This window comes from Mustela nivalis (genome assembly GCF_964662115.1).
Source record: "Mustela nivalis genome assembly, chromosome: 9".
NCBI lineage: Eukaryota > Metazoa > Chordata > Mammalia > Carnivora > Mustelidae > Mustela > Mustela nivalis.
In genome coordinates this window covers 65,943,064-66,004,618 of record NC_139028.1, presented here as the reverse complement: position 1 = coordinate 66,004,618, position 61,555 = coordinate 65,943,064, and the positions used below count along the sequence as shown (strand labels likewise).

At 37.3% G+C, this 61,555-nt stretch overlaps 6 protein-coding genes across 6 annotated transcripts in view; 2 read left to right on the top strand and 4 right to left on the bottom strand.

Moving 5' to 3' along the window:
- Positions 1-7,595: 7,595 nt before the first annotated feature.
- On the bottom strand, positions 7,596-8,534 carry LOC309840193 (olfactory receptor 51A7; the record flags this gene model as incomplete). The annotated part of the gene is made up of 1 exon (XM_082682266.1): positions 7,596-8,534. One exon carries the CDS (start codon positions 8,532-8,534, stop codon positions 7,596-7,598), a length of 939 nt encoding a protein of 312 aa, XP_082538392.1.
- A 14,029-nt stretch (positions 8,535-22,563) lies between these two features.
- LOC309840214 (olfactory receptor 51A7-like) lies at positions 22,564-23,490 on the top strand (the record flags this gene model as incomplete). The annotated part of the gene is made up of 1 exon (XM_082682286.1): positions 22,564-23,490. The coding sequence occupies one exon, from the start codon at positions 22,564-22,566 to the stop codon at positions 23,488-23,490; it is 927 nt and encodes a 308-aa protein (XP_082538412.1).
- Positions 23,491-29,940: 6,450 nt separating this feature from the next.
- OR51T1 (olfactory receptor family 51 subfamily T member 1) lies at positions 29,941-30,936 on the bottom strand (the record flags this gene model as incomplete). Its single annotated transcript, XM_082682341.1, has 1 exon — positions 29,941-30,936. Exon 1 carries the CDS (start codon positions 30,916-30,918, stop codon positions 29,941-29,943), a length of 978 nt encoding a protein of 325 aa, XP_082538467.1. The 5' UTR covers positions 30,919-30,936.
- An 8,414-nt stretch (positions 30,937-39,350) lies between these two features.
- LOC309840293 (olfactory receptor 51H1-like) lies at positions 39,351-41,051 on the bottom strand (the record flags this gene model as incomplete). Its single annotated transcript, XM_082682370.1, has 2 exons — positions 39,351-40,319; positions 40,968-41,051. 2 exons carry the CDS (start codon positions 41,049-41,051, stop codon positions 39,351-39,353), a joined length of 1,053 nt encoding a protein of 350 aa, XP_082538496.1.
- A 12,164-nt stretch (positions 41,052-53,215) lies between these two features.
- Positions 53,216-54,163, top strand: LOC309840148 (olfactory receptor 51H1-like; the record flags this gene model as incomplete). The annotated part of the gene is made up of 1 exon (XM_082682222.1): positions 53,216-54,163. One exon carries the CDS (start codon positions 53,216-53,218, stop codon positions 54,161-54,163), a length of 948 nt encoding a protein of 315 aa, XP_082538348.1.
- Positions 54,164-60,287: 6,124 nt separating this feature from the next.
- LOC309840115 (olfactory receptor 51H1-like) overlaps positions 60,288-61,555 on the bottom strand; it is a 3,087-nt gene continuing 1,819 nt past the window's right edge. Inside the window, exon 2 of the mRNA XM_082682184.1 lies at positions 60,288-61,384. Coding sequence (XP_082538310.1) covers positions 60,370-61,326 — 957 coding nt within the window. The 5' untranslated portion in view covers positions 61,327-61,384 and the 3' untranslated portion in view covers positions 60,288-60,369. The remainder of the gene's footprint in view (positions 61,385-61,555) is intronic.

Sequence of the window (61,555 nt, the reverse complement as noted above, 5' to 3'; positions counted from 1 at the left end):
TGTGGAGTCTGCTGAAGATTCTCTCTCTTCCTCTCCTTCTGCCACTACTCCGTCTTGTGCATGCTCTTTTCTCTGTCTCTAAATAAATAAAGAAAATCTTTAAAAAAAAGATCAGCTCTCTTGGCAAATGTTAAGTATACAAAACAGTACTATTAACTTATAGTCACCATGCCATATACTATATTTCAAGAAAGGAAGGGATGAAGATTACTTCCTGGTTTGAGTTTTGAAAAATTAAGTATATGAGAGTTCTACTTAGTGAGATAAAGAATACTTTCTGAGGAACAGGCCTAAAGAGAAGAATTAATTTATTGCATTTTGAAGATACTGAGCATCAGCTGTCTATGCAACACAGAGAGTGTGTAGTGGCTAAGAACTCAAGCTCAGGAATAAATAGGCTTGAGAAGAATCCAGATTACATCACTTACTGGCTGTGTGTCCAGGAAAGTTTTCTTACTCTTATAAGCTCCTACTTTCTCATCTGCCAAACAGGGATAGATAATAATACCTCCTAATGGGTTAATAGCGAATAAATGTAATAAGATGCCATATACTATGTAAAGCATTTGGTATAATATATGGTACTTAGTTTACTAAGTCAATAATTGTGAAGTATTATTATTATCATTATTCTCATTAAAAAGTAGAGTCAATTAAGCATTTGGATCTATGGCCCTGGCTCCTAGAAGAGAAGGCCATGGTACAGAAATAAATTCATGACCTGGAATCATATTAAACCTATAATAAGGCAAGACTACTCTCTCATTTACCACTCTCAAAGAAAATTTAGAGCTGGGAACATAAACTCAAATCCCTTTGAAGGCCACCAAGTAAGGTAAATGAGTGAAGAAAAATTCTGGAAGACAAATAGCAAGTGGTAGGTTATGATCTCTGGCAAAGGGACTTAACGATCCCTTAAGACAGGACTTAATGATCTCTGTCTTAAGGGACTTAACTACTCAGCTCCAGAATGCTGGGCTGATAGTAATAGATGCGCTGATTTTAAAAAAGAAAATAAAAATCAGGTCTTCTGCCCATTTTAAAATCAGATTTTCAGGGGTTTTTCTTGATGCTGAGCTGTAGAAATTCTTTATTGATTTTGGATATTAATCTCTTATCAGACATGCCATTTGTAAGTGTCTTCTCCCATTCAGCAGGTTGCCTTTGGCTTTGTTTATGGTTTCCTTCATTGTGTAAAAGCTTTTTATTTTGATGTAGTCCCAATAGTTTATTTTTGCTTTTGCTTCGAGAAGACATCTAGAAAAATGTTTCTATAGCCAATGTCAAAGAAATTTCTGTCTGTGTTTTCTTTTAGGAGTTTTATGGTTTCAGGTCTATCCTTTAGGTCTCTAATCCATTTTAAAATTATTTTAGTGTATGGTGTTAGAATGTGGCCCAGTTTCATTTTTCTGCATTTAGCTGTCCAGTTTTCCCAGCACTATTTATTGAAAAGACTGCCTTTTCCCCACTGTATATTCTTGTCTCCTTTGTCACAGATTAATTGGCCGTAAGTCACTATGTTGTATACCTGAGACTAATATAATGTTGTGGGTCAACTATACTAAAAAAGGTTAGATAATTAGAAATAATAAAGTATATTATTGTATATGAATAGCACAAAGTCAAAAAGTTGCGTTGAAAAAATACTTGATAAAATATGAAATACATTCTTTAAAATGTAGCATAGAAAATGCCCAGGTTCTTATGTAAAATTTCATGATTTTTGTAAAGGTTGAGAACTAGTTCAATTTTTAAATAATTCACAGTTTTATGAATGAAACAAAGCCTTATTCTGCAAGCTTCGTCCTGTGGACCACCACTTTGCACATCTGGCCTATCATTATTCCCTGAACAGCCAATTCTTACATTTTTTTCTGTTTTGCTTATATTCTGGAAGATGGCATAACATAAAACTTTAGAACAAGGGCAAGTGGCCCCAAAGAGACCTGAGTTCAGTCCTCAGGCCTTAAATTTTAATAATCACTTAATTTCTCAAAGTCATAAATTTTGGACAAGGGTAACATCTACTTCAGATATTTACCACAAAGATTAAATAAGATACTGTGCATAATGTATTTGGGACAGTATGGAACAAAACATATATCATTAATCAAGTGTATGTACTATATTTGCCTCTCAGATATCTGGCCTAATTTCTCCAGAACATGAAATTAACCCATCCAAGATCTTATTCCCTCCTAAAAATCTGACCACACATGAAGGAGGGTGAAATCTTAGCACCTTCTTTCCTTCATTTTTCATGGTTTCAATTCTTCCACCTACCACACCCAGAACCAACCCTACAGTGCCCTCACTTTTGGAAGGTCTAGAATAAATTAGGTCTGACATGTTCTTTAACTCAAAAAAAGTAATTCTCCTTTCTTCCAATTTCTCCCTTCTTTTACCCCATTGGATTTTTTTTTTCAGAAGTTTTTGGGACTTATAATATCTACTTTAATAAGTTGAAGTTAAGCATCAAAACAAATGACTATATGGAAATACTCTGAAATTCACTTATAACCATTTCAGTTATCATTTGTTGTGTGGCCTTAAGAAAGGCATTGCATTTTTCTGGGCTCTGGTTCTTTATTTGCAAATCAAAAATTCATTGTACTCAATGAATTACATGGCTCCTTCCCATTTGTACCTCTTTGTTCTCAAGCTGTTGTCTATTTATCCTAGCCTGAGTTTTCATGGTGTCCACAGCAAAGAGGTCCAGGTATTTTCAGCCTCTTGACCCAAAGTAAGGTAGAAAAAGACACAGCAGCCAGATCATGGCTCGGGCCAGTGGGGGATGGGAGGGGTGGTTTTTTAGTACCATAGACTGTTCTTTACCCCAATTGTAGTAAGAGAAAATAAAAGTGTTTTAAGTAAGTGGATAATGTAAGTTGTTTACAAAAGGTCACTCTGGCTGCAAAGTAGAGAGCAAATTAGAGAGTAAGATTGAAGGAAGAGTCCAAATTGAGACCTGATAAAAACGTTCTTGAATGGGAGGATGGTGATCTGGATAAGGATTATGGCAGAAGAAATAGATCAGGAAAAATTGATAGATGGTTGGGAGAACAACGTCTATAGAATTTCATGTCAGACTGATCAGAATACTACCACAGAGGCCAGGGACGACACAATCTCTGCTCTGAGAATTATTGAGAGCTCTGTAATCTCCACATTCTGTTCCCAAGGTGCATCCAGAAGCTTGGGACTGCTTGCATCTGGAGGCTGCTGTAACACTGTCTCAACTTCCTGGATGTCAGGTGGCAGTTCTTCTTGCAAAGTCATGGAGAAAGTCACTAAACCTACAATAAAGTGACTTACAATGCAACTGGCAAATGGTCGAGGCCATTCCATGGGCTCTGTATGCCTGAAGACATCACCTGTATGGTCAGCTTCACTTAAGACTTTTTAGGCTTCATTGGAAGAACAGATGGATACAACCAACATTTGATACTCAGCAAAATTTTGTCACCAAATGACAATAACCTGCATGCTGTTTTTTTAAGTACAGAGACTGATTGGAGGTCATCTGAGGACTCTGAAAATCTTTGGAAAAAATCTCCAATGGGAGAGGTTAACAATGAGGATAATAATGAAGGCCAGGGATCAACAAATCTGTTTCTTCTGCTGGGCTTCCAATGGGCAAGTGAGCTTTACCAATGGATCTTGAAGAAATAACTCCGTCACAAAGGTTAATTCTGAATTTCTAGGCATACACTCATTTCCCTTAAGGATTGTCTCCCTTTGGGAACACAGACTGAAAGTAGAAGTCTGGAAGAATCTGCACCAAACCCAACATTTGAGTACGTCCCCCTTAAGCATAAAGGGGAAACTGAGGAAGAGCACTGAAGGAGGCAGGCTAACTAGCTTCTTGGTCTACCATGCATGATCGTTAAGTCTGAGCAAGTCATCGACTTGGGGTGTCCATTTCCTCCCTTACAGAGTGAAAAAGCTGGACTAATTACCTCTAACTTATTTTCTTGGAATCTAAATTATAATGATGATCAGTGAAGCTAATTATTTTTCTGAGGCTATCAATTATACATTTAGATCTCTAAGAAGGAAATAGAGAAAAGCACATTACAGATCTTGTTTTTGGCATTATTTTCTTGATTTCTTACAACTGTTCTGGTACACCATGTTTAATTAGTACTTTTATTTACTATAATTAAAATTTCTAGTATATCATAAAATCCACAGGCAAACAACACTAAGAATATTCCTACATGAAACAAAAACATCTAGTTTATTAATTAAAACAAATTATATGGCACTGTGTAAAATAAAACCAATAAGCCTACAGTTTGATTTTCCATCCAAAAAAAAAAAAAAAAAGAATTTCATGTCAGTTTGGATATGGAAAATAAAGTGAGATAGTGCACACTGTCGTAAGAATAGATTTGAGTTGAGAGAAATAACAGGGGAGACAGTTCTTGGCTTTTCGCAAAGCAGACAGCAAAGTTCTGGTGGACTTTACAGACTTTCCCTTGGGCTTGGCATGACTGCAGGACAGGAGCTGCTTGAGGAAGTCATGACATGCTCTAATCTGTGGTGATTAACACAGTATAATTTCAGGCCTCTGTCCACAGAGATGCTCAGGATTTTTTTTTTTAAGAATTTATTTATTTATTTTAGAGAGAGAGAAACATGCATATAGGGAGGGGCGAGGGGAGACAGAAACTTCAACAGACTCCTCACTAAGCTTAGCTGGGTGCAGGGTTTGATCTCAGGACCCTGAGATATTGACCTGCTGAAAAGAAGAGTCAGATGCCTAACCAACTACACCACCCAGGGGCCCCAAAATGCTCAGGGTTTTAAGCTTCGGAAATGAGCAGCGATTTTATTCAATGATGGTTGGTGATGAATTCACAAACTTATCAACAAATATTGAATCCTTTTTTGTCCAAGTATGTGTTAAACAAGAGGGATGCAAAAATAAGTAATATGTACAGACATTTGTAGATCATAGGATTTACACTTTGGCAAAAGCAAACAAATTTAAACAATTAAGAGTTAATATTTGTTGAAATTGCATTGTAGAAATCAGTACACCATGAAAGGGAACAAAATTTAGGTATGAATTTATTATGCTTGGAGTGCCAGCCAGTAGTATTAGAGGAAGTATATTCCTACTGAATTGTTAAATGGGAGAAATCTCAAGGAATTGAAGAAATGCATTTTTCTTAGCAGAATAATATTCCCCCAAAAATGTTAATCCCTGAAATTTATGAATATATTACCATATCTGGCAAAAAAACACTCTGTGGATGTAATTAAGGTTAGATACCTTGAGATGGGGAGAGTATCCTAGATTATCCAGGTGGGCCCCAATTAACTACATAAATCCTCAGAAGCAGAGAGCCTTTCCTAGTTATGGTCATGGGGAGATGCGACAATGGACGAAAGGCACAGGAGATATAATTTTGCTGGCTTTGTGGATGAAGAAAGAGAGACTTGAATCAAAAAATGCAGGTGGCCTAAGAAGCTAGAAAAACTCCATAAAGGAATTCAGGCTTGCCAAAACCTTGACCTCAGCCCCGTAAAACTCATGTCTGACCTCTAATTTATAGAATTGTAAGATAATAAATTTATGTTGTTTCAAGCCATTATTTTTATGATAATGTGTTATGCAGTAATAAAAAACCAATACAGCATTCCTGATATATAATACCCCATAAGCAAAGGATTAGGTATAAGTAATAATGTAAAGTATTTATATTACACCATCGAAGCACAAGGCAGAGTATTAACAAATAAAGTAGTAGACAAACACAGGCATTGAAAAATGGAAAGCTCTTGTGTGAACATGGAGTCTTACCATTATCTGGTAACATATCGGACATCTATTGAAGGATTTTAAGTGTGGTGGCATTTATACTTTAAAAACATGCTTCAGGGGCGCCTGGGTGGCTCAGTGGGTTAAAACCTCTCCCTTGAGCTCAGATCATGATCCCAGGATTCTGGGATGAGCCCCACATTGGGCTTTCCACTCAGCGGGGAGGGGAGCCTACTTCTCCCTCTCCCTCTGCCTGCCTCTCTGCCTACTTGTGATCTCTGTCTGTCAAATAAATAAATAAATAAAATCTTAAAAAAAGATCCTTCAAACAGTTTATCTCGATTTAAGGGATGAAAGGATAAACCTGGGGAATTTTAAATCTGAACTAAAACAGCTGCAGGAGGAAATCAGTGAGTGAAAAAAAATATTTGAGATAGCTTCATAAGGGAGGATCTTCACAGTTTGATGATTGAAGCTTGTTTAAAATATTTTACTCCCCTGTCTACAACTAAATATTATTGTCTTGCAAATGAGGCCAATGCTACCTTTCCAGCTGTGACAAATAAGCAGTATGCCAGCCTCCTCTTTCAGCATGTCTGTCTGAATATTCAGTCACTTATGTCTGTACACTCATTGTTTAGTGGAACTTGTGAATTTCTTATAAATTATGTTCGTTGTATAGCAACAACAAAAGCAACAACAAAAAGCAACCTAAATGATTTTATTCTGTCTCTGCCCGTTCCCAGAATCACGCCATGGTGGGATTGTTGCTGCAGCCTCCTGTCAGTGCCCTCTTCCTCTCTCTCAGTAGAATCCTTCTTGCTCCTGCTTTCAGACATGCTTTCCGTAACATGTGATTCATCGTGTTAGCCATCTGCTGTAGTTATTAAATTGCCTACCCAGTACTTCCTGTATTTAGTCTGTTCGAGGCTTTTCTAGGTACTCCAAAATCTAGTTCACTCACACTAGTCAAAATTATCCCTCACGATTTGCCAAATTATACTCTTATTCCAGCCAGACTAACAGCCTTCATGGCTTCTATATGCCTTACTAGTTCATTTCTCCTTGATAGCATAGTGGGTGTACATTGTAAATATATAAATTCAATAAATGCTGCTTGAGTAATAATCTCAATCTGTCCAATTTTATCCATTATTTAGGAGATGACTCAAACCCAACTGCTCCATTATATAGTGTTTTGTTTCAACTACTCAAAATATGGGTTAATCTTCTGTGAATCATATCATCTATCACTTGATCATTTCATCCTTCCCATTCAATAATGTATTCTTGACTTTATTGTAAATTCCTTTCACTCTCCCACAGTCCTCCACTAGATAGTGACCACCGTGGTACTGAAATAGGTGCCAATTCATATTTTTTTTTAAGATTTTATTTATTTATTTGACAGAGAGAGTTCACAGTAGACAGATAGGCAGGCAGAGAGAGAGAGAGGGAAGCAGGCTCCCTGCTGAGCAGAGATCCCGATGCGGAACTCGATCCCAGGATCCTGAGATCATGACCTGAGCTGAAGGCAGCGGCTTAACCCACTGAGCCACCCAGGCGCCCCGGTGCCAATTCATATTTACTGGTTGATAATTTAACTTCCGTATTTGAATTTTTATCTCCTACATATGTTTTTTTTTTTTTTAATTTATGTATTTGACAGACAGAGATCACAAGTAGGCAGAGAGGCAGACAGAGAGAGAGAGGGAAAAAGCTCCCTGCCTAGCAGAGACCCTGATTTAGGACTTGATCCCAGGACCCTGAGATCATGACCTGAGCTGAAGTCAGAGGTTTAACCGACTGAGCCACCCAGGCACCTCTATCTCCTACATATGTTAAACAACTTTCCCAAGACCTTTTCCCGGATTTGCTGAGTTTTTGCACAATACACAATGGGGTTCATTAGGGGTGGCAACAACAAGAATATATCTGCAATAAGGATTATAACTAGTGGGCTTTTGTGCCTGGCAAAGCGATGCATGGCAGCCAGGGTGATGATGGGTACATAGAAAGTGAGCACAGCACACATGTGGGAGACACAGGTATTGAGGGCCCTGAGCCTCTCTGCCAGAGAGGCAATGCTGAGTACTGTCTTCAGGATCAGCATATATGACAGAAAAATTAATGCCAAGTCCAGCATAGTACAGAGAGCAACAAAGAAGCCATAGATAACATTGATCCTGTTGTCAGAGCAGGCCAGCTTCATGGTGTCCTGATGCAGACAGTATGAGTGAGAAAGGAGATTCTTCTGACAATATTTTAGTCTCCTGAGAGTGAATGGGAATGGAAGCACTAAAAGAATGCTCCTGATGGCTATAGTCAATCCCATTTTAGCAACTCTGCGGCTAGTGAGGAGAGAACTGTATCTCAGGGGATTATGAATGGCAAGAAAGCGATCCAAAGACATAACTAGAAGCACTGAGGATTCCATGACAGTGAATCCATGGATGAAGAATTCTTGAGCAAAGCAGGCATTGGGTGAAATTCCCATGGAATTGAACAAGAAGATTCTCAGCATGGTAGGAAGGGAGGAGAAGGACAGGCCCAGGTCAGAGATGGCCAACAGGGCAAGGAAATAATACATGGGCTCATGAAGCGAAGGTTCTGTCTTAATGATAAGGAGGATGGTGCTGTTGCCTATGATGGCAACCAGGTAAATGAGGCAAATAGGAATGGAGATCCAGATGTGGGCATGTTCCAGTCCTGGGATTCCAATCAGAAGAAAAAGCTGGACCTCAGAATTATTGAAAGCAGACATGAATGGGAATAGGAACTTTTTAGCCAAATCTAAAATCACATAAATAAAAAGCAGTCACACTTCTGGATCAGTGTTGTGGAGATAAGCAGCTCTCTTACATGCTATGCTCAGAAGCATATTTGGCATAATAGTAATAAAATGCAATTTTCAACACTTATCAAAAGTCCTTAAACATGTTTATGTTCTCCAACACGGGAATTTCACTTGTAACAATTTATCCTATGGCTGTGGTTTTCCAACACTTTTAGCCAAATATGAACTCATCATATCAAAACAGAACTGCTTTGCTTGCGTCGGTGATAGGCATGCAGAATCTTTCTCACTGTTCTCCGCATGATCTTTAGTAGTTGTCTCATTGGCTTTATAACAAGATCCTGACTTTATGTAAAAAGTTAAAAATAACATTTTAAGAAAATAATCAAAGATCCCTGAGAATATGTACACTATGGTAAATGTTAAATGCTAGAAAGTAAATTTATAGACTAATCTGAAATGAAAGAGTTCCTACTTCAAGCAGCTGTGCACCACACTTCAGGTATATGTTATTATTCCAAGGAAAGTATTGATGCCATATAGTAGCATCAGCTGTATGTTCACCATATCTTTCCTGATCAAATTATCTTCTATTCTATATTCATGACTGAATTAGTCAAAGAAATTCTAAATGAAAAACATCCCATCATTCAGTTTCCCTTTGTAAAAATTATAAATCCACCTACATATTAAAATAAACCTCGTTTTATTTTTAGGGTCCCTATTAAAAAGTTCACAAATTATATTTTCCAAGGAAAAATATATAGTCTTTCAACTGACTATGAATTTATTTTCATCTATCTGTTATCAACATAGTTTCTGGAACATAAAAGGCTCTCAGCAAAAGTACAAAAACTAAATGTGAGTGGAAAAAATGTAAAACATGTAGAATAATTTCTTTTATTCTTTTTTTAAGATTTTGCTTATTTATTTGGGGGGGGGTAGATAGTGAGAGAGAACTGGCAGAGGGGAGAGGGAGAAACAGGCTCCCAGCTGAGCAGAGAACCTGATATGGGCCTCAGTACCAGGACTCTGGGATCATGACCTGATCTGAAGGCAGATGTTTAACTGACTGAGCCACCCAGGCACCCCTGCAATCATTTCTTAATGTCTTCTCCTTTTTATCTGTACTAATAACTAAGGGATATTTATGCTCACTCTGCTCACCTACATCCTTAATGGTAAACTTGTTCTTATTCAGACTATTCTTTTGGACATGCAGTATGAACTTTAGCAGAAATGAGCCATGAAAGTAGGCGAGATCACCCAAGAAAAATGTATAAAATAGAAATTTTAAATCTCAGAACCCGGAAGAGAAACAAGATTGTTGAGAGGATCTTGTCCAAGAATATCTAGATATCTGGGAGAAAAACTAGCAGAATGGGATATAGTGGATATCAAAGGAAGACCATTTTTCAAGGATGACAGTCATTGTATCAAACATTGCTCAGACCTCTTAGAATTTCCATCGTTAAGGTACAAAATAAGCCCTCAGATCTGATGCAGTAGTCTCCAGATATGTATTCAGCTTGGCAACTTGCTATCTGTGTGAATCTGGGTAAGCTGCTTAGGTTTCCAAATAGATGTATATACTCTTCCATTAAATATTAGAAACACAGTATCTATACACAACTAATGAATCATTGAACACTACATCAAAAACTAATGATGTACTATATAGTGGATAACTGAACATAATAAAAAAACACAATATCTATCTAAAATAGTTATTATGTAACTATTAAAACCATGTATATAAAGTAGTCTAATACAATCTTTAACATATGAAGATAATCAATAAATACCAACTACTAATAATTATTTCACCAAAATTTCCTAACCAACCATTTCACACATCAAGTCCTAGACTGACTGAGGAGGACTATTTCTATCTTAATTGACAATACAGTTTACTTTGATTTGTGATATTATCAGTAAATGGGACCTTCTTAATACTAGCATTAATAAAATCTTTCCTAAATTTCAGGCCACGTACTCCCATTCACACTCCATTTACATACACAGAACACACACACACACACACACATACATACACACACTAAACCACTTCCTTTTCCTTCCCATAATCATTTCTTCAAAAACAAATGGATTTTCATTTAATTGCACTTACCAAAACTGGATGCTCAATAGGTCCCTGAAAATAAAAGTAAGAACTTTCAACTTTGACTTTCATTTTATCTAGATGTACCTACTTCTACTTCCCTCTGGGATAGGGACCTTTGGGAGGAATAGAAAAACAGCCTGAGTGATTTTGTGTGTGTGTGTGTGTGTGTGTGTGTGTGTGTGTGTGTGTGTGTGTGAATTTACTTACAGGAAAACAGGTGGGCCTAGTACATTAACTCTTTGATGCCCAAGAACTACAACCTGAGCTAGAGAGAAATTATGAGGCAAAACAGTTGGAGAACTACTCAAGTCAGAGGTAAATGCTAGAAATCACACTGATAGGGGAAGCTTGGTATGTAGCATTCATGGCAATTGGGCAATACAGTTAAAAGAACAAATTATTTGTAATCAAAATACTTTAGTTGACCATACCACTTTGCTTTTTTCATTTGAGTTTAATCATCCACAAAATGGAGACAAGTATCAAGTATTTATGAAAGCACTTTACAAGCTATAAAATGACTTATCAGTTATTCCATTTATTTTTTTGATCCATTTTTGGCAAATGTCATTAGATAAAGATTGAAATAGGCATTTCCTGCCATGCCTGTTAGATTTCCAACCAGGTATCCACAAATTACATGCCTCCTACATTATATCTTGCATTCAGTAGAACTATTTGAAAGCTATCTCCTGTAATTTATTCATATCTTTCTAATTTTTATGGACGTCCTATAGTGGTTTAATTCCTAAATTGAATAGTAGTTACTCAAGCTTATGAAGCAGTATGAAAATTTGATAATTTAATTATAAAAAAGATATATATATATATATGTATATATATATATATATATGATAACTAACATACATGTATCTGGGAACAAAGGTGTAGAAAGTTAAGAGTAGCCCCATTTACATAACTTTCAGTCACGTATTTGGGAATTTTGCTTCTCATTCTTGTAGTTTACTTTCTGTTGGGCAGGAGGCTCTGATTCCCAGAGTGGGGGATACAGCAAGGGTACAATTAAAATTTAAATTATAGCTCCTGCCTACTAACTTTTATCTTCTCAAGTCCAAAGACCAGCAGACACAAAAAGAAGTCCCTAACCTGGCAGGGGCAATTAATCCCTAATCAGGAAAAAACAAGGATGCTGCTAAACAATGGGAGGATGGAAGAAAATGTTCAGTACTCAGATGGCTGGCTGGTTATCTCTTCATACTTTCCTGACAAATTTTGATGATGAATGAAAAAGGCCAGCAGCCATACCCTGAGAAGAGCATGGTATCTAGAGGTTCATACATTTTGGCAATAAGGGTCTGGGTCACTCCACCATGAAATACACCTAGACCATAAAGGTTCTAGGTGAGGGGAATTTAGAAAGGGTAGTAGAGGTGGAAAATAATGAGTTGAGGCTTCAAGAATACTGAAGTGAGTGGTGTCTGTTGTATTTGATTCTCTAACCTTCAATATTTATGTTCCTTCAGGCAAAGAACCAACCCAAACACTGGATGGGCTATTCCAGACTGGATGAATTTACTAGATGAAGCAGTTGGATATGAACTGTGCTATGGCAGACTCTTATAAATGCAGTCAATAGTACTGTGGAACTGAGACACCACTTCCCCAGCTTCCAGGAATATTGGCAGCTATTGGAATATAACTGAATTCTACTGGAATTTTTCTGATCAAAATGAAGCTGCCTCACCCAAGTTCCTTGCTGGTGGAACAGACTTCATTCAGTGATTGGTTGATACAGAAGTTCATAAATCTTTTTTTTTTTTTTAAGATTTTATTTATTTATTTGACAGAGAGAAATCACAAGTAGATGGAGAGGCAGGCAGAGAGAGAGAGAGGGAAGCAGGCTCCCTGCTGAGCAGAGAGCCCGATGCGGGACTCGATCCCAGGACCCTGAGATCATGACCTGAGCCGAAGGCAGCGGCTTAACCCACCGAGCCACCCAGGCGTCCCAGAAGTTCATAAATCTTACCTTTTTGTCTCAAAGGCTATTCCAATGCACAGTTCTCTGTAGGATTGACAAAGCCACCCAGTACAACTGCCTCGATTATCAAATTATCCTTCTAACCAATCAAGATTCTTCCACATTCCTATAGGCATTTTTACTGAAAGTCTACACACACACACACAGGGAGAGAGACAGAGACAGAAAGACAAAGAAAGAGAGACAAAGAACAAAAAAGATACCCTTCCTGCTAATCTTCACCTAATCACCTATTCTTGAATGAACCATACCTTAAATAGAATCAAACCAATAATTCTGGAAGAGATGGATTTTATTGAGTTTCTTTTTGACAGAGAGGTAAGTAAACATATTTTATCTGTTAAATAACATTCCCAAGGACATTTTTGAGACAGATAAATAATGTTAATATAAATCTATTGTCTCTTGTTAAAATGTCTATATTATCCAAAGCAATCTACACATTTAATGGAATCTCTATCAAAATACCACCAACATTTTTCACACAGCTAGAACAAACAATCCAAAAATTTGTATGGAACCACAAAAGACTCTGAATAGCCAAAGCAAGCTTGAAAAAGAAAACCAAAGCTGGAGGCATCACAATTCTGGACTTAAAGCTACATACAAAACTATAGTGACCAAAACAGTATGGTACTGTCACAAAAATAGACACATAGATCAATAGAACAGAATAGAAAACTCAGAAACGGACCCTCAAGTATATGATCAGCTAATCTTTGACAAAGCAGGAAAGAATATACAATGGAAAAATTATAGTCTCTTCAACAAATGATGTTGGGAAAATGGGACAATTATATGCAGAATAATGAAACTGGACCACTTTCTTATACCATACACAAAAATAAATTCAAAATGTTGAAAGACCTAAATGTGGGATAGGAAATCATCAAAATCCCAGAGAAGAACGTAGGCAGTAACCACTTTGACACTGACCATGGCATCTTCTTAGTAGACCTGTCTCCTAAGGCTAAGGAAATAAAAACAAAAATAAACTATTGGAACTTCATCAAAATAAAAAACTACTGCACAGTGAAGGAAACAATCAACAAAACTAAGGGCAACCTACAGAATGGGAGAAGATATTCACAAATGACACAGCTAATAAAGGGTTAGTATCCAAAATATATAAATAAATAAAACAACACATGAAAAACAAATAATCCACTTAAAAAATGAGCAGAAGACATGAATAGACATTTTCCCAAAGAAGACATACAGATAAATGGCCAATCAGCACATGAAAATATACTTACCTTCACTCATCATCAGGGAAATAAGGATAAATACCACAAAAATATATCACCTGTACCCCTGGGGATAAAAATATATGTTTATAAAAAATAAAAAATTATATTAAAAAAAAAAAGAAAAAATATATCACCTAACACCAGTCAAAATGGCTAAAATTAACAATACAGGAAATGACAAGTGTTGGCAAGGTTGCAAAGAAAGGGGACTCCTCTTATACTGTCAATGGAAATAGCCACTCTGAAATCCAGAAATGCAGGTACCTCAGAAAGTTAAAAATAGAAACTCCCTACAACCCAGAAATTGCACTACTAGGTATTTACCCAAAAAACACAAAAACACTAATTCAAAGGGATATATACACCCCGATGTTTAGTAGCATTAGCAACAATAGTCAAATTATGGAAAGAGCCCAAATACACAACAGATGAATGGATAAAAAATAGGTGGCATATATACATATGTATATGTACACACAATGGAATATTACACACACACACACACACACACACACACACACAGCAATGGAATATTACTTGGTCATAAAAAATAGTGAAATCTTGCCATTAGCAATGACAGAGATGGAGCTAAAGAGTATTATGCTATGCAAAATAGATCAGCCAGAGAAAGACAAATACCATGTGGTTTCACCCACATGTGAAATTTAAGAAACAAAACAAATGATCATGGGGAAAAAAGAGAGAAAACCAAGAAACAGACTCTCAACTAGAGAGAACAAACTGATAGTTATTAGAGGGAAGGTGGGTAGGAGATGGGTTAAATAGGTAATGGGGATTAAGAAGTGTACTTGTTGTAATGAGCACCAGGTGTTATATGTTAAGTGTTGAATCACTAAGTTGTATACCTATAAATAATATTACACTGTATGTTAACTAACTGGAATTTAAATTAGAAAAAGAAATCTATTTTCTTATTTTTAATAATATAATTCAGAAATTTATTTGTCCCTAATTAGAATGTGGAAAAGTTTTTAATACATTAATTTATGAAAAAAATGAGACTGTCTAAATAAACTGAAATTCAGACACATCACAACCAAATCCTGAAGAAAAAGAGAGACATGTTAAAAGCAGAAAAGAAAAAGATAATACAAAGAGAGAAACAATGGTAAAGAATGCTGAGATGGAAGACAATAGCATTGCATTTTGAAAGTAGTGAAAGAAAAATCTATCAACCTAGAATTCAATATTTGCCAAACTTATCTTTCAAAAAGAAAGCCAGTTGTATACAGTTACAAACAAAACCTTAGAAAATTCATAGCCATGAGAACTGCATGCAATAAATGCTAAAGAAAGTTTCTATGTAAGCTAAGTAAAGTAAAGCTAAAGTAAAATAACATAAGATGGAAATTCAGATAAATAGAAAATAATGAGGAATGCCCAAAAGAATAAATATGTGAGAAAACAAAATATTTTGTCTTTTCTTAATTTCTGGATATGATAATTTACTTTTTAAAATAAAAGAATTACAATATACTGAGAGATTTGTAACACAGGTAGAAATATGTACGTGACAGTAATTGCTTACAATTTTAAAATGAGATAAATGGAAGTATACTGTTAAAGGTTTCTTAAATTAATACAATCTTTAAAAGGGGTAGGGGGCTCAGTCAGTTAAGCATCTGGCTTTGGCTCAGGTCATGATCCCAGGGTCCTGGGATTGAGCCCTGCATTGTGCTCCCTGCTCAGTGGGGAGTCTGCTTCTCCCTCTTTCTCTTTCCTATGCTATGCTCACTCTCTTCCTTTTTCTCTCTCTCTCTATCAAATGAATAAAAATCTTTTTAAAAAGTTTTTTTGCGTTACCTATGTGGAAGTATAATAGCAACTTAAGATGGACACTGGAAATTAAGGTTGTATTCCATAATCAAAGGAGCAATTACAAAAAATAAAACCCAGAAAGTATAGCCAAAACCCAGCTGAGGAAATAAAATAGAATACTGAAACATACCTGAATTGATTTGATTTAAAGATTTCTTAAAAAGTAAGTAAAGCTATATAACAGAGAAGAGAAAATAGATGGGACAATGAGGCAACAAATAAAACAATGATAAACATAAAATTGAATGTATTAATAATTACATGAAATATAATGGGCTAAAGACCCCAATTAGAAAACTAGAACTAGTCGAACTGGATTAAAAAACACGCCATTTATAAAAGTTGGCTATGAACTCACAGATAAGTTAAGAGGAAGAAGATAGAAAAGATGTATCACCCATACCAATATATATGGTGAAAGGCCAAATTATCAGAGCATATGGAATTTAAAGCAAGACATAGCATCAAGAAAAAAAGGGGACATTTTGCAATCATAAAAAGGGTGAATTCATAAAGTCATAACAACTTGAAGTTTATACATCTAATAGGAAAGCTTCAAAATACACAAAGAAAAAGTAACAACTAAAAAGAGAAATTCATAATCAGATTTGGAGATTTTAGCGCATCCTTCATTGTTATGTAAGGACCTATTTTATATTTTTATTTTAGCCAGAGGCTTCCATTGAGGTTATACAATAACTTTATTCTTTAACCCTTAAACTGTCCCTGCTCCCCTTCCCCCATGGGACTTAAAAACAAGTCCTGGAAACCAGCTCCAGGTGTGGAGGCCAAGGAAAACAAGGCTGTACCCACCTTGAGTCTAGCCCTGACATAAATACAGCCATCTTGGCAAAGCAAAAGCTGGCACCTTGCACTGTAAGAGTGGGTTAGCATAAGAATGACCATCCTGAAGGCTGGGAAGCCATTTTAACTGACTGTCCCTAACCAGCCCACAGGGTGCATGTAACTTGAGATAAGAGAAAGTAGCTAAAACCTAAGAAACAACTTAATCATATACCACCAGGGCCATTAGGTGATGGCACCAGGGGGACCAGTTAACTTGCAGAGATCACAATCCTGCAAGACAGGAGTCTCCCTTGGTTTGCAAATGTCCTGGTGATTTACAACAAAAAGGGCTATGTCCTTAATGGCCCAATTTCCAGAGACAAAGGGTTCAGTTTCTCAAGGCCTAAGGTCGACCTCCCACCATAAAACTGAAGGAGGCTGAGGCAGAAGGAAATGTAAATAAAGTTAAATTTCTTCTAAACCTAAATCTCACTTAACTGCCAGGATGGCTCCAGGGTGATGCTGGAGTGGCAAAAGTTTAAACAAAGTTAAACTGTCAAAGTGGGACATAAGATATGTATGTAGCCATGAAGAAGTGCCTTGAAAATGCTATATAAATCCTTGGCTTTGAGTGCTCGAGGTCCTTGTTGAAACCCGCTGCGCCGGGCAGATACTTGGACCCCAGCTAGCTGGAAATAAACCTCGCTGTGTGACTTGCATTATCGAGAGTGTTCTCTGTCTAACTGAGGGGTGGTCGACTCCGTACCCTAACAGTTACTTGGTACCATATGTAGGTAAAAATCAGAAATCTGTGTCTTTCTATATGTAAATTATTTTTCAATAATAAAAACAGGAAAAAACACTTTCACTGATGATAAGAAGAAACAAAGAAATGGTGAACCAAAAATAATATATCAATTAATTTGGAATTAAATGATTTCTTGGAGCCTCAAGTACTTTCCCTCATTTCTGGGGCAGTCTCTCCTTGATATATGCAGGTATCCGAAATCTGTGAGACATCCAAGCCTGACCTTTTCGTGGTCTTGTGGGAACCAGTGAATTAAAACTATGGTCCTGGACCAAGCTCTCTTCCAGGATTTTCTAGGAAATTTCTCAGGGAAATCATTTGTTTACTGAGGGTAGCAGAGCTGGAGGAATTGTTGTCCCAAGAGTGCAAAAGTCAGAGGACAGCTCAAAGAGTTCTGGGATTTATAGATAAAAGTCTTAGTCAATAGTTGTGGTACACTGAGATGAGAAGCCTGTAACCTAAAGTCATTTCTGTTTCACTATGTGGTGAAATGGTAAGTGCAAAGGGGACCTAACATAATTGTCATTTGTATCCTGAATGGCTTTGTATCCTGAAATGTGTCTGAAAGGTGAGTACTCAAAAAATTGGGTACTGCACATAAAGGAACTGTGAACGAGAGGTACCGCATGGAAGCTGATATAAGGAGCACTATGAAGTGGAAAATAAATAAATAAAGAAAGAAAGATTCCAAAGGGGAGAAGGGAATGGAGGAAGCTTTTCTCAGAGCAATGTTTGCCACACAAGAGGAGAGTTCAACTTAAATTTGGAGAAGAAGCTATGAAAATCAAAAATGCACTGAATTTTCTTTTAGCCATCCAATGGCACTGTTCACTTCACCCATCCATGGTTCATCTTAGATAGCATCCAGTTGTTCACGCAGTTAGACAAAAGGCTGGACAAAGTGAGAGAGGGACTGGGAAATAGGAAAACCAATCTGTTTAAAGAATAAAATTTATCTGGCTAGATAAAAACAGAGAGGGAGGCAAACCTAAGAGACTCTTCACTATAGAGAACAAACATACTGATGGTTGCTGGAGAGGAAGCGGGTGAGGGATGGGCTAGATGGGCGATGGGTATTGAGAAGGGCACTTATGAGCACATATAATGGGTGTTATATGTAAGTGATGAATCACTAAATTCTACGCTTGTAAACCAATACAACACTATTATCTTAACTAACTTGAATTTAAATTAAAAAAAAAAAAATTACCTGCCTAAGCAAAGAACGGGAAGGCAGATATCCCAGGTTGAGTCAGGCCATGGGTAACAGGGTCTCAGCTATTAGACTAGAATCACGAAAGGGCTTTAGTCTTGGCAGAAACAGCAGCTGAGATGACACTATGGTTTCAGTTAATGGAAGAACTTTGGAACAGGGACCAGAGGACAAACAAGTTAAATAAGATGAGTCACAGGAGATTGGAAAGGAAGTAATTAATATAAGTAGCAGTAGAAAGTTGAAAGTAGAAAGTAGAAAGTAGTGCTTGGCATCTGGCAGGAAAATAAGACATACTTAGGTTTGAATTCCAGTCTTACCACTTACTAGCTGTTTCTTTGCTTCCTAATTCATAAAACAGATAATAACAGTACTTGCCTTATAGGGTTGCTCTGAAAATTAAATAATGTACATAAAGAGTTTAAGATACCATTTGTCTAAGAGGAAATATTTCTGAATGTTAGTTCTTATTAGTAATAACATTTAGGACTTTCTCTCAAGACAGTTAATTTACTGAGGAAATATTTTAGTAACATCTCTACATGAGGCACTGTACTTGACAAACAAATGTACTGGGCTCCTTTTGACAAGCATGGAGAGGTAAACCACTTCGAAGCATGAAGAGGTAAATGAGACAAAGTGTGGTGGGCAGCAAAGCAAAGTTTACTGAACAATAGTACAAAATTCCCAAAGAGGGAGGGGACCTGAGAGCGTTGTCCTAGGCGTTTCTAAGTGTAGGGCTTTTTATGAGCTCTTTTGCAGAACTGTTTTAAGTAGTCAGGGTGTGCTGAGTGGTGCCAATCAGAGCTTTGGTCACGTATCTATCTGTCTACCTATTAGGTTACTGTCCATGTGCTCATGGTCTTTTTATGGCTGACATCTGGGGGCTTATGTCTTAATTGTCCCTTGCCCATGATACTGACAGATGCTTTTTGGTTAATTGTCTTATTTTAGGACATCTTGTAAAAGTCATTTCTGCTAAGCTGAAGTTTTGGGGAACCTGGCTAAGTTAGAGAAAGTTTGGGGAAGTTAGGGCATAAGGTGGTGCAGGAGTACTTAGAAAACATACCCATGCATGCACCTTGTCTTGAGTCAATGAAGCTTGTGCTTCTTTTAGGGCAGAGACTTTCACATTATAATGAAGTGGAGGAAGTTGGGAGAAGGAGAGGATAAGGGCAATGGGGGAACCCTGAGAGACTGTGGACTCTGAGAAGCAAACTGTGTGTTTGGGAGGGGAGACAGGTGGGGAGCTGGGTGAGCCTGGTATTAAGGAGGGCATGGATTTCATGGAGCACTGGGTGTGATGCATAAACAATGAATCTTGAACACTGAAAAAATAAAATACCGTTTAAAAAAAATAATGAAGTGGAGGTTAAAGGTCAGAAGACAGGAAGGGCCTAGGGGCATCCTATAAGAGCAGGTATAAAGTGATTGTGCTTCTTATCTTGGGTGAGGAAGTCAGGCCTTGCTCTGTTTTGAAATAGCACTACTGAGTTTTATCACTGGCAGATCCTCTCTGGTATGGTCAGTCTATTTCCTGGCCTCAGAGAGCCTGTTGGTTTTTATATTATTCCCTTTGTTCCCTTAAAGTCCTTAACTACTGAGGTTTTTGCATTTCTTTGTAATTCTGACAAGAAGTGTGCTTGGGCAGTTGGGGTGTAGATCTCTAAAATAGGTGGGGGCCTAAAATGATTTCTCCAGTGTCCTGAAAGACACATCTTGTCTTTTTGTGTGTACCAACAACTCTTTCTGCTTAGAGTTTGAATCAATGTCATTTGAATCAAGCTTTTTCATTTATTCCATGCTTCCTATCTCATGTTAAGAAGTTTAAAAACTGAATACATCACAAAGAAATTGCATTCTGATGGAAGACATATAAATATTAGTGTTGGGAATAAGTAATATAAATGGCAAGTAAGGTTGAAGCCTTGAATTTTATTGCATCCCAGTTCTAGTGCCCCGTAGAATTACCCCAGAGCTATGTTAATCAACGTAAGTCATTTCGATTTCATTTCTGACAAAATTGCATCAGATGAGAAATAAAAGGCCAACAGAGATTGTTGATAGCAAAAATCCAGCAAGAAGAACCAACTGTAAAACAGTAAAGGCAAAAGCAGGATATTTAACAGAAAAAAATAGTTAGGGGCATAAGTGCTTTATGAGTGAAAGGAATTGGTCACTGTAATATTGTGATTTATAATAAATATATGGTCTTCATGCAGGTTTTTGGCACTGATTTTCCTTGGAATTTGCTGTGTGATGAGAGGGATAAAGTTGTTTTTTTCTCATGTTAATGTAACTTCTGCACCTCACCTAAGACTGGGGGCTGTTGTCTGGAGAATCAACCAGGTGATAGGAGGGTTGAAACTTTTAGTCCCATCCCCTGACCTCCTGGGAGAAGAGAGGAAGATGAACTAAATGAAAAGCTTGTGTTTCTGATTCCTAATAGATGAGAATGCTCTGACAAAGCCCAGGCTTCTCAATAAAACCCTCCCTTCTCTAGGCAAAGGGGTAGAAACCATATGCTCTATGTGCCTTGGAATCCCATTGTCCCAGATTTACCTAATTCCTTAAAGAAAGAGAAAACTCTCAAAGGTACATATATAGTGGGCTCAGTTGTCTATTAGAACAAACAAGCTACAGTTGGAAAATATCTATTTACCTTATGGTGTCAGAAAAAAAAAAAAAAAAAAGGATCCAGAGAGAACCAGTCTCCCTCATCACCAACATTCTGTGTCTCTCACCTTGCCACCCACCATGGTTGGCTTATAGTCCAGTTGGCTGAGTCACTTTGTGTTTATGAGAGTATATGTTGGCCTATAAAGTCTAAGAATCTCTCTCTACTCCCGTGTACATGGATGAAGAGCACTGATATGGATTACTCATGTCCTTTTTTTTAAGATTTTATTTATTTATTTGACAAACAGAGATCACAAGTAGGCAGAGAGGCAGGCAGAGAGAGAGGGAGGAAGCAGGCTCTCTGCTGAGCAGAAAGCCAGATCATGACCTGAGCAGAAGGCAGAGGCTTAATCCACTGAGCCACTCAGGTGCCCCTGGATTACTCATTTTAAAGAACATTCTAGGGGCACCTGGGTAGCTCAGTTTCTAAGTTTCTGCCTTTGGCTCAAGTCATGATCCCAGGATCCTGAGATGGAGCCCCGCATGGGTCTCCCTACTCAGCCCTCTCCCAGTCCTTCTGCTTGTGTTTTCCCTCTCACTGTGTCTCTCCCCATCAAATAAATAAAATAAATAAAATCTTCAAAGAAAGAAAGAAAAAGCAAACATTCTGCTTCCATGCAAGAAAATGGGATTTTTCACTATACTATAAGAGAAGGGTAACAATCAAGCACACACAACCTATTTTCTGTCCTTTCTTTGTACCTCCTCTGGGGGAGAGCTTGTGATTAATGTCAGCTTTAGAAGCTCAAGTCCCTGGCCTGAAAAATATTTGGAAGAAAGGACTATAGAAATTGGAGAAACCACTTAATATCTGTTCTCTTAAAATCTACTTCCAGCTGTTTCCAGCTTTTTTTTTTTTTTTTTTTTTTAATTCTAGGCTCATTCTGGGCCAAGCTAAAAGTGTTATCCTATGGTTCGGCCTAAGAATATAAAATTTTTCATTGACTTGGGTTGGGGAGGTGCAAATCCTAATAGAAAAGGGAGAATTTGTTTGCAGGTCACTGCTCCTTATGTGGGTATTTTTGTTTGTTTGTTTTGAGGACTTTATGGAGAAACGTGATTGGTCAAGATAGTTCCTATATTCCTGCTTCTCCTTACCAATTAACATTATCTGACTCTATTATCAATAGCTTGTTCAGAAGAAAGACTTCATTCTTACATTTCTTGATATGAGTTTCAAAATTGCATTTCTTTGTGTCTCAGACAAAAGTGCTGAAAGGAGGGAAATGAGAATAATAGACTTATGTTGATAGTATCATTTCAGGTCTGGGAATAAATACTTTCCAACTGATTCATCATGCACACTCTCAATTCCTCTAAAATTGAGATCACCACATTCTTCCTGATTGGAATCCCAGGACTAGAGCATGTTCACATTTGGATCTCTGTCCCCATTTGCCTCATGTACCTAGTGGCCATCCTTGGCAATTGCACCATCCTCTTTGTTATCAGGACAGAGCCTTCACTCCATGCCCCCATGTACTACTTCCTCTCCATGCTAGCTGTCTCTGACCTGGGCCTCTCCCTCTCATCTCTCCCTACTATGCTGAGGATCTTTGTTTTCAACGCTACAGGAATTTCCCCAAATGCCTGCTTTGCTCAAGAATTCTTTATCCATGGATTCACAGATAAGGAGTCCTCAGTGCTCTTGGTCATGTCTTTTGACCGTTTTTTGGCCATACGCAACCCTCTGAGATACAGCTCCATCCTCACCAATGCCAAAATGGGCCTGATGTTTCTCGTTAAAAGTGTGCTCTTAGTGCTCCCATTTCCTTTCACTCTCAAGAAACTGACATATTGTAGGAAAAACCTACTTTCTCACTCTTACTGTCTGCACCAGGATGTCATGAAGCTGGCCTGCTCTGACAACACGGTCAACTTTTTCTATGGCTTCTTTGTTGCCCTCTGTATGATGACAGACAGTGCGTTCATTGCCGTGTCCTACATATTCATCCTGAAGACTGTGATGGGCATTGGATCTCATAAGGAGAGGCTCAAGGCCCTCAACACCTGTGTCTCTCACATCTGTGCTGTGCTTATCTTCTATGTGCCCATCATTGCTTTGGCCTCCATGCACCGTTTTGGCAAGCACAAGTCCCCAGTGGCCATGATCCTCATTGCTGACATTTTCTTGCTAGTACCACCTCTGATGAACCCCATTGTATACTGTGTGAAGACACGACAAATCCGTGAGAAGGTTTGGGGAAAACTAGGTCTAAAATGAAGGTATGGGAAAAGGTAAGAAAAGGTCAGCCAAGATAGGAGAATAAAATATTTCTAAGCAAAGTATTATGGATATTTATTCTTACCTTCCTTGATCATTCATATAATCACTACAACATATAGGCTGGGCACTGGGATCTATAAGCCTGGGACTCACATGGGCATTAACAGGTAAATATGGAATAAATTTTGCAATACTATATTTTAAGGATTTTTACTTATTTATTTGACAGAGAAAAGTTTTACAATATTATTGAAATCATGAATCAATATACTGATTTGGGATTTTAGTTACACTATTTATTACAGCACCAAGATAAATACACAAGGGAGTAGAGCTTGTGCTCTCTTACAGAAAATGTATACTAGATGAAGTGGAAGTTAAAGGATGTTAGCCCAATCCATTTACAAATTTTCTTTCAGGCAGCCTTCAGAAATATATTTGTTGAGGGGTCTTCAGTCTATTTAATGCAAATTCTTGATTTCCCATTTAAGGAAAGAAGTGTATTGTCAAGTGCAAATTGGTTAAAAATTTCCTCTCTTTGCTCTTTTTTAGTAATCAAATAGGGACAACCAGTGATTCTCTTTTATGTTAGAGCTTCAATAGCCTTGAAATAAGACAGTGAGTGGCGCCTGGATGGCTCAGTCGTTAAGCAGTTGCCTTCTGCTCAGGTCATGATCCCAGGGTCCTGGGATAGAGCTCCATACCGGGATCCTTGTTCAGCAGGGAGCCTGCTTCTCCCTCTCCCATTCCCCCTTCTTGCATTCCAACTTTCACTGTGTCTATCTTTGTCAAGTAAATAAATAAAATCTTAAAAAAAAGAGAAATATGACAATAAGATCTCTCATAAACATTCTTTAAGACAGACCAGATTTTTTCTCCATATTTCAATAGGTTTCCAAGAAATTATAGTTACTAAAAGGAGAACAGAGAGATCATTCTGCTCTTGGTAGGAGACAGACAAGCTGGTAGTTCAGTCATTTTTAAAACACTGATATTCTTTACTACTTTAAAAAAATGGCTCTCATGCTTGTTTAAGAACTTGGTATTTTGAACTATGATATATGCAATAACACTAAAGAAGCTAGAAATAATTTTAAACTAGCAGAAAATGACCATATATTAAACAATATAAAATTATATTTATACATATATGGTTTCATTTTTTTTTAAATAGTCAACTAAAGTAGATTGACTATCTCAGTATACTCTGTAAAATTTATTTGTTTCCTGTTTGTCTTTTATTGGTGAGTACTTCATAGAAGACAAATATTTAAAACATAAAACTTAGAATAAGTCAACCAAAACCCTTTAAAAGTTTGTACTCGGAATTGGGGAAAAAACTATTGGTAATCAATTTCAATATTTTATTGCCTCAGTTGAACTAAAAAATTAATTAGTATTATTTGTTCCAAAGAACCATTTTGAAGAAGATGTTCTCTGATGAATAAATATTCATATATATTTTATGTCCCCAGGTGAGTTTACCTGAGTTCTTACTGTTCAATAGCTGACCCTGTCCAGATGCCCATAGCTTAGTCAAGACAAAGTTCTGAGCTTCCTCCCAGGTTGTTTCCAGTTATGTTATTAGTTCATCTGTTTTTCTTTCTTACTTATATTTTGTTTCCTTAAAGAAACTGCATACATCACATTTGTTGGCATATCTCCAGAGTTGTACACTGTGTATAAATGACATCTGGATAATAGTCTGACACATCTCCCAACTTGTTTAGATAAAAAGAACACACAGGCACACATACCAAAAAAAACAAAAAACAAAAAACAAACAAACAAAAACCTTTGACAACTCAGAATATGATAATAAATTACAAGCACACAGAACATCTAGAATGATAAAAAACAAAACACAACAAACAAACAAACTGTTGCAAAAATCAGTCAGGAGCAACTATAAATTTTAAATCAAAGATGCTCACCTGAGAAATGGTTCATATCCTGTTTAGCGATGAGAAAATGCAAATAGGTGGTCATAAGAGAATCAAGAAGAATATTTATCCTCCATTCCTTAGTATTTGCTCTCAACACAGAAATTTGGATCTTTACAAGACAGAAACTGCTCAAGTCATAAGTGGTGGGCACCTGGGTAGCTCAGTCGTTAAGCATCTGCCTTCCACTCAGGTCATGATCCCAGGGTCCTGGGATCAAACCCCATGTTGGGTTTCCGACTTGGTGGAAGGCCTATTTCTCCCTCTCCCACTCTTCTTCCTTGTATTCCCTCTCTTGCTTTGTCTCTCTCCATCAAATAAATAAATAAAATCTTTAAAAAAATGTTTTTCTGGATAAGAGTGAATAGGCTACAATCTGTTTTCCTCAATTATAAGAGAGGTTTAATGCATTTCCAACCATGGTTCCAGTGACATTTCATTTAGAATGTACCAAAATATTTCTAAGAAGAGATTTTTAAGTGTCAACTGGGAATATAAAAAAAAAAAAAATGGCAACTGTAAAAAAGTTTCCTAAGAGAGCAAAATTTATTAACCAGCTCTAAAATTGTAGGGGTGCCTGCTTGGCTCAGTGGGTTAAGCCTCTGACTTGGGCTCAAGTCATGACCTCAGGGTCCTAGGACTGAGATTGGGCTCTCTGCTCAGCAGGGAGACTGCTTCCCCTCTCTCTCTGCCTGCCTACCTCTCTGCCTACTTGTAATCACCCTCTTTGTCAAATAAATAAATAAAATGTTAAAAAATAAAATAGTGTGTAGTTTGCTCAACAAATCAATAGGAAGAACAAAGAAGAATAAACACACTGCAATATACTCTAAATGATACGAAAATAGTATATAATTAAGTAATATCAAAACCTTATCAAAAATAGATTCAAATAATAGTGGCAGAAAAAATTACAACCTACTTTAGATACCATATTTGTGTGTGATCTTTTATTACACACAAAAATAAACTAAGATAAATTAAGAATTAAGTACAAAGATAATTTTTTCAAGTTTTTATTTAAATTCCAGTTAATTAACATACTGTATAATCTGACATTCACTAGGTACCAGACATACTTATTTGTATAAACTCAGTTAACTTTTGCAAGAACATGGGAAGTTAGATTTTGTTACTTCCTCCTGTTTCATGTATTAAGAAGCTAAAGCTCTGAGAAGTGAAACAATTTTTCCAAAAACACAGAACTATAAAGTGTTAAAAGCTTGAATCTAAACCTAGACAGTACATTTCCAGAGCCTACAATCTTACACAGTACACCAGATCAATTATTATTTTGCTTCTTTCTAAATTTAATAATTCACATTCCAGGAATCTAAGAACAGAATCAGAGGTGTGATCAAATATTTATTCATAATGTATATCAAGGACTATTTTCTATGATAAAAATGTAAACTACTGAAATATTAAGTAATAAATAACATAAACCATGATATACAAATAATATTAAATATTATTCACCTATGCACCATAGCATCAACAACTAAGTGGCATTTGCTAAGTGTTATATTAGATATTAAGGATGAAATGAAACTTAACTTTAGACGTGCTATTAAGGGGTTTACCATCCGGTGGTGGGGAGACCAAGTAAATAATTAAATTCACTGAGTAACATATGGTAAGCTTAAGTACACATATAATAAAGCAAGTAAAAGACTGGTAACTTGTCTATTTTAGTGAAGAATTAAAGGAGAGTGCTTCCTAATGGAAGTAAAGTCTAATATAAAATTTGATATATTATTAACAGAAAATGATAAATAATATCAAGCACATAAGATATACATTTGAGTATATACTTCTATCCTAGCTTAAAATGTATGTGTATGCAGGGATGCCTTGGTGGCTCACTTGAGCAGTCAACTATTGATTTCAGCTCAGTTCATGATCTCAGGGTCCTGGGATTAAGCCCTGAGTTGGACTCCATGCTCAATGGGAGTCTGCTTGAGGATTCCATCTTCTCCTCCCTCTGCCCCTGCCCCCTGTATATGCTGTCTCTCAAATAAATAAATAAATCTTTTTTTAAAAGTATGTCTGTGCACATATGCTGGTTATTAAAAAAAGATTCAGTTATATATCATAAAATCTCTCACAATATTATGAGTGATTTTTCTTATCATCACAAAATTTTAATTATATATTATATATAGGTGTGTAGAATTTTATATTTATAATTAGACATTATAATCAGACATGACATTTATAATCAGAACAACCTCTAAATATATTAAATACATTCCTTGACAAATTCATGTCCTATTAACAATTGTTATGGGGACGAAGAACACTGATAAAAGTGTTTTTGGTATGGAGCAGGTGAGTTGCCTTTTGAGTCAGATGTGAAAAGTGCTTTTGGAATAATAAAAGATGAACATACATGCAGTAGACTGCCTTAAATATTGACCATCATAAAACTGGAAGAATGCTTACACATTTCTACAACAGTGCAGCTAAAACTCTTGGAATTTATAATTTTCTATACTCTAAAAAGGCCCTTTATCCCTGGAGGCATTACCCTATATTCAAGCACAGTTATATTTCTGAAGTGAAATGTGCAGATGTTCACCCAATGTGTAATAAATAATGACCATAAATACATTCAAATCAGTTTATGTTACCTTTCGCTGCCAATAAGTTTTGGCCCCAAATTTAGGAATAAAAAAGAAAGTTTTTCCAGATGCTTTTAAATTCATGAATTATAAATGGAGTTATTATCTTTTAGAAAGGTCTTCAAAGAAGCAATTGAAGAGCTATTGGTGTTGGTAAGAACTTCCGAGGAAAAGTCTGGATGGTTAGAGTAGGGGGTGGTCCTGCATGTCTACCCTGCCACAGGTTGATTCCAGGGTCAGAGACTGGTATTTCTTGGTTTGAGCAAAGTCAAGTCACAAAATTGTCAGTGCTTGAGCTGAACAGAAGGCAGAGCAAAAACAGCAGAGTTTGGAAGTGGTATTCCCTGTCTGCCAGGAGTAAGAAGTTGATACGCGAAGAGGAGACAAGTGGCTTAGATCAGAATATGGGCTTGGTCTTCTGTGCTCAGATAGGAATTATCCTGAGTGGAACAAAGTTTCATAACTCCATGTGAAAGAAAGCGGGAAAATTCCCCAACATCCCATCAACTCTATACTGAGGTTACTTCTTGACAAAGAAAATACTGTTAAGAAAGGTAATCCAAAGATTTCCTACAAAGAAACACCAAAGTCACTGTGCAATTCTACAATGACAAGTACACCAAAAGGTTGAGAAGCCCAATAGCTAGGTAAAAAATTAACTACCCAAGAAACAACGGCAAATAGAAAAAAAAAAAAAAAAAAAAAAGTGCTGTCCTGAGGCAAAGGTGACACAAACGAGGGACTGTAGAATCAGAATCAGAACTAGGCATACAATTAGACTAACTAGGCAATAGGAAAAATAACGAAAGGCAATATGTGACTTTTTAGCTATTGGACTCACTGGACATATAACAAGTAGCAATTCGTTCTGTGACAGTTTGATGTTTGCTAAGGAGAAAAAGAGTTCAAGAAAGGATAGAGGTTCAGGGGATGCATCTGCCAGGAGATGGGCTCCCTGGAGGTGACTTCAGGAACTGAAACTAGTGTGCAAGAATTTCCTAGAGTTTTAAATTACAAATTGCAATGTGCCTGTCTTTGCACACACATAACTCTTTCATTTACCAGCTTAAGAAAAAAAAAAAATCTGGGATGTCCCCTGGAAATTTAACCAGAAATAAATAAATAAATAAATAAATAAATAAACAAAATTTTTTTGTCTTCTGAATGTAGACATACACCTATAAAATGACTATTAAAAAACTATAAATGACTATAAAACTGTAGCCGTTTATTTTTGGTCTAAGAATTACCATTTTATCACTTATTTGTGGAGCATAACAAATAGCATGGAGGACATGGGGAGTTAGAGAGGAGAAGGGAGTTGGGGGAAATTGGAAGGGGAGGTGAACCATGAGAGACTATGGACTCTGAAAAACAATCTGAGGGTTTTGAAGGGGTGGGGGGTGGGTGGTTGGGGTACTAGGTGGTGGGTATTATAAAGGGCACGAATTGCATGGAGCACTGTGTGTGGTGAAAAATAATGAATACTGTTATGCTGAAAATAAAAAATAAATTAAAAAAAAAAAAAGAGTTGCCTAAAAAAAAAAAAAAAAAAAGAAGATAATTAAATTATTCAACTAGAATAAAATGATCTTACCATGTTTTTAAGGTGCACAGGAGTTCCATGTAATTGTTTTAAATGTTTGAGGGGCACACACAATTAATTTGGTTTTGAACTGTAGTGTTTTTGTTAGTTTAGCTTTTGTTTTTATTTTTGTTTTTGTTTTTGTTTTTAACTCTTCAATAAGTTTAGGGGAAATGTATTCTCCTCTTTCTGCTCCAATGATTTAATCGAAACTACCTTAGTAACCAAAATGCCTGAGGATGGCACAGACCCAAATCCCTTTCCTGCTTAAATATAATTTATCTCCCCTTCAATCTCACCGTCCTCTAAGACCCCTCACTCTAGGGCCCCATGAGCCCTTAAACTGGAGCAGCTGGAGGATAGCCTGGCGGATCGTCTTGGTCTTCAAGCTATAAATGATAGGGTTCAGTACAGGTGGTAAGAGCAAGTAAACATTGGCAAGAATGCTACAGACCACTCTTGGGGTGGAGCTGAGAAGGCGGTGTGTAAAGGACAGGCTGATCATTGGCACATAGAAAACAGTGACAGCACAGATGTGACAGACACAAGTGCTGAGAGCTTTTTGTTGCTTCTTAGGGGCCACAATGCTCAAGACGGTTCGAAGAATCAGAATGTAGGAAAAAAGAATGAATAGTAAGTCAGTGCCAGTCAGATAGAGCTGCAGAAACATGCCCCAAAAATTGCTGATCCAGGGGTTGGAATATGTGTACTTGATCATAGCTGGGTGGTAGCAGAATGGGTGGGAAAGCTCTTTGCCTGCATGGAAAGATACGTTCTTCAAGGCTAGAACCATGGGAAAGGTGAAAACAACTTTCCGCAGGCAGATGACCAGTCCAATCAGCAAGATTATCATGTCTGTGAAGACAATGGCATACTTCAGTGGGTTACAGATAGCCATAAAGCGGTCAAAGGCCATGGCTACCAGCACTGAGGACTCCAGGATGGAGAAGCTGTGCACAAAGAACATTTGAATGAGGCAAGCTTTCAAGCTAATCTCCCGAGTATGAAACCAGAGAACCCCAAGCACAGTGGGAAGAGTTGAGATGGTCAGACAGAGATCAACGGTTGACAGCATGGAGAGGAAATAGTACATAGGCTTGTGGAGACTCTTCTCAATGATGATGACCAACAGAATCATGCTATTTCCCAAGAGGGCAATGATGTAGAGACAGTAGACAGGGATGGAGATCCAGACGTGAGCAAGTTCCAGCCCAGGAAATGCAGTGAGTAGGAAGTCTGGGAAAGATGATGTAGTGTTATTGAAAATTACCATGGTAGATTGAGAACACACCCTGAAAAGAGAGACAACAAGGATAGTGTTTGTCATATTGATCCTTTTTTCAAACTCTCTTTTATAAACTCTTTCCCGTTGTTTTTCTATATTGAAAGCCTCTAGTCCAGTTATGTACCTATCACATAATTCCACAGTATCTTGAAATTTTTCTTGTCAGAACCAGGTTCCATTTTTCTTCTTTTACCCTCTCCCAACTATAAGCATCAATCTGTTTAGGCTCATCCCAACCCTACTGCCCAGACTAGTACTGAGGCTTGAGGTAGGAAATGTATATAGGCTTATGTCATATACATGCACACACACTAACAAAACAACAACAACCACAATTAATGATTATGTCTTTGCAAACTGATGGATCTTTGACTTAAGTCTCCAAGCTGTATAAACTGCTTAAGGAAAAATGGACAAGCACAAAAGACCCACTGGGCCTGTGTGATAGCATACTCCATAATGTCCTTGTTGGAAGCTGGTACGAGATATTGTATCCAGAAGTATCCTTGTACTTCTACCATCAATCACACCCTCCTAGCAGACTCTATTATAAGTCTCCTTTTGGTATCAGGGTTTCTTTGTTCCTTTTCCTATAGTGGAATGGTCTCTATAATTTTTCCCTTCCCCACTCCACATGTGTATGGGACTTGAATTTATTTTGTGTTCTAATTCTGTTTCTCTGTGTACTTTTCCAGGTCTACTGAAATAACTAGTACTAGATGTCCTTTTCTTCATCTTACATCTTGGGATACTTGTTTCTACTCCTTTCCATGGATATTTAAAATTAGCCTATGGCTTTGGACCAACTCACTGAGTAGATTGCTCTAATGAATTCTGTGAAAAATTCCAAACAGTATTCTGGAATACATGATTCAGGCATCCTAATCTAGGTAAAGTAGGTAAGTGTAGATTAAACACCCATATGAAATTTATGGGAAACACTCTGCAAAAAGTGATGAATGACTTTCACAAAAAAAGAAAAAAAATGATGAATGACTTTCTAAAAAACCTGGGTAGGATGGAAGTTGGGACTAATAACTAAAAGGGAATCACTCAAGGACATGGAAGTCTGAGGTGACATCACAAATTGGAATATCAAGTAGTTCACTGAGTAAGAAAGTACATAGAATGGCAGCTGCATAGAAAAGAGAGATGGGGGTTTCCTGGGTGGCTCAGTCAGTTAAGCGTCTGCCTTCAGCTCAGGTCATGATTCTAGGTTCCTGGTATTGAGCCCCACATGGGGCTCCCTGCTCAGTAGGAAGCCTACTTCTCCCTCTCCCACTTCCCTTGTTTGTGTTCCCTCTCTCACTGTGTCTTTCTATATCTTTTCTTTTTTTAAAAAAGATTTTATATATTTATTTGACAGAGAAAGACACAGTGAGAGAGAGAACACAAACAAGGGAAGTGAGAGAGGGAGAAGTAGGCTTCCCACTGAGCAGGGAGCCCCATGTGGGGCTCAATGCCAGGAACCTAGAATCATAACAAATATCATGGAGGACAAGGGATGTTAGAGAGGAGAAGGGGGTTGGGGTAAATTGGAAGGGGAGGTGAATCATGAGAGACTATGGACTCTGAAAAACAATCTGAGGGGTTTGAAGTGGCGGGGGGGTGGGAGGTTGGGGTACTAGGTGGTGGGCATTATAGAGGGCATGGATTGCATGGAGCACTGGGTGTGGTGAAAAAATAATGAATACTGTTTTTCTGAAAATAAATAAATAGAAAAATTTAAAAAATATATCATATGATCTCCCTGATATGAGGAAGTTGTGATGCAACATGGGGGCTTAAGTGGGTAGAAGAAGAATCAATGAAACAAGATGGAATTGGGAGGGAGACAAACCATAAGTGACTCTTAATCTCACAAAACAAACTGAGGGTTGCTGGGGCGAGGGGGGTTGGGAGAAGGGGGTGGGATTATGGACATTGGGGAGGGTATGTGCTTTGGTGAGTGCTGTGAATTGTGTAAACCTGGTGATTCACAGACCTGTACCCCTGGGGATAAAAATATATGTTTAGGGGCGCCTGGGTGGCTCAGTGGGTTAAGCTGCTGCCTTCGGCTCAGGTCATGATCTCAGCGTCCTGGGATCGAGCCCCGCATCGGGCTCTCTGCTCCACAGGGAGCCTGCTTCCCTTTCTCTCTCTCTGCCTGCCTCTCTGCCTACTTGTGATCTCTGTCTGTCAAATAAATAAAATCTTTAAAATATATATATATATATATGTTTATAAAAAAATAAAAAATTAAAAAAAAATTTAAAAAAATATATGTTTATAAAAAATAAAAATAAAAAATAAATTAAAAAAAAAGAAAAGAGAGACGGTGTTATAAAGGAGGCAGAATCTGGAATGTGTGTTTAAGAGGACCGTTGCAATTCTATTTAGGACTTGTTCACTGAGTGCTGATGTCATCACCACTATTTTAAAGTTTGTATGTAGGGCATTTAATCATTAATGAAGAACTAGCAAGGAATGATATACTCAGTCCATGTGTTGTGTGGATATGGTCAGCCATAAGTATTTTTATTTCTCCGTATGTAGGTTTTCTGTCTTGTATCTGAGTAGATGCAAGGAATTTGCTAGCACCAGGCATTGTCAGTTGCTTTATAAACAAATATAAGGGGCTGTTGGTTATTTTCTTTCCCTCCTCCATTCTACTGAAGGTAGTGATAGAAAAGACCACTTGTTACTCCAAAGGGGAGGGGGGAAGACTAATTGCTTTTTCTGCTATAATATTTAATATTATTATATTATACATAGTTGAAAAAAATACTAAGAATCAGGAAAACTAATGTCAAATGAGATACAGATTACAAACATGCTGAGTTATATCAGTCATTTAGACTCTAAATGATTTTTAAAAATTTTTTACATTTATTTAAAGATTTTATTTATTTATTTGTCAGAGAGAGAGAGAGAGCAAGCAGCAGGAGCAGGTAGAGGCTTCTTGCTGAGCAGGGAGCTCGATGTGGGGCTCTATCCCAGGACCCTAGGATCATGACTTGAGCCGAAGGCAGATGCTTAACCAACTGAACCACCCAGGCGTCGCTCTAAATGATTATTTTAATGTCAGTTTCTACTCAAATAGGGAAACAAAAGTGCATAAAATGCAGTTTCTGCGTTCAAAACTCCCTCAACTCAGTGGAATGAATACTGTGAAAAGCCAACGCAAAATATTAATGAAGGGCTATCACCACATGGGGACACCAGAGAAGACTAGCCAGACAGGAAAACAGAAGGCTGTTGAGATTTTTGTTTCTGACTCCTAGGCTCCCTTCAGTCTTCACATCACCTCAGAAGACTTATAAGCACATCTTCTGTCCTTAAGTTGGTTGATCTGAAATATTTAAGAATTTCTAATAAAGTATTTGCAAACATTAATGAGAGGTAAATTGAATTTAACATTGAATGCTTTCAATCATTCACCTTATAAGCCACTATTAAACATTAAAAAAAGGAGTGAATCCCCTCTGTGATAACTACTCAAGAATCTCTCTGCAACACCAAATCACTCAAACTATTGACTGTCCTTCAATAGTACTCTACATATTTTTTTTAATAGTACTAAAATTCTATTGCTTGATCACATTTCTTTCTCCATTTAGAATGCTGGCTCTCTGGGAATATAAAACATATGTATTCATCTTTGTATTTTCTCTAGAGATAAACAGTGATTGGTACATGATAAAAACTTTGTCAGTTTATAAAGCAACTGACAATGCCTGGTGCTAGCAAATTCCTTGCATCTACTCAGATACAAGACAGAAAACCTACATACTGAGAAATAAAAATACTTATGGCTGACCATATCCACACAACACATGGACTAAGATATGGATAAAGACTAGATGAGAGAAATACATATTGAGCCTGGAAGTTTTGTGGGAATGATGAGCCAGAGGGAAATCATTTCCCTAGCCACTAGGGAAACTAAGGAGAGTAATATCCTCTCACTGACTGGAAGAAGGAGAGTAGGTTAAGAGAAAAGGAGATAAATTAAGATCCTCTGTATATGTCAACACTTACCAGCCATCTTATATATAATTTTATATCACCCCAAGAAAAATGGAGATAGGTGTTTTTAAAGAAAGGAAAGTGGCCTAGCAAGATAAAACAGTATATTAAAGGTAAAATAGATACAGATTCAAAATGCAAAACCAGATTTACTAACTCTAAGGTCTATTATTTATCATTAAACCATAAACTGTTTAGATAAGCTAAGTTTATGAGAGAAGTTTAGCAGTTGGACAGTGTGAATTCTGTCTTTTAAAATATAAGAATTCTGTCTTTTAAAATATAATCTGTTGTACATATATGTATATAGTCATATATATGTCTATATGATCTAGAAAAGCAATAGAGATGAGCAATCAATAAAAGAAAACAATGTCCTCATGGTTTATTTAAAGAAGACTATTTGGGGCATCCATGTATGTTTAGAAATATGTGACTGTTTATATGTTTATATTGTGTATATCTCTATATATCGGTGTATGTAAAGAGGAGTTTTGGAATGGAAGAGTGATCAAGAGATAAGGTGACCATAAAGCAGATACCAGTTATCTCTTGTTCTTTGAATTTCATCTCATAAAGGACAAAAAGATGATACTGAGGATGTGAGGGGGTAAAAGGAGAAGAGACAATGACTAATTTTGCTGCTGGAGAACATGTTTCCTATGGATAGATATGTGGACAGGAGAAGGAGCAGAGGGCCTCCTCTCTGGTTTGGTGAGCTTGTATGTTCCAGAACCAGTTGTAAGATAAAGCTCAGTGCCTCAGTTCATCAGGGTTTTTCTGCACTGCCTACTAACCAGAAGAAAAGGCTAGTGCTTTTTATTTTCACTTCTCCAACTGATTGGCCAGAAAGTAATGTCTACCAATTCATATACAAAAGCTTAGATTAAATGACTTGGATAAGATCCATCCAACTCAATCATTTAGTGATTGACAGGTCAACATCCCTGCTTTCTGGCACCAATAATGATAAAAACCAATCCATGTTGTCTACCAATCCCAAACTTCCTGGTAATTTCTCAACACTGAAATCTATTCTCCTCACAATCTGGAACCTGCCCTGACAGCTTGAGTCTGTATTAACCAGAAACTTTACTTCTGCTTCTCCGCACAACTTCATGCTTGGACCTTTCATTTAATTCTTAATATTGAGGTATGGCTGATACTAGTAATTTATATAAGCAGATTTAATCTTCTTTATCTGCCTGGAAGGTGAGTTCCTCAAAAGTTTGGGCATTCTTGTTTTTTTTCTCAATGCTAGCTACTAAAGTAGGATCTAGAATAACAAAAAGCTTCAATTAGTAAGGTTAACTGACGCCTGAACAATCTTGTCCACCAGAAGAGAGTTCTGGTCATATCTCCTTTTCTCTTTATCCTTCTGTTTCCTCCTGTCCTCTGTCTCTTATCTCAGTTTTATCGAGGCTCCATCACACCCCTCCATTTCTTTACCCGAGCTGAAATATAGCTGCCATCATTTATTGTTCTTCTCATTTCCCTCTTTTTCCTAGGATTTCTCACTCTGTAATCACTTTGCCTCCCATCCCTTTCCATTTACGCACTCTTCTTACCTGTTCACATTAGGAGGAAACACGACCAACTTCTCTTCAGTCCCATCACCTAGCAAGGACTAAACCAGCTCCCAAGAGTGGAGGCTTTATAGGAAAATTAGTGGAGTCATCAAGCAGCAGGGGCTGTCTTTATTGGTGAGTATACTGGGTAGAACAAGAATTATGGTACCCATAAGAATATGTTCCTCTATAATAGCTCAGATACCTCTCCCTGACAGCTTCAAACCCTGCTCCCAGGCCTAAGCAAGCTCCATTTTTCAGGAGCTGTAAGCATAGTGATGGCCCTGGGGGCTGACAGTAATGGGTATCTTCTAAAACTACAACCATTCCTCTTTACCCTGCCTTAGGCTACAGAGTTTCAGCCAGGGAGGCTCCCTGAATGTCAGAGCAAGATCCCAAGAGTGCAGATAAGTTCACCCTCTGTTCTCTGCTCCAAGATGTACTCTTTCCAACAGGCCTCATTGTACCCTGGCCATTCCCATGTCTCTCCTCTTACCCAGTAGCCCCTCCTAAGTAGCCAACCTAGTCACTGAGTCACATTCGCAGCCCACCTACCCTTTTAAGCATAATTAAGCTAGCACTTGATGAAGTCACAATATATGCTAAAAAGTGCACTCTACCCTTCAAGTGCGTTGTTGTTTTTCTTCATTACCAAGTTTATAGGTTAAGTATTCTCCATTGTTTCACAAATGAGGAAATGGAAACTCAGAGAGCTTCTGAATATTACCCAACTAAAAGTTAGCAAGTTAGAGTTGGCATTCAAGTCCTTGTCTAGCTTACTCTTAAGCCCTTACTCTATGCTATACTGCCTCCTCTAGTCAACTGCTTCCAATCTATCTTCAAAAAATGTAGTTGTAATACATGGTCCTCAATCTATCCATTCTACAGATTGCTTGCTTCCCAGCTGCATGTCTACATCTGGTTTAAGCCTTATTCTGACCAGAATTCACCTCTGCATAGTAGGCTGTGAATTAAAATTCTGACCATATATAATAATCCCTGAATTTTTAATCCTCCTTGAAACATTTTCTGGTCCATACTCATACTTTATTGGGCACACTCGTGAAGATATTTATCCCAACAAGTATCTGGAGAGATTAATTAATTCCATAAAGTTACATAGTAAGTAATGTTCATATTTATATGTAAATACTACCCCTTTCCACTGGTTCCCACTGGCAAAAATTAATGATGCTGGTAAATTTAAATGAGACTTACTAATATTAAATGAAACAAAGAAGTTTGGAAGCATGAAATCAATCTTGATAAAGTACAGTTTTCACTCATTCATGAATTCAAAAAAAATTATATATTGAACATCCATTATAAGTTCTGAACTACATTAAGTACTTGGGAAAGACTAAAATAAAGTTAAAAGGATTCCTGTTCTTCAAGTATACAGACTAGCAGGGGAGATATACTATTGGTAAATTAGGGTACCGTATGAGAAACTGCAACATAAGTAAGAAAGGCATGTCAGTAAAGCTTTCTGGGCAAAAATGAAGTTGAAATTAAAATCTAACATATATATAGGAGTTCCTATTCCAGCTCATTAAGTTCACTATGCTCTCATAATTTACCCGGCGTTTTATTTTTATTCTTTTTCTCTCTTGCTTCCAGCCTATTGCACATATACACTTTATTTTTATTAAATAAACACTCAAATAACATATAAATAAACACAAAAGGCAAAAGAACAGAAATGGACTATGTTCAGCATTGAATCCCAGAATGACTATAATGGAGCAAAAACAATCCGTGGATTTTTCTTGGAAAAAAAATGTTAATGGCCTACAATGGAATAGTGCTGAGTAGTAAAAAGGAATAAACTACCAGTACATACCATAAAATGAATGAATCTCACATGCATTATACTAAGAAGACAGACATGGGAGACTACGTACTGCAGGGTCCATGACACTCAAAAAAGAGAATTACAGACATGGAGAACAAGTGAGTGCTTGCCAGGGACTGGGTATGGATACAAAGGGGTAACAAGAAGGAATTTTGATGTAGTTTTTCTATATTTTGATGTCACTCATTGTTACCTGGTTTTATGCATTTGTCAAAAGTTGATTAGAGCTATATACCAGAAACAGTGAATTTTATTGTATATAAATGTTGATAAGCTGTGGGGCTCCTAGCTGGCTCAGTTGCAAGCACGTGTGACTCTTGATCTTGGGGTCATGAGTTTAAGCCCACAAGGAAGTAGAGAAAACTTAAAGAAATAAAACTTTAAAAAATGTTGATAAACTGTTATATACCATTTTAAGGAGAATTCATATCTATCAAACTACCTAAGATAAATTATTGTTTTCATCAAAACCATTATGCAAAGGTATATTATAACCCATTAGATTTATACTATTTAATACAGTATCTTCTAGCTACATGTGAATATTTAAATTTATATTTTAATTAATTAAAATAAAGTAAAATTTAAATGTTCAGTTCCTTGGTTGTACTATCAAAGTTTAAAGTGTTCAATAGGGACGCCTGGGTGGCTCAGTTGGTTAAGCAGCTGCCTTCCGCTCAGGTCATGATCCCAGCATCCTGGGATCGAGTCCCACATCGGGCTCCTTGCTTGGCAGGGAGTCTGCTTCTCCCTCTGCCTCTGCCTGCCATTCTGTCTGCCTGTGTTCATGCTCTCTCTCTGACAAATAAATAAAAAAATAAAATAAAATAAAAAATAAAGTGTTCAATAGTTATGTGTGGCTAGTGGTTACCACATTAAACAACAGTGATTTAGAATATTTCCTTCACTGCAGGAAACTCTATTGGACAGTGCTACATTTGATACTCTTCCCTGTCTTGATTGCATCCACACGGAACTCATAGATGCCATTAAGGACCAATCCTGTCCCCACAGAACACCCGGACAATCCGCTGCCGGATCTGCTTGGTCCTAACACTGTATACAACAGGATTGAGCACGGGAGGGAGCAGCAGATAGACATTGGCCATGAGAGTGTGCACTATTGGTGACAAATGCTTTCCAAAGCGGTGAATCAGAGTCATGCCAATGAGAGGCACGTAGAAGAGCAATACTGCACAGATATGAGAGAAGCAGGTGTTGAGAGCCTTGAGTCTCTCTTCTCGGGAAGCAATGCCCAGTACTGCCTGGAGAATTAGAAAGTAAGAAATCAAAAGGATCAAGGCATCTAGTACAATGATGAAGATCACAGCCAGCAGGCCATAGATGCTATTGACACGGGTGTCAGCGCAGGCAAGCCTCATGGCATCCTGGTGGAGGCAGTATGCATGGGAAAGGATATTGGAGTGGCAGAAAGGTAGCCTTTTGATGAGAAAAGGCACAGGGAGCACTGCACCCACACTTCGTAGCAGGACTATTGCTCCAATCTTGCTGATGACTCCATGAGTGAGAATGGTAGCATAGTGCAAAGGGAAGCGGATAGCCACAAAGCGATCAAAGGCCATGGCAACCAGAACACCTGATTCAACTCCCCCAAAGGTATGGATAAAGAACATCTGAGTGACACAGGCATCAAGAGTTATTGAACGCCAGTTGAACCAGTGAACACTAATCATGGTGGGCATGGAAGATAGTGAAAGGCTGAGGTCAGTGGCAGCTAGCATAGCTAGAAAATAATACATAGGTTCATGGAGACTTCGCTCAACATTGATGACAACAAGGATGATGACGTTACCTAAGAACGTGGTACTGTAAAGAAGGCAGAGGGGCAAGGCCATCCAGAAGTCTTTCTCTGGCATTCCCGGAATGCCAGTCAAAGTGAAGGTCTGGTGGTTATCAGTAGTTTGGTTGAACGGTGACATAGTGGAATGAAAGTCCGACTGGGAAGAAAGAGAATAATTTGTTAAGTCAAACAGCTGCAGTTAGAATCAGTGGCAATATGTTTTGAGACAGTAGCCATAAGAAGGAGTGACTTCAATATTATTTTAATACCTTTATGTTCACAATCTGATACAAAAACTTACTGTTCTACCCCATTAGGCAATAAATCAGTGATCATCATGTGCTAAAATATACTTTTCTTTTTTGAAAAGAAAAAAGAAAAAAGAGGAAAAAAAAAGAGGAAAAGAAAAAACAGTATAAAAGAAAAAAAGTTCAATCAACACCAACACCCAGACGTTTCATCCAGAAACATTAAAGAGTTAGCTGACTTGCTCCTTGCTAAGGAAGAATTTATATTATACATTTATGTGGGTAATTAACACTGATGCCAATAACCAGAAAGGAAATGTTGGCAGCACAAATGTGACCAAGGGCTTTTCATAAACACAGATAGGCAGATGTGTATATGTGTCTGTATCTTGACTGTGATCTTAAATTGTGGTGATATAGACATTATGCTCAGTAGGACTCAGTTTTTCCACCTGCAGGATGTGGGACAGAGGAAGAAAAATACTCTTTAAGGACTATAAAGTTCTAACCTTTTGCATTCCTGGGAATGTGTAGGTACTAAAATGACCTGAACTTACAGCAGGTGGTTTCCCTGTCCCTTCATAGAGACTTCTCCTTCTCTGCATTCCATACTGCTGTGAGGCTGTTCTAGTAAACTCCATCTTGAGTCAATAGAATCTGCATTTCCTACTCTGAGTAAAGCCTAGATAGACCTGTGGGCCATTCTAGATATTAACACCTAACACTTGCAGTGACAAAGATCAATATTAAAATCTTGGTGCCACACAGATCTCTTCCATTTCAATTATTTGCTATTATCTTCAAGAAGATATATCCAAATGTGCATCTGAGCTAATCACTTTTTGGGCCTTTCTAGCCACAATTGATAAGGGGTTGGATTAAAGGAAAGGAAAAGGACTATCATGGCCCTTAACATTGTTTGAGTTATGACTCTTAGGAGAATCTGATAGTCACCCAAATAAGAATGTTCACACACACACACACACACACACACACACACACACACACAGTTCTGCATAAAAATTAAGTGAATTTGTATATTATTGAAAAGCATCTCAGGACCCATGTTAGAGAAAATGGAATAGGAGCCTGGGTCACAACAAGGAGAAAAGTCACTGGACAAAACGCAAGGGGCAGAGAGCTCTGGATGCTTGGGCATGAATAGAGAGAGACCAGGCAGAGTTACTCCAAGTTTCATGTAAGTCAGTGGTATAGTTCTACACTGTCCAATATTGTAGCCACTAGATATCTGTGCCTATTTACATTTAAATTAAATTAAATTAACATCAGTACCTTAGTTGCACTAGCCAGTTTTCAGGTGTTCAGTAACTTCATATGGTTAATGACTCTTGAATTGTGTAGTACAAATATGGAAAGTTTCCATCATTGTAGAAAGTTCTACTGAAATTTGAAAAATTGGTCCTGCAGACTACAGATTTAAAGAATACCAACATTCTAGGTGACCTCTTGACAAATCTTAGATCCAATTGGATTTGTGGGCCTCTTACCTATATACTGTATAACATGTGTCCCTTACATACTTTCTCTGTCTTTGCCTCTTTTCTGGAAACTTGAAGAAGAAAATAGCTTTAAAATTAAAGAATTTGGAAATGGATCACCTAGGTTTAAATCCTGACTTTGTGACCTTGAACAAATTACTTAATAATCTCTGCTTTATTCCTCACCTCTTTAAAATTAAAATGAAAATAATAGTATCTACCATGGGATAGTTAAAGATCACTGAGAAGTTCAATAGGGCATTTAGATGAGCACCAGGCAGAGAATCAACACTCAATAAAGGGTAGCTGTAATCAGTGTTCATCTGCTATCTATAAATTTTGTAATGTTTGGTTAACTGAGAAAACTATCCCTCAAGATGATTATAAGCCATGGAATCTATTAATATGCTGATAAGTTTATCTACCTACCCATATATTAGTTATATATTTTGATCAAATTCTATATTACCTAAATCTCTCTATTCCTCAGCCAGTTTAGCCCAACACTGAAAATCTGTGGCTTGCAGATAGTGACTGTTGCAGTGCTCAAGATGGGAAATTCTATGGATCTGTGCTCAGGGATTCTGCACTTAACTGTGAATGCTTACTGTAAAGGATATATTGGAAGCAGGTGCTGGATAAACCAGAGATGAAAGAGTGATATGCTAGTAGGAGTCATGAGTAGTGACTATCAGTAAGAGGAAGAAAATAATAAAGATAATTGATTCTGAAGCACCAGAACCCCCAAACCAACACCATACTGACCATCTGAGGAGGTCAATCCCAAAGACCAGCACAGCCCTTCCAGAATTCAAGAGGAGGATTACAAACTGGGCTCTTTTATTTGTTCTTTTTCTTTTCTTTTCTTTTTTAACTAGAGAACAGGGGATGGAGAGGGAGAGTCAGAGGGAGAGAGAGAATCTTAAACAGGTTCCACACCCAGAGGGGAACCCCACATAAGGCTTGATCTCACAACCCTGAGATCAGGACCTCAGACCTTTAACCAACTGAACTACACAAGCACCCCCAAACTAGGCTCTTGATTCCTTAAGATCTAAAGAACTCAAAAAGAGCTTTTCAGGTTTAATTAATTTATTGATTAATGGCTTCATATTTGTTAAATGCCTATTATGTACTAGGCACACCATGGTAATCAAAGGACCAAAGGAGCAACTTCTTTCCTTATCAAAGAACATATGAAAAACAAGAGCAGAAACAGGAGTGAAATGTGTGCCCGGGGTTGAATAACAACATGTTTTACAAAAGGGTCAATATGTCCAGCTTGTATCCCCAGCTGGACTCAGCCTAACTCTGTCTCTGTCAATACCAGTGACAGACCAGGGACAGAATCAAACCTAAACTTTCCTCACAGCAAAAGGTCAGGAGCTTCTGCAGCTCATGAAGCATATGTGGGGCTAGAGGTGGAGAAGAAGATAGACAACAGAAGTCTTTCTTTTCTATCACTGTGGAACTACAGTTCAATGCTCTTTCCCACCCAGGCAGCCAAGTGGAAGAGCTATTCTCTAAAGGATAGGACTGGGCATAATATACTCCTTATTAAAGTGTCTGAGCTGCAGGCTGAAGCACAGTTCTGGCCCTTGGATTTGTCCTTTGCAGGAGCCATGCACTAGTCTTTCACTTGGGGAAGGAATATATTTGCTATTTGCCTTGAGCTAGGACTGAGGGAAGTACAAAAATTTGCAGGCTTCTGTTTCTCTAATTAGCCTTTGGTAGAATAACAAACTCACCAATGAATTTTTCATATGTACAGTTCAAATTGTTATTTCTCTTTTAATGAAAAAAATGTAAAGGAAATGGAAAAATAATTCTTCCTGAAAAAATTCTTTCTGCAAATGAGGATTCTAGGCTCTTTATAGATATATAGAAATCATGAGCAATCACTTTATATGATGATGTAGAGAATGCAAAAGATAATAGGCAGGCATTTTAAATGATCTTACTCCTTTAATAATAAAAAAATCTAATATTTATTAAATGCTTATTTATGTTCCAGCCTCTGTTTTTAGCTCCTTACATATACTATCTCTTCTAATGACTAAAAAAGAAATTCCTTATGAGAAAAGAACTGTTGCCAGTATGCATGAGTAAAACAAGAGTCAGAGAAGTTAATTAACTTGACTAAAATCCCCAAAATAAAACTTAAATCCAGGTGCTCCAAACATTATCCTATGAGGTTCTATTTAGTCCTATAGGAGATGATAAGCTTTTAGCCACAGGGACAACTTTTGTCGTCAAATTCAAAGCCCGGACCAAACAGTACACTGGGCTTAACAGACCTGACCTCCTCCATGCCCACCATTCTGTCCTAACCTCTAAATATTTCTCTGTGAAGATAAAGATAAAAATTATTTCTCCATAACTACAGTCCCCTCCATTCTGTGAAAGCATCCTCAGAGAAAGCACTACCTGGGCCTCAGTCTGTCTCCCAACTCACCCAAAGCCTAGTCTGGGAGATGAGAGTCGCTTTTGATGCTGGCCCCAAAGCAGTACAGCCAGAGATTTAAAACCAGCAACATCCTAATCCAGAATTCCCTCTGAAGTGATCCTCTAGAGGCAAAGAATCAGTACCTGGAGATGTCCCCAGGGCCAACAGCTATAATGACTAAGCCTTCTGGGCATTTTGCTCTTCTTTGTCTTGATCAGAGAGGACCTAGTTTTCCCTAATTCAAACCTGGGATGGCAACCATCCAAATACAGACTTCGCCTCAGTCCTTTGTGAAAGGTGGTACCTCACTAGCTATACCAAAATGCAAATATACGTTAGTGACTAATCTTTAACATTATCTCTAAAAGAGAGAGAGAGGAATAGAGGAAGGAAGGAACAAAGAAAAAAAAAAAAAAAAGAAAGCCATCAAGAAAGAAAAAAAAGATAAAATGTAAAAAAAAAAGTTCATTAATGAATACACATGCGTTCTAGTTGGGATTCTCTCCTTGCTTCCTCAGATTCCCAGTAAAGCCTTTCAGTGCTGTGGTCTGTAGTCTCTGTTTCCATGTACTTCCCATTCTATTTGCAGTTCACTCTAGTGAGAGTGTTTTCCCATACCACTGAAAGCATCTTTGCGGGCATCATCAACGGCCTGCTTATTGCTAAACCCAGAGAATATTCCTCACCCTACTCTCCTTTCAGCAGGATTCAGAACAGTGGAAAACTGACTCTATTAAGTTACTTTTATTACTGATTTTTTCTGGGGGGGTGACACCAGGTTTTCCTCCTGTTTTAATTTCCACTCTTTAGTATCCTTTACTTTGATGGCTTATCTTCCTCCTACATCACTAAATGTTACTGAGTCTCTAATTTGTTTTTTTGCCCTATACTTTAATCCCACTCTCACTGAATGATATTATCAAATCCTATTGATTTAATCTCTCTATGTATCGATTACCCTCAAAAGCATATCTTCAGGCCTGAATTCTGTCTTGAGCTCCAGAACAATTCCTACTTGATCATTCCATGTGGATATCAAATAGGAAACTTAAAATTTCCTTTTAAGGAAGGAAAAGGAAATACTTTTCTCTTAAGGAAAGTATTCAGCATAGTGAATACTGTAAAACAAAAACAAAACTTCTTTCCATGTGCTCATAGTTAATTTTAATAAATCACACTAACCATACCACAATCCACCCAGTTGCCCAAACAAAAATTCCAGATCTTTTCTTCCCTTCTTTATATTTAATCCCTTACCAAGGACTATTGAGTCCAAACCAAAATATATTTCACATACTTCAAATTCCCTTCATCTTCACTTCTATCATGCCAGCAAGGTTACCATGACCTCTTGTAGAATAGAGCAGTAGTTTCCTTATGATTTTTTTAAATTTGCTCTTTTATTTGTTTTACTTTGTTGTAGTATGATTTATAAATCATAGAATTGATCCATTTTAAGGATACAATTTGATGAGTTTTAGTAAATTTATATAATTGTGAAACTATTATCCCAAAACAGTCCTAAAACTTCCATTACATAAAATGACTCCTTGATGGTGGTTTGAGGTCAGCCCAGGGTCTGTCTCCAGCTCCAAGAAATCAGAGATATGCTCTCTATTTTTATAGTTTGCCTTTACTAGAAATTTCATATAAGTGGAATCATAAACTATATTGTCTTTTGTGTCTGGCTTCTCCCAGTTAATATAATGTTTTGAGTTTTATACATTGCTAAATATATTCATAGCTTGTTCCTTTTTCTTCCTGAGTAGTATGTCATTATATAAGTAAAATATATTTATTTACTCATTTGGTAGTTAAAATACATTCGGGTTGTTTATCACTTTTGACTATTATGAAAAATGTTGTTACAAACATTAGCATATAGTCCTTGTATGGACATGTTTGGGCAGATACCTAGAAAAGTAATTACTGGGTAGTATGGTAGGTGTTTCTCTAATTTGGAAGAAAATGCCCAGCTGCTTGTGGCTGAATCATTTTAAACTCACATCACCAGTGTATTAGGATTCCAGTTTAATGTAACTATTGATTTGGTTAGATTTACATCTGTCATATTGATATTTGTTTTTTGTATGATTCGGTCTTTTTTGGTTCTTTTTTCCTTTATTGTCTTCTATCATGTTAAAGATTTTTATTGTACTGTTTTAAGGGTTGACTGCCTCTTTTTTTTTTTTCTCCCAGAACTTTAAATATGCCATTTGACTGCTTTTCAGCTTCCTTTTTCTTTTTTTTCCTGATAAAAAGTCAGGAATTAGTTCAAGCTTTTTAGCCTGTAATTTGATTAGCCATTTTCTTCAGCCATGATCAGTCTTGGGTTTTTGGCAGTTAGATTATGATGTTTCTATGTGTTAATATCTTTATACTTATTCTAATTAAGGTTTCTTGAGCTTTTTAACATTGTGTATCTTCAAATATTGATTCTGTTACTTTGCTCTCTTTTTCTGGACCTACCAATATACATAGGTTGGATTGTCAATGTTGCCCCACAAATATCTGAGACTCTGTTTTGCTTCAGTATTTTTTCTCTATATTATATGAACTTGAGACTTCTCTATTTGTCTTCAAGTTCACAGATTCTTCCTTCCCCTTCCTCAACTCTGCGGAATCCATGTATTGATTTTTTTAAACTTCAGTTTATTTTTTTCTTTTCTTTTTTTAAAATTTTTCATTTTTTCAGCGTAACAGTATTCATTATTTTTGTACCACACCCAGTGCTCCATGCAATCTGTGCAATCTGTGCCCTCTCCAATACCCACCACATGGATCCCCAACCTCCCACCCCCCCGCCCCTTCAAAACCCTCAGATTGTTTTTCAATCTCTCATGGTTCACTTCAGTTTATTATAAAGAACTTAAAAATCTTTTTTCTTTCTTTCCTGTGGTTTCCTTTCCTATATGGAGTTCCCTTATTCATTCAATAATTTACCATTTGTATTTTCTTTAATTACTTGAACACAATTTTCTTTAATTCTTTGAAGGCATTTGAATTTTTGAATCATTTGAATCATTTATCTGCTAAAATAAACATGTGGGTCCTTTAAGAGCCAGATTCTATTAATTACTGTTTTTCTTTATTTTGGTCCAAGCTTTCCTATTTCTTTGAAAGTCTCAGAGGTTTTTTGTTTTGTTTTGTTTTTGAAAGTTAAATGTCTTAAATATTATAGCATAGCCACCCTAGGTTCTTAATTGTTTTTTAAAGGGTTGCTGTGTTTTGTTATTCTTTTCTTTGTGTTAACTTTTAGTAACTTGTCAATTTAAACTGTGGCATTAACATTCCCACAAGAAATCTCTCTTGATAAATAGAGCCACTGATATGTCTTCTCAGATTACATTTATTTCATTTATCAGTCTGACTTCTAGGAGTTGCCCATGTGTCTGCCCATCTTGGTGACATCCCAATGAACCTTAAGCCAGAAACACTTTGGTGATTGATCTGCATGTTATTTGGGAAGCATGCTTATTCAATTAATTCTCAAATACCCAATTACTTTTACTTTCTAACAGGTTTTCTTAGGTTTCACCAACATGTTTGTAGTTTTCTTAGAAAGCCAGTGGTGCATACAAAGCTACTGAGCCCTTCCGTGACAATTTCCAGGTTCTTGCTGTTGAATTTCTCTCTGGAGCCCTAACTGCAAACTGAAACTACCGAAGTTGTGTTTAATTCCTAAGAAGTTTGCCTGTTTTAGCTACAAAGGCTCTTTTTTTTTTACCTTTTCTCTCCACCTCAAGTTGAGGCTGTGCCCTGGCAATACCACTGTTGGTTTTTAGCAGACTCCAACCTGGTAAAACTACAAAAAAAAAAAAAAAAAAAAAAAAAAAAGGCAGGAGTGAGAGAATGGTGTCCTTACCTGCAGCTATGGCAGAAACACCTTTTTCTGATGGAAAACACGATATTATGTTTGATGCTGATATAAATAGCCAAGTAGAGGGTAAAAACTTTATGGTAAGGAAGAGTGATAAAAAAAAAATTGTTGCAATGTTGTTCTTGAGGAGACACGGGAAAAATATAGTGCAAAACTGGAAGGAACGGCTTTAGGAAAGAGCATGAATATTTTATCTAACTTATATAAGGTAACCGAGAAATTAGCATACATTTGACTCTCCTGGTTAGGAGAGTAAATGTAATTTAGGGCACTGGATATTTTTTTCTGATTGTTTTAATTTTCTTAATGAAGAAGGAAGTGAAGTCAGCAACAAAGAATAAGGATTTGGGTAAAATGTAAAGGAGTAGGAGAAGAGTCATTCATTAAGTATAATCGAAAGCACAGAAGGAGTTATGTGAGCTATTTGGTATAAGTCAACATGGTTGCATGATTTCCTCTAGCACACTGGGCTGTTTAAACTCAGATGGTGACATTAAGGACTAGCTGGACTTAACCAGAAGTCCTTTATAACAGATGACAAGGGAATGTTGAATGAATAGGAAGTTTCATGACTTTCTCTAAGATCAAACAGCTGAAAATTAAACCTGGTTTTAAGCAAGGTATATCAGACTTCAAAGTTTCTACTCTTTCTGCTAAAATTTTCCATTTTGTTTCTGGAAAGGCAGATCCTTGATAATGTAGAGTTCCAGATAAGAGGAAATTCTGATTGTTAGGATAATCTGGAAGTCCATCTGGAAGAGGTTAGGCTACAAGCAGCATCAGTTTCTATAGATATGAATGGGGCAAATCATAATGTCCTCAGAGGAGTTAGGCCACCAGTTAAAAGACTCAGAAAGTTTGCAACAAGCACTTTGTGTGTGTGTATTTCTGTTTATAAAAGTACTTGTAAGAGACTGGAAAGCATTAGCACTCTCACAAACTTGAAAATGCTTAAGGGCAAAGACTTACTTTGTCTTTTAACTCCTTACCCTTAATGGTTTGGGATGTTTAAAGATAGTTTAAAAAGAATAAAAACTCATCTATAGAAATTATACATACACACATATCACATGTAGGATCATGTAAAACTAATAAATATATATATACATCATAGATTTCTAAACATAGTCACAAACTCTTATGTAATAATATACAGAAACACTTATCATAAAGCACTGGTTCTGTTTTTTGAATAGGTGGTCTCCTATAGGTTGTAAAACATATTGGGAAAGAAATGGGTTTAGAAATCAAAAATGCAATAAAATAAAAAATACAATAAAACAAACTTCTATAATACTTTCTCTAATGTGCCTGGGAAAAAAGCATCATCATAAGAATTATTTATATCTGGCTTTTGCTTTCTGTTGTTATATGTAAATATGCCTATGAAGGAAAATAAATGAGACCAAAAGGGGCATGAAGAGGTGATGGATAGGGTCTGTGGATAATTTAAGGACCCAACACACAAAAGCACACGTTGATGGAATAACTAGCTGTTTCTATAATTTTGAGAATTACCTCAATGACGAAAAACTTCATTACAGAAAAATTCATTAAAACAAATTAAAGAAGTTATATTTAATAGATTTAAATAACAGCTCAGGAAATCAAAGAGTACAACAAATTCAGAGAACTTTGTTCTCTATGTTTCTGATGGAGAGTCAGGCAACCCTTCTCTCCATTCCAGAACAACAGTAGACTCCAGCCCTATTTCAGGGTAAATTCAATCATCATTGAAACTGAGGCTGGTTTTGGAGTTAGAAGACCTGGATCAACATCCAGCTGGAATCCTAGAACTTATTTAGTGGTTCAACATGAGACAAATTGTTTTTTATATATTTATATTTATTTACATATTTAATATGTATTTATTACATATATAGGTATTTTTTATATAATATATATGCATGTGTGTGTAAGAGAGAAGAAGCTTCTTCTTCAAACTTGGCTGACAGAGTGCAAATAAAATGAAAAAGTTTTTTGAGATTTGTTGGCAAAAGAAAGGACAGTTTAACAGATGAAGGAAGGGTTTGGACTCCTTCAGGAAATCATGACAGAATAGCCCAGAGGCTAACAACACCCCTGAGGGATGTTTTCAGAGGAGTTGTGAAATTGTTATAGAGTTGTGATAGTTCCAGACACCCCCAGAGGTTTGAGAAGTCTTCATAAGTGCTCTGTTTGCTAACCTCAGTAAAAGGAAGGAAGCCAGATTAATTCTGAACTGAAGCACAGAGGTTGATACAGGTAATAAAATTAATCTTAAAATATTTTTACATGCCTTCTACATGGCAAGCACTGTGTGGAATTATTTATGTACATTATTTCATTAGATCATCATTGAAATTCTAGTGAGGGAAATGATAAGAGCAGATGACAAGAGTCTAGGTAAGAAAAGGTGGAAAAAATAAGTATATATGTTGTTATTAGGGACAGAAGAAGACATATATCGCAGGGGAGAACCTAGTGCATGGAAAGAATAAAAAGAAGATTGGATGGAAGTACAGGAACTGGGGCTAGAAAAAGAGGGTGCTGAACGTTAGAGACAATGAAAAAGAGAAAGGGGAGAAGAGATAGAAATGAGAGAAAAAGAAGATGAGGTAAAACACATTTGGATTAAGAAAAACAGTCAAAAGCACTGGAAACAAGAATCGGGAAAACAAGAATCATTATTTCCATAGAACAACTGTGCTTCTACAGGCCCTGGGGACTTCAACAATATCAAAGATTTTTCAAGTCTTTCCCAGAAAAACATCCATGTGGAATGAGTGAACCGGTTCTTCCCAAGTGAAAACCATCAGAATTGCCTGAGATGAGGGGTCAGCAGACCCAAACATGTGAAGGACTCTCCCTTAACACAGAAAGAATTTAAAAAGCCCCTTCCTCAAGGAGCAGCTGAAGGGTTAGTAAGACAACACAAAGTGCTTTGTTTAGATCTGAGCATTCTAATATATTGTGAGAGAGACGTGGAGTTTGTTTGCAGCACATAACATAACCTTTGTAAGTGGACGACACTATCTCTCAAGGATTCCTTGATGTCCAAGAGATCAGAATCTGAAAAAAAAAAAAAAAAAAAACTTTTTCATAGTGCTGTCTCCCAAACAGCAATTCCTCAACTCACAGCAACACAGGAGAAAGGAGCAGAGAAGCCTACCTGGTCATGTGTATATGGCAAGTTCTTGAGATTTTTCTTTCTCCTTTCCCATAAGAGGCACCTAGGAGAGAATAAAGACACCATGATATCTTTCAAAGGCTCCTCATTTAAGGTTTTTTTTTTTTTTTTTGAATCTGTGCTATTTTAGAAAAAGATATTTTTCTCTTGGTTAATAATTCCCAACCCACATGCAAAAAATCAGGGAGGAGTTTGAGGATTTTTAAGACTTCTAAAAAACAAAATGATATTCAATCACTCTCATTAATTAATTTTTTTTCATTCCCTCATTTAACACATTAACACAACAACACATACTATTTTATTCCTTCATTTAAGCAGATACTAATATATGCCTAATATGTGTTCTATTAAGTGATGAGCATACAACTATTCCTTTCTTTTGGGGAGTTTAACTTCTAGCAGGCAAGTGGGTAATTAAACAAATACTCATGCAATATTTAACTATTTCTACTTAGGAGAAGGAAAAGCCCAGAATGTGAAAACAACATAGTTATGACTTAAGGACTCTTAAATCACTCTGAGAACTTGGAAAAGGGTCACTTGGGAAGGACAGAAAGGCTTTGATAGGCAAAGAGGAATTGTTTGAGTGGTGAAGAAAGGTATAAAAAAAATATGTGGAAATCCTGTTTCAGAAAGTATCTCAGTGGGATCCAGGCACTTAAACACTGCAACTTTGGCTGGACTGAAGAGACCAAAGGGGAGAGATAGGATGTGAGTTGATGCAGGAGCAGTAGATAGGAGTAGGAGCTGAATTGTGCTGTTATCTTGAGGGCTAAGGTAAGGATTTGAGACTCTGTTCTAGGTACAATATAAGCCCTTAAAGGACCCTTTGCTTGTGATGAATAAATCATACTCCAAATCTAAAGAGTTTATTCAGGCTTCAGAATGAAGAATTACTGGCATGGGCACTACAAGATGGAGGATAATCAGGGAGCCTGGGAGAAACGGGTTATACTATGTATTGACTGTACCAAAGACAGAGAGGGGATACTTATTTCGTATGTTTTGGAGGCAAGTGTGAAATTGGTTAAACGTTGGTTTGATGAAGGAAGAAGTTTTAAGAATGACCTCAAGCTTCCAGTACATTAGGTGACTCTCAAATTAAAAATCCTGTAAGGGGCTACTCTCATAACCTATGTGTGGTTCTTTCTGGGCCACCTTTATTACGGGTTCCTTGCTACTTTAAAATGAAGTTATGCAATGAATCTTGGAACACTGAAAAAATAAAATTTAAAAAAATAACAAAAATAAAATGAGGTTATGGAAAATTATAAATTATTAAAATTTATGAAGATTAAATATTAATTTGAAGAGTTTTATCACTAATGTGTTATTTACAAATGTTGGCCATTATAAATACAGTGACACAGATGCAAAGGCATGTGGAAAAATACACACACATATATGTATACTATATATATGTGAGCATGTAAGACTATATGTGTGTGAATATACACACATAGATTTGTATGAATATGGGTTTGTGCTGGCAGTGGAATTGTGTGTAGGTATTTGTGTGGTAGTAGTGATGTGAGTTTAGTGGGTTTTTTGATTATTTAGCAAAATGCTTTACACTATTAAGCCCTTGGGTCCCGCTGCTTCATCTTATGTGATTATCTAGGAAGCAAAGGGACAAAGTGATTAAAAAAAACTCCTAGACTCTGTTTTCAACATAACTGCCTCCCCCGGCTGTTTCTCTTCTATATTCATAAAACCATTTACCTATCTTCTATGAAAATATATTTTCAATTTAGGAGCTACAAGCCAAGTGGGAGAGTCCAGCTTCCCCCAACAGCGACAACATGACAATGAACTCAAATGCATCACAGGCCAACCATCACAGTTTCATTTTAACAGGTATCCCTGGGATGCCAGATAAAAATGCATGGATGGCCTTTCCCTTGGGATTTCTCTACACACTAACTCTCCTTGGAAATGGTACCATTTTGGTTGTCATCAAGGTAGATGAGAGTCTCCATGAGCCTATGTACTACTTCCTCTCCATCTTGGCTTTCACTGATATTAGTCTCTCCATGTCCACCTTGCCCTCCATGCTCAGCATCTTCTGGTTTAATGCCCCTGAAATTCCCTTTGATGCGTGCATTACACAGATGTTTTTCATCCATGGATTTGGAGTGGTAGAATCAGGAGTTTTAGTGTCCATGGCCTTTGACAGATTTGTGGCCATCCGAGACCCATTACGCTATGCTTCTGTCCTCACCCATGGCATCATTGGAAAGATTGGAATAACTGTCCTCATCCGGGCAATCTGTGTAGTCTTCCCTGTTCCCTTCCTTATAAAGCGGCTACCGTTTTGCCGTTCCAATGTCTTGTCTCATTCATACTGTCTCCACCAAGATGCAATGCGGCTAGCCTGTGCCAGCACCCGCATTAACAGTCTCTATGGACTCATCATAGTCATCTTCACATTGGGGCTGGATGCCCTCATCATTCTCTTTTCTTATGTGCTCATCTTAAAGACTGTGCTGGGCATTGCTTCCAGAGATGAAAGGCTCAAAGCCCTCAACACCTGCCTCTCTCACATCTGTGCTGTGCTCCTCTTCTATATTCCTCTCATTGGTGTCACCATGATCCACAGATTTGGGAAGCATTTGTCACCAGTAGTCCACACACTCATGGCCAATATCTATCTGTTACTCCCCCCTGTACTCAATCCCATTGTCTATAGTGTGAAGACCAAGCAGATACGAAGGCGGATCATAAACATGTTCCAGAGGAAAATGAACAGGACCTAGGAAAATGGAGTCAAGTATAAGGTGCAACAGTTTCAGCAGTTTCAATGCAGCCAAATTATGTACTCTAGTAAAATGCAAGGATGGGTAAAAGGCTAGTAAAAGGCTTGTGGGTGACGATACAACACTAGTCATTCTTATTCTGTATATACTCCATTTTGAAATGTACACATTTCGATATCTGGTATCATATACAAAATCTAATTTAATTAAACTATAATTTTCTTCTTTTAAACTAGAGATAAGCATCAGTAATGATAAATTATCACCTGCTTATCTAGATAACACTTATGGGTATTTACTCATATAACATGAAGTAATATTCTTTCTTTAATTATCAGCTAAATAATATTTACATAAAGAAGGATTCTGGAAGCCCAATAGCACTACTGAAGGGTTGGGTCTCTCAGATATTGTTTTGTTTTGTTTTTTCTTTAAAATAGAGCAAAGGAAACTGTTACAAAATCAAATAGCATTTAAGTTTTGGTATTTATGGAGTAAAGTAAATGACAAAATTAAAACAGACACATCTGTGATTATTTAATTTACTCCTTTTCTTTTAAGGAATATCACTTCTTTACAGATTTGTAGTAGTCCTAGTTTTCTGCCACATGCTTAGTAGAATAATGGGTGTTTTGTCTTTACTCTTTTGACCCAGTATGAGTAAGGTATATTTTGCTGTGTACTAGAGGATCCAACAAAACTTGACCAAGTAAAATTACTCCTGGGCATTTTATGAGGACTAGTAAAAACTTTCAGCACTGAGAAAAAGTTTAAGAAAACAGTGAGGGTGGCGGGTAGGGAGATGGGGTAACTGGGTGATAGACATTAAGGAGGGTACTGGATGTAATGAGCACTGGGTGTTTTATGCTAGTGATGAATATGTAAATGTTACCCCTGAAATTAATAGTATACTCTATGTTAATTAAATTGAATTTAAATAAATTTTTTTTTTAAAAGAGAGCAGTAAACACATGTGTTGAGGATGAGTATGTCAAATGCAATGTGTCTTTGCATTGATGCTGGTTCCTGTTTTAAGTATTTTATTAATCATGAAACAATGAATTTGCTGGGAGGATTACTTGTTCCTTCAATGAATATGCATTTAACCCTAATGAAATGCCAGTCATGATGCTAGATCTGGAAATACAGAGGAAAATGTACTAATTTACTGCTTAATCCTTGGCACAGTTCTCGGAAAAGAAATATATATACAAGTCAAGTAGGTATTACACTTCAGTATCACATTTATTAATAGTAATGGATAATGCTATTTTCCTTTAAATACCTTTTTTAAAAAAAGATTGTATTTATTAAGAGAGCAAGAGCAAGCAGGGGGATGGGGCAGGGGGAAAGAGTGAGAGAAAGAATCCCAAGGAAGACTCCACACTGAGGATCCCCACACAAGGTTCAAGCTCTCAACACTGAGATCACGACCTGAGCCAAAATCAAGAGCTGGACACTGAGCTAACTGAGCTACCTAGGTGCCCCTGCCTTTATATATCTTAATATCCTTGCAACAATCTTTGAGAGTAGGTGTTAGCAACATTTTACACACGGGGAAATAAGTTTTAGAGTAGTTAAGTAACTTGCTCAAGTTAAATAGTTTTTTTTTTTTTTAAGATTTTATTTATTTATCAGAGGGGGGGGGGAGAGAGTGAGCACAGGCAGACAGAATGGCAGGCAGAGGCAGAGGGAGAAGCAGGCTCCCTGCTGAGCAAGGAGCCCGATGCGGGACTCGATCCCAGGACGCTGGGATCATGACCTGAGCCGAAGGCAGCTGCTTAACCAACTGAGCCACCCAGGCGTCCCAAGTTAAATAGTTTTTTTAAGTGTCAGAACTAGATTTAAATTTGGATCTGTTGATTTTAAAGCCTGTAAAGTGAAACTTAATCCATGTATCAGGGTTTCCTAGGCTTGCAAACAAATTCCATGAAGAGGGAATGAAGGAGTGATTCTAAGACACAGCTGCATGAGAGATAAACTAGTAATTAATATTGTCAAAACCTTATGGAAGAAGTTCATCTTGCCAAGACGGAAGTAAACAATGGGAATTACTTGAAAATGGTTGGTTGGTATAGAAGGCAAATATCAGCCAAGGCTTCAGTATCGATATCATCTAAATGAAAAACATGAATCCCATAAAGGACACTTTATAATCAGTTAGCCTACAAGGAGAAAAAAAATATATAACTTTGATTTGTATTTAAATTTATATCAGTCTTCAAAAACATTTATTTTTCTTAATGTGTTACCATATATAATTATTCAATAAATAAATATAAAATATAAATATGTTAGAGAGTGTTCTTTTTTTCTTTTTTCCTTATACAGATATACAACGAAAAACTTGAAAACTACCACTCCAGACTAAGGATAAAAGAGAACTACCATGAGAGGTCTTTACAAAGTTCACATACTGTGATTAAAGAGGGAAGTAGCTGAAAGTGCCCTTTAAATACCATTAGTCTTTGATTCTTTGGTGGGACCATGAAGTGGCAAGATCAAAAGTCTAAATTCTTTACCAGCAATCGACTCACATACTCCACACGTTCACTGTGCAATCCCACCTCTAATTCCTAGAGTCTGGCTTTTGTGCCCATTAATATATGGAAGGTATGTTTTCCATGGCTCCAATCTCTTTATAACAAATCAAGTACTTTCCACCTCAACCCTCCCTCAGTTTAAATTATTTGGGCAAATTACAAGTATTTACCATCCCCTGCTTTTTAATCTCTTCGCTTATTTCATGACATCTCACATGTCCTACTGTTACCTCCTGTTTCTTCACCTGCTTTCACTTCTTCATCTCCAACAGGATGTGGGTATTTCTCAGTTTCCCCCATGTCACTCTACTACCTCAGTAAATCTCTTCTGCTAAGATGACATTCACGTTAATGGCTTTAAAATACAACCCAATGAATCTCTCTCTCTCCCTCTTCTCTGCCTCGTGATCTAATTGCTCATTCTTTTTAAAATTTTATTTATTTATTTATTTATTTATTTGACAGACAAAGGTCACAAGCAGGCAGAGAGGCAGGCAGAGAGAGAGGAGGAAGCAGGCTCCCAGGTGAGCAGAGAGCCTGATGTGGGGTTTGATCCCAGGATCCTGGGATCATGACCCAAGCTGAAGGCAGAGGCTTCAACCCACTGAGCCACCCAGATGCCCCTAATTGTTCATTCTTAATTGCCCTTGCATAATCTCTATGTGGAGTCTTTTTTTTAAAGATTTATTTATTTATTTATTTCAGAGAGAGAGAGAGAGAGAGATAGAGAGAGAGAGAGACAGCACATAGAGGGGGAGGGGTAAAAGGAGAAAGAGATGTCAAGCAGAACATGGAGCTCAGTGTAGAACTCCATCTCACAACCCAGAGATCATGACCTGACCTGAAATCAAGAGTCAGACATTTAACCAACTGAACCATCCAGGTGTCCCCGCTCTTGTGGAGTTTTTTTATATACCTCAATTACCGTAGAATCTTTTTTTTTTTTTTTAACCGTAGAATCTTTAACACTTGCTCTTTCCTACAGTAATCACATCCTAGTTCTTTTTTTTTTTTTTTTAAGGATCCCACCAAAAAAGAGAGCTATAGACCGATATCCTTGATGAACACAGATGCGAAAATACTCAACAAAATACTAGCCAATAGGATTCAACAGTACATTAAAAAGATTATTCACCACGACCAAGTGGGATTTATTCCAGAGCTGCAAGGTTGGTTCAACATCCGCAAATCAGTCAATGTGATACAACACATCAATAAAAGAAAGAACAAGAACCATATGATACTCTCAATAGATGCGGAAAAAGCATTTGACAAAGTACAGCATCCCTTCCTGATCAAAACTCTTCAAAGTGTAGGGATAGAGGGCACATACCTCAATATCATCAAAGCCATCTATGAAAAACCCACCGCAAATATCATTCTCAATGGAGAAAAACTGAAAGCTTTTCCGCTAAGGTCAGGAACACGGCAGGGATGTCCATTATCACCACTGCTATTCAACATAATACTAGAGGTCCTAGCCTCAGCAATCAGACAACAAAAGGAAATTAAAGGCATCCAAATCGGCAAAGAAGAAGTCAAATTATCACTCTTCGCAGATGATATGATACTATATGTGGAAAACTCAAAAGACTCCACTCCAAAACTGCTAGAACTTATACAGGAATTCAGTAAACTGTCAGGATATAAAATCAATGCACAGAAATCAGTTGCATTTCTCTACACCAACAGCAAGACAGAAGAAAGAGATATTAAGGAGTCAATCCCATTTACAATTGCATCCAAAACCATAAGATACCTAGGAATAAACCTAACCAAAGAGACACAGAATCTATACTCAGAAAACTATAAAGTACTCATGAAAGAAATTGAGGAAGACACAAAGAAATGGAAAAATGTTCCATGCTCCTGGATTGGAAGAATAAATATTGTGAAAATGTCTATGCTACCTTTCTTTAAAGGTATAAACATGCTCTATTTATACTACATTCAAAAAATACAGACACATATTCAGAAACTCAGTACTTGATTCTTTTTTTGATTTGCATGTGTCATCGACGCCCACAATAATCAATCTGGTTTGGTCCTCTTGCAAAAGTAGGATGCAGTTTTTTGGCAAATTAAGGAGTAGAATGAGGAGAGAACCTTTCTAAGGAGGAAGAAAATAGCACAGAAGACAATATGTCAAACTACATGTTTAACTACATCTTAAAATAAGCTGTCATAGAAAAATTTAATTTGAATTATTATGTAGCCCTATGTCTAATTAAAACACATAGAATAGATATTTTACTTAAGAATAAAAGATAAATCTTATTTTTTTCTACCAAATCAGTATTTTGCAAATTGTATGTGGTAAATTAATTTTGAGCTTTTTTTATCTTAATTCAGTTCAATCCAGCCCATTCTCTCCCTGCCCCTCTAACTGGTCCTGCTCTTCCTCCCCTTGTCACACCAGAAGCCACAATCACACTCCAAGTACACCCTGTTTGCCTTCCTGGGAAACCCCAAATTCTACCCACTCAGATCAGGAAAAAGAAATTGTACCCATACAATTTTATTGTATTGTATACAAAACCATGTGCTTTGGTGACACTGCAAAGTCAAATTGTTATAAAAATTTTCAAATTTTCTCCCTTTCCTTACTTGTCCATCACAGGCAAGTAACAGACAGGGCATGACACTTTCCCTCAAAGGGATGCTGTAATACCAAATAAAATAACATGTAAAAGGCTCCGGCACTGTGTCTTTTTGCTTAGTGGGCAGTCTACAAATATAAGTTCTCTTATTCCCTTATCTTCAATATTCTTAGACACTCCTTATAATTGAACAGAACCTCATGTTTACCAATAGTTGTACTCATATGATTAAACTTAATTTCATAACCACACTGGATTTCCAGGTAAGAGAATACCTAGTGTCACACACAGAAAAGCTAAACTTTACCCTTAATCTTTTGATCTCAAGTTATACAACATAGTTGGCCCCTGCTCCATTGTACACATTAATATTCGTAATCCTAAAATTTGATCATTTTTCTGATTCATGTCTTAATAAAGTATTATCCCCAGGTGTTCTCTTATTATTTAATGAGTATAGTTCATTTCTCCCCTTTTAAGCAAATGGAGGTCATTCCTAATTCTTGAGTGAGAATGTTAAATTAATTTAGTGAGCTTTAATTTAAAAGGTGTTGAACTCATGGCCTATTTGAGTTCAGGAGAGTTATTTAAAAATTGAATTAATAATATTCCCTGCCTTCAGGTGTTATATGCCAAAAATGCAGGGCTATAGGACAGTACACTGAATAGTTCCTATAAATGTCACTCTTCCTATACTAAGCAAAGAACAACTTGGCACAGGAAAAGGAAAGTATGCTCTGAAAGCAGGGAAATCTCTCTTTTTTTAAGATTTTATTTATTTATTTGACAGAGAGAGATCACAAGTAGGCCTGTGGGGGGCAGGGAGCAGATTCCCCACTGAGCAGAGAGCCTGATATGAGGCTCTATCTCAGGACCCTGAGATCATGACCTGAGCCAAAGGCACAGGCTTAACCCACTGAGCCTCCCAGGCACCCCAGCAGAGAAATCTCTTTTTGTCTAATTCAAATCACACAGAAAACATGAAAAAGATAAACCTTTATTTCTCATACTCATAATTGAACCTTTACAGAATAGATTTTCTTCTCTCTCAAACTGGCAGAACTTAACCCTCTGCAGTAATCTTGCTTTGAACAAATATTTGGATGATTTTCTTTCGTATCTCCTTGGTCTTCACAGTATAGACTATAGGGTTCAGCACAGGGGGTACAAGAAGGTAGGCATTAGCCATGAGGGCATGAGTCAGTGGTGAAAGGTGCTTTCCAAAACGATGAATGATAGACACCCCAATAAGTGGAACATAGAAGATGAGTACAGCACAGATGTGTGAAACACAGGTGTTGAGTGCCTTCAGCCGGCCCTCCCCTGAGGCAATGGCCATTACTGTTCGGAGTATGAACACATAGGAGAGGAGGATGGAGAGGGAGTCAGAACCCTTGGTGAAGATGACAGCAATGAGGCCATAGAGACTGTTGACCCGGGTGCTGGCACAGGCAAGGCGCATGACATCTTGGTGGAGGCAGAAGGAGTGGGAGAGAATATTGGAGCGATAGAAGGGAAGTCGTTTGATGAGGAAAGGCACAGGAAAGACCACACACAGTGCCCTTGTCAAGATGACTGTCCCTGTTCTGCAGACCACACCATTGGTTAGGATGGTACCATACCTGAGCGGGTTCCAGATGGCAACAACCCGATCAAGGGCCATGGCCACCAGGACGCCAGATTCAATGGCGGAGAAGGTGTGAATGAAGTACATCTGAACAAGGCAGGCATCAAAGGCAATGGACTTGTGGTTAAACCAGAATATGCCTAGCATAGAGGGCAAAGTACAAAGGGCAAGCCCCATGTCTGCCAATGCCAGCATGCACAGAAAATAGTACATGGGGATATGCAGGGATGATTCAGACTTGATGGTAGAGATGATGACACCATTGCCAAAGAGAGCAATGACATATATAGCACCCAATGGGAATGCCATCCAATAATACTTTTGTTCAAGCCCTGGAATTCCAGTTAAGACAAAGTAAGGATGTTGGAAGTAAGAGTGGTTATTATCTGCCATGAAGCCAGTGTGACACAGGCATGAGGAGGGTGCTTGTGGGGTCCTGATGGGTGACTTCCTAAAAATACAGTGATATAACAATATGTTAGAATCTGACTCCTGGGAGTCAAACAATTTTATTTTCACACGGGTGGGGAGGGTATAAGAGAGGACTGAATCCCAAAATTACTATTCCACGGTGTATCCTGTTGAGGAAAATTCTACTGGCTGAGGGGAAAAAGACTCACCC